General features: G+C 39.5%; 4 protein-coding genes across 5 annotated transcripts in view; 1 reads left to right on the top strand and 3 right to left on the bottom strand.

The window, feature by feature from the left end:
- The window catches only part of lamb1b (laminin, beta 1b), a 26,972-nt gene extending 17,976 nt beyond the window's left edge, over window positions 1-8,996 (top strand). Inside the window, exons 24-33 of the mRNA XM_078242777.1 lie at window positions 1,906-2,275; window positions 2,363-2,547; window positions 3,747-3,988; window positions 4,776-4,982; window positions 5,067-5,211; window positions 5,933-6,140; window positions 6,758-6,899; window positions 7,381-7,557; window positions 7,794-7,953; window positions 8,335-8,996. Of these exons, the coding sequence (XP_078098903.1) occupies window positions 1,906-2,275; window positions 2,363-2,547; window positions 3,747-3,988; window positions 4,776-4,982; window positions 5,067-5,211; window positions 5,933-6,140; window positions 6,758-6,899; window positions 7,381-7,557; window positions 7,794-7,953; window positions 8,335-8,471 (1,973 nt within the window). The 3' untranslated portion in view covers window positions 8,472-8,996. The remainder of the gene's footprint in view (window positions 1-1,905; window positions 2,276-2,362; window positions 2,548-3,746; window positions 3,989-4,775; window positions 4,983-5,066; window positions 5,212-5,932; window positions 6,141-6,757; window positions 6,900-7,380; window positions 7,558-7,793; window positions 7,954-8,334) is intronic.
- A 4,939-nt stretch (window positions 8,997-13,935) lies between these two features.
- Window positions 13,936-19,703, bottom strand: eri1 (exoribonuclease 1). The gene is made up of 7 exons (XM_078242829.1): window positions 19,269-19,703; window positions 17,793-17,974; window positions 16,011-16,227; window positions 15,832-15,915; window positions 15,493-15,602; window positions 15,274-15,388; window positions 13,936-14,192 (listed from the first exon to the last, which is right to left on the bottom strand). Exons 1-7 carry the CDS (start codon window positions 19,344-19,346, stop codon window positions 13,950-13,952), a joined length of 1,029 nt encoding a protein of 342 aa, XP_078098955.1. The 5' UTR covers window positions 19,347-19,703; the 3' UTR covers window positions 13,936-13,949.
- A 1,045-nt stretch (window positions 19,704-20,748) lies between these two features.
- Window positions 20,749-62,929, bottom strand: tmcc3 (transmembrane and coiled-coil domain family 3). 2 transcript variants are annotated; one of them, XM_078281689.1, is made up of 5 exons: window positions 62,680-62,929; window positions 27,547-27,708; window positions 25,944-26,725; window positions 24,896-25,031; window positions 20,749-23,504 (listed from the first exon to the last, which is right to left on the bottom strand). In XM_078281689.1, exons 1-5 carry the CDS (start codon window positions 62,722-62,724, stop codon window positions 23,202-23,204), a joined length of 1,428 nt encoding a protein of 475 aa, XP_078137815.1. In that variant the 5' UTR covers window positions 62,725-62,929; the 3' UTR covers window positions 20,749-23,201. The 2 variants fall into 2 exon arrangements, with proteins under 2 accessions (XP_078137815.1, XP_078137816.1); XM_078281690.1 differs by lacking the exon at window positions 62,680-62,929 and adding an exon at window positions 50,085-50,358.
- A 5,595-nt stretch (window positions 62,930-68,524) lies between these two features.
- Window positions 68,525-71,120, bottom strand: ndufa12 (NADH:ubiquinone oxidoreductase subunit A12). Its single transcript, XM_078243032.1, has 4 exons — window positions 71,012-71,120; window positions 69,850-69,935; window positions 69,563-69,650; window positions 68,525-68,776 (listed from the first exon to the last, which is right to left on the bottom strand). Exons 1-4 carry the CDS (start codon window positions 71,098-71,100, stop codon window positions 68,596-68,598), a joined length of 444 nt encoding a protein of 147 aa, XP_078099158.1. The 5' UTR covers window positions 71,101-71,120; the 3' UTR covers window positions 68,525-68,595.
- Between the last annotated feature and the right edge of the window lie 969 nt (window positions 71,121-72,089).

The following is a 72,089-nucleotide window of genomic DNA, read 5'->3' as shown; positions in this document are numbered from 1 at the left end:
TCACTTTTTCATTTCAAATCCAATGTGCTGGAGTACAGAGCCAAAACATCACTGTCCAAATTCTGCGTGCCTGCACTGTATTCTCGAGTTTATATAACTTTAGATCTTTTTTTCTCCCTGCAAGTTAAAGTTCTTTTGGATATGGTTCCCTGAGTCACCATGTTGGAAGACTTGAGCTTTATATTGTTTTTCCATGTTTTGCTCTTTTTTGTGTGTTTTCGTCCTTCTGTGTGCAGTTCATTATGTATGAGGAAGCATACCAGCGGTGGCTGTGAAATTACTTTGGTGAGTTAAGTGAATGAGTTGGTTACATGTCAGCAGCAGTGAATTAGCATTTTATTGTCTGCTGAACAAACTGCTGGAGAGCCCATCTGCAGAAATGTGCGCCTCACAGTAGCTGGCTCACCCTCAAAGAAAGAGAGAGAGAGGGAGGGAGGAGATCTAGGAATGACCTCTCGCTCCCTGCTCATGAGAACCAGATGTTTTCCAGAATTCCCAAGCATCCCATTTTTGTCATGCACCTACGCCCAGAGGACCCAGGAATTATTACGGCTGTATTCCCCAAAGGTCTCTTGGAGCTGTTAAACCAGCTGGACCTCGCTGCCCATCTCCACAGATGATACACTTATGGAAATCTGAGCACTGTGGCCACCGTACTGAGAAATGTGTGGGAGTAATGTGTCGTTACGCGAGAGAGTGTTGACAATAAAGCCTCTTAAAGATGCTGCCACAGCTGAGAGGTTGTTCTAAAGTCTGGATTTCAATGTCTGAGGTTTAAATGTTTGTCTTGTCGTCATCTTTGTCTGCGTGCTGTAACCAAACAGGGCGACTGTTATAAGTATGTGGCTCGTGTATGGCACGTTAATGGCCCTTAATCACCGTGTCTGTTCTGACCCTAATGTGTTTTTAAAAACAGGCGTACTATTCCCTGATAAAAACAAAACGTCAAACCCTACACTCACCATCTGCTCCATAAATCATGCAAATAAATGCAGCAACACTGATGGTTGAAACCTCTCAAACGCTGCATTCCTTCTTTCTGGCTTACATCAAAACTCCTCCTCTTATTCTTTCAATTCTTCTTTGGCAGGCACATCTGGCCTTGCTGGGGGCATGGGAGGGGGGTGACCTTCAAGGTCACGTTCATGTCTGACTTTATTAACTGGAGGTTGAACATAATTTGTTTTCAAATGGCTCATTTCCCTGGAGAGACTTAAAAAACGTTTTCTTTCTTTAGGCCTCACGTAAGCTTTAGACCAAAAACTAGTTATTATACTGTATATGTATCTTAATGTCCAGATATTTTGTTGACCTTCCATGCCAAATGAAATGGAAAGCCAACAAAGAAATACATTTTTTACATTTATTTCCTTAAGTATGCACATGTATTGTTTCATAATTTCTACTTTATTTCACTTTATTTCTTTGTTGAGTTTTGTATTAATTAGGCATAGTTGAAGCTGACCGTTGAGAACACAGAACACTTGACATTTTATAATTTGAAGTTATGCAATGTGGGTTTTTTTTTTTTAAAGGAAGATCGCAATATTGTTTTAGACGCAGTATCCTGAGAAGAAAAAATTAAAAATACATAAATGAATTTAACAAGTCTTCTCACCAGAATGTATTACTGACAGAGTAGAGAAAACTCTCACTTGTGAAAACTTTTCACCACTATGTAGAGAAACTTACTAATGCAATACAATACAACAGTTTAATGAATTAAACATGTAAAAGTATTCAAATTTCAGTATTTGGTATTTTTAGTCTCCTCAAAGTTATCTGGGGCAGGAAGGGGTACTTGAACTTACATTAATTCTTCTTCATGGCGTATGCCTATTCTAGGATTTATTTGGATTCCTGGAATTAGTTTTCCACCTGACTTTCCTCCCTGTGTGTTTCCAGCTTGTGACTGCGACTCTCGGGGAATCTCCAGCAATCAGTGCCATCGTGCGACAGGTCAGTGTACCTGTGCGAAGGGCGTGTCCGGCCGACGCTGTGACGAGTGCGCCAGAGGCTACATGGGTGAGTTCCCCACCTGTGAACCCTGCCACCAGTGCTTTGCTGTCTGGGACACCGTGGTGGGTGAGCTGACCAATCAAACCCAACGTCTGGAGGCCCAAGTAACACAGCTGCAGACCAGCGGTGTGACAGCGCCATATAAAGACCTTGTCGGCAGCCTGGAGAGAAACGCCAAAGCTGTCAGAGAAATAGTAGAGAACAACCCTGCTGCAGTGAAGCTGGAGAAGATTCAGGACCTGATGCATCAGATTACGTACGTACATGAACAAATAGAGATCTACAGAAAGATGTAGCAGACACGTTTTTGTTTGAGTTCATCACAGTCTTGTTGTTTCTTCAGCGGTGTGATGTCCTACCTCCACGGAAAGCTGAACACGACAGAGGAGACCTTGAACGTTCTCCACAGTGATGCCAACGCCACCGATGCAGACTTGGACGCACTGACTGCCGAGGCCAACCAGCTGGAGCTGAGTGTCCAGGACCTGAGACAGCAGGTTCACAAAGCAAAGAACGCCAACATCCAGGGTGAGAAACCAAACCGAATGAGAGAAACTGTGTGTTTTTAAAAACCTTAAACTAAGAAGCGTGTCATCAGTATATTGCGTCACATTCATCCTAATAATAATAATAATAATAATAATAATACATTTTATGGGCGTCTTTCACAACACTCACGGACACTTTACATGTACAAATAATAAAAGATAAAAACAAATGAACAACGATAAAACAGACCAAACAGAAATACAAAGCATTACACTGATTATGACAGTTTGAAGAGGTAGAGGTATCTGTTATACTTATTCTCACCCTGGAGCTGTCTCTTAAAACTGCAGTGTGTTTTGTTTACAAAAGCTGGGTTGCTAGCCAGCTGTGGTAGTTAGCTTGTTATCTGAAGAAAATGCTGAATGATTTCAATTAAATGTGGTAGAAAGTTAAGGCATGGACCCAAGGACAGCTGATTCGTTTTGGTACAATTCCAGAAATTTGTTTTAAATGATTTCTTCACACTGCAAGATATGGACATTTCTGCTATTTTCTCGTAATAATTGCACTTACCTGAAAAAAAAGTGATCTGTTTCCAAAAAATTGCCTTAATTAGTATTAAGACAAGTTTTGGTTTAACTTAATCAGAATCATATCTAGGCAGCAAAGTCATCACAGGATTCCTGACTTGCCCCTGAAGTGGCTTTTATAACCACCAGGTAGCGTTTTTCATCAAAAGAGCTGAGTCATGTTGAACCTGTGCTGAAAACAGATAAGATAAGATAGACTTTATTAATCCCACACTGGGGAAATTCCTGTGCTACAGCAGCTCAAAAGAAAGATGTACACACACATCAGAATAACGCAAATACACATTAAGTACACATAAGAGAAAAAATATACATGAAGTATAGGGAATAGAAATCGATTATAATAATATTAATAGTAATAAAACAACCGTATTTACACAATAAACAACCTTATATAAACAGACAGTATATAAACACGGATATACAGATGAGTAAGGTGCGAATGAATAGAGATGACATATTACACAGTTGGAGGTGACACAGAGTAATAAATAGATAAATGTAACCCCTAAAAACCACCATTAATTTAATAAAAAACTATATGCCACTATATTCTTGTCATGTAACCTAACCTTAGCGTACACACGTGTGTGTGTGTGTGTGTGTGTGTGTGTGTGTGTGTGTGTGTGTGTGTGTGTGTGTTTTCAGGCGCCATGGACACCATTGCAGCTGCACACATGCAGTCTAAGACGGCAGAGCTCCGCGCCAACACCTCCACCAGTAATCCCGGAAACACAGTGGAGGGGTCGGCCACAGTACGGAAAGCCACGGAGGACAAACTGAGCAGCGCTCAGAAGGAGTTTGACCGCAAGCACCAAAGAAACTCGCAGAAGCTGGACAAACTGTCCACTGAGCTGGATAAATTTGACCTGTCACCACTTAGCAAGAAGGTGAGAAAGACTTTCTGTATTGTTTCTATTACAAAAAGGCAAGAGTAAAGTTTCATCTGAAAGAGCCCGTATTATACTCCTTTTTAGCATCATATTTGTACTCTTGAGGTCTCCTAGAATAGGTTTACATGCTTTGATGTTCAAAATACAGCTCCAGGGTGAGAATAAGTTTCTCATATCGCTGCAGTGCCTCCACCTGAAACACTCTGTCTGAGCTCTTCCTGAAAAAGCCCAGTCTGCTCTGATTGGTCAGCTGGCCATACTGAAACAAACTGCTGGGCGGGCTATGCTTGCTCAGGCAGTGCCAATGGGCAGGACATTTGAAAAATTGGGCTGCCATTCTCAATAAATGACTCATTACTTGAGGAATTTCAATTTCAAACCACTAGTGGGTGGTGATGTGGGTGGATATAACACATGCCTTTGGTGTGGGAGATCTGGGTTTGATTCCCACTACGATACATCAACCAATGTGTCCCTGAGCAAGACACTTAACCCCTAGTTGCTCCAACCTCTGATATATAGTAATTGTAAGTCGCGTTGGATAAAAGCGTCAGCTAAATGACAATGTAATGTAAAACAGGAATGTGGGAGAGCTATTTTTTAGGCAGTTGAGAAAAAGTGCTGTCTGTGGGTGAGAAAACTCCATTTGGAGTATAATGTGTTTTTACATGTCTATTACATACATAAACTATATAATACACTAAACGATGGCAAAATCCAAAAAAGCATAATAGGGGCTCTTTGTTGTTGTAATAATGTTGTATGTTTTTACCTCTCTCTGCAGACATGTGGTGGTGCAGCTGAAGGGGACGGCTGCCCTGGCTCCCCCTGCGGTGGTTTGGGTTGTGTCGGTGAGGACGGAGCGCCTCAGTGTGGCGGAGAAGGATGCGGAGGCCTCGTCACGACCTCCCAAATTGCTCTCAAATCAGCCAAAGACCTGGACCAGGATATCCTCACAGCGATGCAGGAGGTGGACAAGCTCTCCAGGATGGTGAGGGAACGTAGTTAAAACTAAACTCATGTAGAATAACTTAAGATGGCTGTGAGCAGGTCACTGATTTTTGTTTGTGGTCAGGTGTGGGAAGCCAACAACCGCGCAAACGAAGCCAAGGTGAACGCTTTGGAGGTGCTGATCAAATCCAACCGGAGCAAAGAGAGAGTGGAGCAGAGCAACGAGCAGCTCCGCAACCTCATCAAAGAGATACGAGACCTGCTCACCAGTGAGTACACCGCAAAGTAACTTTATTTCCCGTTTTATGGCAGCTTGAAAAAAGTAAGAGTTATGGCTCAGAAAATGTCATACAGGCATGATTTTTGGCTGGAGGCAAACCTTTAACTATGACTGGACTGCAAATACCTTTATCTTTATGCTTTAGTGCGTAACTTTTTGATATTAATGAACGTCCGTTACATTCAAGCCATTGCCAAATGAGTTGCTACAAAGCTAATTAAGACTATCAGGGGGTGGGGGGTGCTGTGCGTGGTCATGGAAGGCTTGTATCATGTGGACGCGCCAACAGTTGTTGTCATTAATTAGAATTCCTGATGGGGGCAGCAGAAACTACGCACTATAGCTTTAAGGCTATGATACAGTACACTGTATGTCAAATAGTGGAAAGACTGGACTAAAGATATACATGTATGTGCTTGAATCTATTGGACCGAGTCTATTCTGTCAAGATAAGTGATTTTTGGAAGTGTGAAGTTTGAAATGTTGCAAAATTGGGTAAAAAAAATTATGCAAATTGTAAAATATTGTGTACAGAAAAATGAATGTCTATTTTTTTTTTTCAATATAAAAGGGTCTAAAATAAAAGGACTTAAGCTCTGATTGACGCTGAAGTATTGATTGTTAGTTAGAGAACTCGGCAAACTCAAAGAAACAAACTCAGAGGGAAAAAAAGCATCCACTGTTTTGTTTCTGATGATCTGATTATCCAGATGAGAAGGCAGATGTTTCAGTGATCGAGGCGGTGGCCAACGAGGTGTTGGCTCTGGAGATGCCGACCTCGACAGAAAAGCTGAAGGAGCTGACGACGGAGATCAGGGAGAAGGTGGGCACTCTGACCAGCGTGGAGACCATCCTCAGTCAGAGCGCTGACGACATCCAGGCTGCAGAGACGCTGCTGAAACAGGCCAAGGCTGCCAGGTAACATGCACGCCTACATTTGGATCGTCTTGGATGTTTTCAAAACTAAAATACATAGTTAATATTCAACATAACAAATGTCCCAGCTGCTCACAATAATCCACAGAACACTCCTGTTAATATAGCATGGAGTTCCACATTTAACAGCGTATGAGTCTGGGTTCATTTTAGTTCATTTTTGCTGACTTTTCTGTGCATTTGTTTAGCACTCTTTTAAACTGTCTTTACCCCACATGCATGGTTTCGTTTATTTCAGCACAAACTCAGCTGTAAGTCTAATTTTCATAAAGCTGCCAAAATCCAAAAAAACTAAAAAGAGTATAGTCCAAGTATTTTGTGATAATCACTCAAAATATTATTATAGAACAGTTGAAAAAAGAATATTGTTTTACCTTTTTTTAAACGCATGAATACAGCAGGAGAATGTAAGAAATACAACTATAATACAGTCTATTTACATGTAAAGTGATCTTATCCCATTTCTTTCTTAAAAGCTTTTTTTTTTTTTTGTAAATAGTCTCTACATGATATATAAATAAAGTTATGTTACTATAAATAAAACATGCCCAGTGTATTCACTGTTAACATATATATAATATACACTATCTGTTCATCAGTGAAGAGGCGTCTAACATGAAGGAGACAGCAGATGTAGTGAGAGCAGCCCTGGTTGAGACTGAGCGTGCTCAGAGTATCGCCATGGACGCCATCCAACTGGCCCAGAACAACACAAAGGGCACTCTGGACCTGCTGATCTCTGTGAGTTTTACCTCTGACCTGCAAGGTTACTGTTGTCGTGGAAATAAAACCACTAAGAGCTTGTAAATGTTGGTGTTTTAATAAATATTAGACCTGTTTTATTCCCTAATGTGATGGATGTCAGTGATGACTGATTCAACTATAAGGACTGAGTGTTCATTATTCTTTCAACCACTTTTTTTTTTCATTTGTCTGTCTGTAAAATTTATTTTTATGTCCAGCACGATTTTTCTAACGAAGAAATCAAGCTCCCTGTCCTGTGAACTCACATTTAATCAGAAGCTCACATAGACTGTATATAAAGATCTTCCCAATTTGCAAAAGTGAACGCAAAATATCCCGGAGATAAAAGAGTAATTTTACATTTTATGTAACATAGATCTACATCTGGCCACAGTTGTGCACATATTACAATGATACAGAAGCAATGTCTTATACTTTAATGTGTGTGTGTGTGTGTGTGTGTGTGTGTGTGTGTCAGGTGGAGTCGGAGACGGCGATGTCAGAGCTGAAGCTCGGTAACACCACGGGGCGTCTGGTTCAGCTGGAAAGGGAGGTCGGCCTGCTGAGACAGAACAACCTGGAGGTGGACCGCCTGGCGAAGACGGCCGACTGGACTACCGACCAGGCCAGACTGAACGCCGAGGAGGCCCAGCAGGTCTCTCACACACACACACACACACACACACACACACACACACACACACACACACACACACACACACACACAGACGCACGCACTGTCAACTCATGCTTACCTTCTGAAATAGCTTACATTTGGAATGTGGGTAATGACTACTTTCCATCAGTCTAACAATGTGAAAAAAAAGGTGCATTTTCATCTGCTGCTGTCATCCAAGTAATGTGATTATTTGTTTCTGTGCATGTGTGAAGGAGTTTGACACGGAGGTGAAAGATAAAATGGTTGAGGTGGAGGACCTGGTGGAGGATAAAGGGGAATCGGTGCTGCAGGCTAGGAGAAGAGCAGACATACTGCAGCAGGAGGCCAAAGAGCTGCTCGCCCAGAGCAACATCAAGCTGCACGAACTCGGAGGTAGCCGCCAAATGTTTGATGGATTTTCATTTTACATGATTTTACCGTTTTCACTATATTTCATTTAGGACAATTATAAAACATAATGCATGCATTTTATGTCACGTTCAGGGGCCGCACAAATTTATTTTGATGACATACTATACTATGACTTTTTTTTAAACATTTTTATGACATACTATGACTTTCTTTTTTTACATTGTGATGACATATTATGCCAAGACTTTTTTTTATCACATTTTGACGACATACTATACTATGATTTTTTTATGGACGTTTTATGACATACTACACAAATGAATTTTTTTCATCCCATTTTTGTGACAATCTAAATATGACAAAAGTTTAAACACACAGCGATGTCACTTCCTGTGTTTTCAGAGTTGGAGAGTTCCTACGAGGCCAACCAGTTCATCCTGGAGGCAAAAGCTGCAGAGCTGGCCGAGTTGGAGCGAACTGCCCGTAAGCTCCTAGAGGAAATCAGCTACAAAGTGACGCTGTACAGCACCTGTCTGTGATCTACCTGGACGCTCCAACACCTCAAACTCTTTACTGTCCTCCAGTGTACTGGCTGGGATTTTAATGGTGTCAAATGTTTTTAAAGCATTTCAAAATACTGTTCCCAGATGAGTATTTTATAGCTTTTAGGACCAAACACTGTAATATGTTTGACACTGTCAGTGCCAACAACTTAACATTCAAGTATTTTGAACGGCTGTGCCAAAAAGGATTTTAACAATGGAAACAAGTTGTAAAGCTGCCAAAGACCATTAAAGTATTGAAGTAACGAGTCCCAAAGGAAACCACTAAAAGCCAATGTGACCTCAGTGCTCGAAACCAGGAATGTGTAGAGAATATAGAACAAATTTAGCTGTATAAGATAATACAGTCTGTGTATTTAAAAATATGACTGAACATATTTGTTAGAAACATTTTATACATACCTAATAAGCCCAAAGATATAAAAACATTATGTGGACCAAATAGCATTTGTAAATGTTTCTGTGAGATGAAAAAATATTAAATTGTGATTTGAAAACAAAGTTCTTAAATCTTTCCTGCTGGTCTTTTATTGTATTTTTTGGTGTATGGTTGAGTGCCTAGAAATTATGTTTTTCTTATACATATTTCCCCAATTTTGATCAGTTACACCTGCATTAATCAATATTTTGGAGGTAACCCACCAAGAGTTGATAACTGCCTCACAAAGGCAGAGAACAGATAGGATAAAATCCAGTAACTAAGTTGTTATGTAACGAAAGTACAAATACTTTCTTACAGTACTTGAGTAGAATTTTCACGTATCTGTACGTTACTTGGTTATTTATATTTCTGGAAACTTTCCTTTTCACGCCACTACATTTCCTAAATAAAATATTTACTTTTACTCCGATACATCTCCCCAAAGCATCTTTGTTACTTGTTACTACGAAGTAAAATCAGAAATGTGTTACACAGCAAAAAACGGAGTTCGGCGAATCATTGCTCATTGTCTATGTGTGTATGTGTCTAGGTCTATGCTTACTGTCTATGTCTATATTGTTGTCTATATTGATTGTCGTCCTGATGTGTCGACTTACTGTTATTAAGCACAACCCCAGATTTTTTTTCCCCATGACTGCAATGAGAATATGTCACACAAAGACCAGCTTTCTTTAGAATCAAATTCAAATCTAGTCACAAATGTACTTTTTAATCAGAGTTAGTATTAAAATGATAAAAACTCTTAAAATGAATTGACATCTTTTGGCCAAACTGCATTGAGAAGTTGAGTAAAACGCTTCTTGAGGCAACAATCCTCAAACTGTATTTATTGAGATCTGGTTATTAGAGACAATATAAACTAATTTAGACTTTTGTGGGCTATTGTTATTTTTACAATGGACATTATGATGAACATTGTTGGCCTAGTATTTTGTGAAAACAATAAATAGTCATTATCATTTTATATTTAGCCTATACTGTTGCCCAGTTGAGGTGGTTCGGGCATCTGGTAAGGATGCCCCCTGGGCGCCTCCCTAGGGAGGTGTTCCAGGCACGTCCAGCTGGGAGGAGGCCTCGGGGGAGACCCAGGACTAGGTGGAGGGATTATATCTCTAACCTGGCCTGGGAACGCCTCGGGATCCCCCAGTCGGAGCTGGTTAATGTGGCTTGGGAAAGGGAAGTTTGGGGTCCCCTGCTGGAGCTGCTACCCCCGCGACCCGACCCCGGATAAGCGGATGAAGATGGATGGATGTAGCCCAGTAAAATAAATTGCTGAGTTTGTTTTAATAAATTCAGATTACTTTTAGCCAACTAATCTTTGTTGCCATTATTTCTTTCTTCAGTGTTGTTTGACATAGACACATAGACACAGACAGTAAGCATAGACATAGAAACATAGACAAGTAAGCATGGACAGACACATAGACCCTGAATATTATGCTTTACTATAAGGAAGCCACAATTACTTCTAATAATTAAGTACATTTAATATCAGAAAATTACTTTTAATACTTAGGTATAGCAAATATCGGATACTTTTACTCAATTAATATTAATATAATAATATTCATTTTTTATCACTTTTTTCGACATACTATACTATGACTTTTATTACTTTTCAGTCTGGGCTGGGCCTTTTTCTGTGGAGTTTGCATGTTCTTACAGACTTTTTTTCAACATAATAAACTGACTTTTTTCTCACTTTTTTTTGATATACTATACTATGATTTTTTTATCACTTTTTTTCGACATACTATATACTATGACATTTTTTTTTGACATAATATACTATGACTAATTTTTCTACTTACTATAGTATGACTTTTTCAAGATTTTTTCGACATACTATAGCATGACTTTTTTTCGACATACAGTTATACTTGGACTTTTTTAGGATTTTTTTGCCATACTATATTATGACCTTTTCATGACTTTTTTCGACATACCATTCTATGACTTTTTTGACATACTATACTATGACTTTTTTTTCGACATACTGTCCTACGAATTTTTCATGTTTTTTTTTCAACATACTATAGTATGACTTTTTTTCGACATACTATTATACTTTGACTTTTAAAGACTTTTTTTGACATAATACTATGACTTTTTGATTTTTTTCAACATACTGCTGTATACTATGACTTTTTTATGACATATTTTTCAACATACTATACTATGACTTTTTTTTCGACATACCATTATACTAGGACTTTTTTATGAATTATTTTGACATACTATACTATGACTTTTTTTTCGACATACCATTATACTAGGACTTTTTTATGAATTATTTTGACATACTATAGTATGACTTTTTTATGACTTTTTTCAACATACAATACTGTCTTTTAGACATACTATACTTCATTTACTTTGACATACTATACTACTGAAAATGTCATTGGCATGCCATAAGTCATAAAAATCAAGAAACAAACACATAACATTAGAAAGTAACAATCAAAATATGTACAATACAAGTGAATTCAAATGTAAGAGCTGTACACTTTTTATAAGTGTTTATTTTCTGCAGAAATGTGCAAAATTGTCCAAGAAATGTTCAAAGGTTCATAGTACAAAGTACAGTATAAAAACAATATGCAATGTACAGAGATATAGTCCCAAATATGTCCATTATAATATCTGCCAGTGGAGTGATTTGAAGAGTTTGTCCATGGTGGGCGGGGGGGTCGGCCAGACTCTTTCCTGCCTGCCTCGTGGTCCTGGAGGCATACAGGTCCTGGAGGGATGGCAGATTACAGCTAAATCACCTTCTTAGTGGAACGAATGATACGCTGCAGTCTGGTTCTTGGCTGTAGTAGCAGTGTACTGTACCAGGTGGTGATGGAGATGGTGAGCATGAACTCAATTTTAACTTCATGTCCCGGGTGATGATGGAGCCGAGGAAGCGAGGACTCAATAGTGTTACTTACATAATGTACTATGACTTTTTAGTGATTTTTCAAGGTACTATACTATGACTATTTCAACATACTATACTATGACTTTTTCATGATTTTTTTCGACATACTATACTATGACTTTTTTCGGAATATTATACTATGACTTTTTTTTCGACATAATATACTATGACTTTTTTATGATTTTTTCGACATAATATACCATTATTTTTTTGTGATTTTTCAAGGTACTATACTATCACTATTTTCGACATACTATACTATGACTTTTTTATGATTTTTTTAAACATACTATACTGACTTTTTTCGACATACTATACTATGATTTTTTTTTTTCGACATACTATACTATGATTTTTTCATGATTTTTTTTCGACATACTATACTATGACTTTTTTCGGAATACTATGACTTTTTTCGACATACTATACTATGACTTATTTCGACATACTATACTATGACTTTTTTATGATTTTTTTCAACATACTATACTATGACTTTTTTTCTCAACTGACTATACTATGACTGTTTTATTTTTTTCGACATACTATACTATGACTTTAATTTTTTCTACATATTATACATTGATTTTTAATGGCTTTTTTCCCACATACTATTCTATGAATTTTTTTATGATTTTTTTCGACATACTATAGTATGACTTTTTTATGACTCTTTGACATACTATACTATGACTTTTATGACCTTATTGAAATACTATACTATGACTTTTTCGACACACAATACTGTCTTTTAGACACACTATACTTCATTTACTTTGACAAGTCTTGTTTCAATATACTATACTATTTTTTATCAGTTTTTTGACATGCTATACTATGACTTTTTAATAACTTTTTTCAACATACTATACTAATTACTTTTTCGTTATACTATGAGCATATCACTTTTTTAGACATACTATGACTTTTTCCCTGAATATTGTTTTGTTTCACAAAAGTGTATTAATTGTTATCGTATCAGAGGTTTGTTGTTCTGTTTGAATAGGTAAGGTAACTGTACCATTTTTACTCTAGGATTATTTTTATTTTAAAGTCTTAATATGTAAAGTAACTAGTTACCAAAGTTATCAGATCATTTTAGTGCAGAAAAAAAATCACAATATTTCCCTGAAATATAGTGAGTAAAAAGTAGCATGAAAAACAAATACTCAAGTACCTCCAATTTGTACTTCAGTACAGTACTTGTAAATGTACTTAGTTATATTACACAACTTTTGAATGTAAAACAAATGCAGCAAGTTAAATATTATTTTTAAAGGGGTTTTGAAACTTAAAAAAAGACATTTAAAGAGCAGCAACATTATACATGTTAAGACAAAGATGACTAACTTATCTACAAGAACATATTTATTTGCATTATTTGGCATTCAGAATAATATTTGTTCCTGTTAAAATAGAGCATCCTCCATGAAATAAAAAATAATTCATTACAAAAGATGACTCCTACAACAAAGGCTGAACTTTTACAGTAGTTACAACAGATAAGACTTAAATGTATTCAGCTGTCCATCAAATTGTCAAATGAATATGTGCTGTATTTGTATAATGAAAGACAACATATTCTCATTATATACCAGTTAGATGTTATGGCTCTGTTATTAACAGCACAGCACTAGCAGCAGCAACATTTGTATGGATTATATTTCCCAATGGTGACAGGTGTGGGGTTTTAAAGGATAAAACTGACATACTATCAAGTTGTATTCTTGAAGGCAAAACCTGAAATAAAAACAAATTCCCACCACCATGGGATAACTGAAATTTGCATTTTCATCAAGTTGTTTGTTGAATATTAGCAGCTTGATAAGGAAGGGTGACAACACTGAAAGGGGGAAATCCTCCCACAACACACTGGAATGATCTCCTTGTTTAGACATCTGGTGTAAAAATAAATGGAGTTGTGGTCTGAGAGGACCCCTCAAATATGAACCTTAAATCAAAATGTTGACCCCATTTATACTCCTCGCCACCTACAGCTTTTATGCTCCAAAACAAAACATTACAACTTGACATAAAGACCATAAAAGTGCTTTGGATCTTTTTCCTGGGTAAGGAGTTCCCAGGTCTAGTCCCTGCTGCGGGGGTTGTGTGGTGCAGGAGCTCCTTCCACAGGAGCTGAGCTGGGAACGGAGAGCAGCTGGCCGGCGTGGATGCGTTCGTTGACGCGCAGCTGACACCCATCCTGCAGCATGCGCAGAGCTATCCTGGCGATGTTGCGTGAATCGTCCAGCCCAGAGTGAGGACGGCCTTCGTACTTCAGACCCAACTTCTCCAACATGGTGCTCAGCTTCGTTTGCGTGCGGGGGACCTGGGGGAGGAAAACAGCTGGTTGGTGTGGTTTCTGATGGGGCTTAAATTAACAAAGAAATCCTGAAATAGTACACCTGCATTTAACTTTTGCCATTAACGGCTCCATTAAGCACATTTAGTCACAGAGCGTCGTCGCTGAAGTGAGGTATGTAGGTGAACAGCTGAACAGAAACACAGCAGATTGCATCATATTTGTAAAACTGCATGATTCATTTTTAGGTTAATTTAAAGCACTGGTGCCCAAGAAAAGATGATATGCACTAGCTTTTTAACTTGCTACAAAAACTGTACGACAACTGTAAATTCATTCTTCATGAATGTGGGTTATCATGTTTAAAGTAATCTTTTGGAGATATCAATAGATAAGATTCAATCAATCAGTCAATGACAAAGTTGAAACTAATATATTGATATCTCCACGACGGAGCTTGAAATATAATAACCCACATTCATGAAGAATGTGTTAAACCTTCCATAATGATAGATATTTACCTGTGTCATACAGTTTCTGCAGGAAGATCATAAATCCAGAATATATTACATGTGAAGTAGAGCTCTGACTCAAGGATATGGATGATATGGGTCATCAGGACTGGCATGATTACATTCATAATAACCCTCTGTGTAATAGATATAGGTTGCCAAAGACTAGTTTTGTTTAGGTCTGTATAAAACTAATCTGTATGAGTTTAGATGTGGAAGTTATAATCTGCCAATTTCAAAGAAGAGAAACGTATCATTACATATTAATTTGTCTGTGTTCTAATGACAGAAAAAAACATTAAACAACGATTCATCCAAACACTGTTAAATTAGAAAAATTATTCTCACTAAGTTTGTTAAATTAATTCTTTCTTCTTTGCGGCAACTACTAAACACTGACCAGAATGTGTTTGTTTGCATATTTGTTTAATTACGAAACATATTCGTCTTTGTCATATGTGCAAGTGTTAATGTCTTTTATTTTATGAGTAACTATGTCCATATACCTCCTTGAGGGGTCATTGTGAAATAAAGAAAAAGTCTAGAAAAGACATTTACATTCAGTCTCCTATCTTAAAACAATTAAAAACACAAACCTTGTAGAAGTTCCCGTATGATTTCCTGATATTGATCCACTTCTTTGCAAACTGAGGATATCTGATCCGGCTAAGCCGACACTGGATGTTGAGGAACTTGCTCATATCCCAGGCCCTTAAGAAGATGTAGACACCAAAGTAGTGTAAGATTTCACTAAACTGACGAGAAGCAGCACAAATACAGGTACAGTTTGGCACCATTACTGAATTCAAACATACCCGTCAGTTAGGATGGCGTATTTGTATGTTGTCCCGAGCTCCCTCTCCTGAAGCCAAGCGACGACCTGCTGAAGTACTGCTGGAAACAGCTCTGCTTCATCCACCATTTTCTGCTCAACAAAACAACATTTTACTCATGTACATTTCATTTCATGTTTATTTGAATAGGGACCGATGCTACAAATCTCCAATGTACAGCATCACAGCATTTATAGCTATTGCTAGTTTCCAATGACTGTCCCTAGAAGGGCTTTACAAGGGTACACAATAACTCTGAATAACTTTTACACAATAAAACTGTTTACTATGACACTTTGCTATAAACTGAGCTCACCCGACCTGTGTTATTCCGGTTAACTTCACACAAAAGTCTGAAAGCTGTGGGTTCAACTCTGGTTTCACATATGCCTGAAAGGAGTCCACCTGCAAAATAAATGAAAGAACAAAAACAAATAAACATTCATAAATACAAAAGTCGCTCTGCAGTTTAAAAACTGAACATCTCAAACTTCACTTACAATTTCTAAGGTGTGCGTGTTGATAAGAACCATGGGGAACTCAATGATTTCATGATGGAAGTCGGAGGGATTATCCTCTTCACACGTTGCTTCAAAGTCCACCACGCAGATGTAGTCGTAGTAGGTGTCAGTGGGTCCTCCCTCAGATGCGGACTGCAGAAGCTTCTGCTTCTTATAGTGGCTCTTCAACCTCTTCTTCATCACATCCTTTACACCTCTTTACACACAAAGAGAAAAGAAGTTTAGGAAACAGTAGCTCCCTATGTTGAGAAGTTTAGTAGCTTTTAATACTGAAGGTTGATGAATTGAGCTTGAGATTTCGGCAAATAAATTACATTTTTGCGTGCAGTCCAATTTGTTTATACAGTGTTTCCCACACACAGAGTAATGTGTGGCGGTGCGCCTCACTATCAACACCGGCCGCCGCACATTGCATTTCGTTATTACATTTTTCTTCTTTTTTTTTTTTTTTTAAACGCTATTTAAAACACGTTCTTCTGCATTTCCTTTCCCTGCTCTCCTCAGTCTCAGTCTCTTGTGACTGACACACACACACACACACACACACACACACACACACACACACACACACACACACACACATTAAAGTATAAGACATTGCTTCTGTATCATTGTAATATGTGCACAACTGTAGCCAGATGTAGATCTATGTTACATAAAATGTAAAATTACTTATTAGTGCGGTGTTTGGTGTTTTTAGCCCCCAACGCAGGCAGTGCGGCAATGGTTATGTCAAATAAGTTATGTTAGTGTTAAGGTGAGGGTTAGCTGCCTGTAAGGCGACATTGGACGCTTAAAACACCATCGAGCCCACCGTGCACACAGCGTCTGTCTCCGTAAAGGAGAGAAGACGGCTGGCGAAATTCACAAGTTCACTAAAGGTTGGTATCTATCTCGTGAACACCTTGACACAATCACACATTCACAATCACCGACCCGACTCTTAGCAAACAAGCGATCGTGCCTGCTTTAGAAAGTTAACTAGTCGCAAGTTTGCGGTAAAATGCAGTTGGGTTGTCGAGGTCAAAACACTATATAGCAGCTGTGAATCAAATAAACGTATAATAAATAATGTTATGTAATTTTTTACTCTTACTCTTAGTTTCGATTTTTACTTCCATTCGTATTCAGGGCTTCTACAGGTTTCAACAAGTCAAATTTAAGACTTTTTAAGACCTTTTAAAGACCATTATGAATGAAATTTAATGAAAACATAAAAACATAAATAAAAAGAGTCAGGTGTCAGAGTCCGGAAACATTGTCTGAAACAATTCCCCAATTTACTCATCGGCATTTTAGTACTGGTGTCTAGATTGGCTGCAATAGAAGTTGCATATTGGTCCCATTTGTAGTCATAATGCATAAAATTATATTTGGACTAGCGACATCAAGGGCGTAACTTTGGGTTCAAAATTGGGGGGGGGGGGGGGGGTTGAGCTCTCCAACTATCTAGGGAGGTCCCGGGTCATGTATGCATGTACTGAAAAAAGCGGAAAAAAACATCAAAAATTACAGAAAAAAACTTCCAAACAAACCGAAATAAAAGGTGACAAAAACATTGAAAATGTGACAAAAACGTCCAAAGTAATTTTGAAATTTTAGACTTTTTAAGACCACGCGGAAACCCTGGTATTTAATTTACATACCTTTTATAACTTATTTGTTTACGGTCTCTATATATCTGTACTTATCCTGTCCTTGTGCTGCACTGAGGATCAATAAAGGCTTATCTTATGTTTACTGTACTGGGGACACTATTACCTTGTGTCAAGCTGCAGCTCTGCTAACTTGATCCGAAGCTCCTCCTTGGACATGCGGTTGATGTGTCCATTAGCCAGAGCGATCTCTTTGTACACCGGATGACTGAAGTCGCTGTTAGAGTGAGACGGGGACCCCTGAGGAGCAGATTCTTCATCAGGACATATCCTGCTGCAAGGCTTTGCCTAAAGAGGAATTATATCAGTCAGTATGTGTCACAGAAACACAACATACAGAGCAATAAACATTTTTACAAAAAAGAGTGAAGTCCAAAAATGTGACAGTTCTGATCATCTGCGGAGGCATACAGGTCAGGTCACAATTGTCACTTAATATCTTTGTTAATCGACAGATAACCCTCTTTACTTTGGTTTACAGGTGGGCAGAAATTTAAGGAAAAATCATTATAAAGTGTCTTAGTAAGGTGTTGGGCCACCACAAGCTTTCAGATCAGATTCAATACTCCTTGGCAGAGATTATTAAAGTCTCTTCTGGAGGAATAAACACCATTATTCCAAAAAATATTCACTCTTTTGGTGTTTTAATGATGGTGGTAAAGGTTGTTCCTGTCACCCATCTCTACATTGTCCAGAAATTAGAGGATTATACAAATGATTTTGCTTTGTTTTACACCAATGACTGGACAACCGAAATATTTTACATTAATTGCTCAACTTCTTCCTGGATATTATGTGACATGAACTAAACGCTGTGAGGACAAATGCAGCCACTTCTACCATCGTTGCGTCATGAGAAAATTGAGTGGCTACTTCAAAATAAATAATAATTGTCTTTTAAAAAGGAGCAGTGTGTAAGATTTAGGAATACATTATTCACCTGAAACTAAGAATTGTTGTGTTATCGTTAGCTTAAAATGAGCCCTTCATATTTACATACTAGGGAGCAGGTTTAAGTTTATATAGCCTATATATATATATATATATCTTTTATTTGCTTCTGTTTATCTGTTTAAGGTAATTTCTACTTAACTACATTAGTTACTGGTTTACAGATTTATTAGAAACTAAAATTAGCCCCACCTTCACCAGCTGCAACATTAGTGATGCTTAAACATTGTTGCATCACTAATTATAATCCAATAATATAATATATATTATTTTGAAACGGGCTATTATGCCTAAAGAGTAAATAAGTAACATTTTGAATCCAGGACTTAATGTTGTCTACTTTATATCAGAATACTTCTTCCACCAATTCTAAAACACCAATATGGTCTTTTAACGCTTGACGTTACCAACAATAAGACAATAAGACGATTTTATAGCTGGTTCCTTTAATGTTACCACGTTTTGTAGAAATAGCTTCAATTTAGTAGCTATATTAGGTTTAAAATGTAAATGCATTAAATAAATCTGTGAACCAACTACATGTTCAACAGTATTTCAAGGTAGCTAACGTTAACGTTATAACATTTAAGCTAACGTTAGCTCGCTGTTTACCATAGCTGTTTACACCAACCTTTTCAGCCTTTTCTCTTGTGTTCGACATCTTCACATTGACGTCCTTGGCGTGAATGTTCTCCTTGTGCTCATCCATTTAAAGTGGAAGTTAATCCAGAAACTAGTCACCAAATTAGAAGAATAACCTAATGTGAATTTAACGTTAATTCGTGAAAGTAGCGTTAACGTTACATCTAAGTTAACGGTTTAGCTAGCTACACTTGCTAACATTAGCTAACAGGTTAGCACAACATTCCTGTGTGACTTCTTCGGGATTGTCCACTTTAAAGCCGCTAAGTACGATGCTAATTCGTTGAGTTATTATTATTACATATGTCGAAATTAATCAATAACAAAACGTTTAATCAATAACGTTAGCTACTTTTTCAGCGGCAATTGCAGCTGGTCTCCGCAGCAACATTAAACTTCTTTAAGGCGGACAGTTGTGACGACTTCCGCTTTGCGCCAAAACATTCGGACGCTCACTGTTGCCATCTGGTGTTGTGGATGACCGCTAGCTCACGTCGCTCTCAATTATACTTTGTTCCTGACTTTCGGAACCTAAATTGTTTTCTTCCTTTCTTTTATTACTAGAAGGGCAAATATGAGATGCATATGTGTATGAGATGCATATGTGTATTCAATTATGTAAACTGTACAAATGTATACAAGTACCTGTAAATTAATAGATAAGACTGGATATAACACATCAAAATAGAATACACAAGATGTATCATGATTTTCTGAAAATTTACTGTTGGTCATTTTGTATTTATATACCCTAACTAGTGTGTATTATAATCACAATCGTTTTTCTTTATGTTTGTGTACTGCTTTATCTGCTTTGGTCGTATTTGTATGAATAACCTTTTAAAACACATTTGTGAGAGACATTGACCGCTAGGTGGCAGTCTCCTCTACGTTGTATTTCATGCCATGCATTAATACATAGAGAATATACAGTAATGTATGCAGACCTTCAATGTTCTCAGTGCAGGTGTTTAAACCTAACCTGTCACAGTGAGCAGTGCTTTTCTGAGGAAAATGACCTCTGGCAGAAACAGAGCAAAGAGCAGGAGGAAATAAAATGAGCAAAACAGGTCTGAATATTGAATCTGAATAAAAAGATAAAATATGTATGACCCACAAAACAGCTGGGACATCCTTGCTACTTGTTCTACGTGCAATAAAACACGTATAATACACATAAAGGTAACAGTGTTGGGAATTTTTGGAACCATGTGTATTAATTTTCTTGCAGAGAACACTAGAAAGAACATACGTTAATGGGGTTTCTCTCCACCAGTGCATCACACTGTGCAGCTGGTGTTAATCAGTCATTTACACCTATTTTATGTATAAACTCCTTGTGATGCTTGCAGTGGTTTGAACTCCTGTCCTAACATCACATCACACAGCCTGTCTGATGGATCATGTATAATGGGAGACATGTTAGGAATGAAAAAGGGAGCCTTATGAAACAGAAATCTGGAACAATCTTAGGAAAACAAAGATTTATTTTCTCATTTGAAAAAAAAATAAATAAAAATGAAATGATGGAAACCCACAACCAGAAACTAATGCACATAGGAGAGACAGAAATGTGAAATTATACACTATGGACTTACAAACCGCTTTGGAGAGGAGGTTCATGTCTCTCCCGCAGAGCAGACAAATAGTTTTTGAGCTAATTAAAAAAAAAAAAAAAAAAAAAGAAAAAGAATCAAAGACTGATGGTAAGAAAACAGAAAATATTTTTTTAAAATACTCATTTCAGTGTTACTTAGAAAGGCTGATGTGCCTTAAAATACCCACATTTGGCTTCTGAAGGAATGCAACTAGAATACAAAGAAGAAAATAAGCTGCACTGAAAAGGCATCAGTCTCATTTCATCCCCCTCATCATCACAGTGATACAGGGTTAGGGAGCACAGAGCTACATTGTTCAGTTTCCTCCATCTAATCTGTAATGCTGCATTCAAATCATGTGGGAAAAACAGTTGTTATGGTGTTGATATTACCAACTATGGAAGCTTCAAGTGGTAAACGCTGCTTGGGGATTTATTAACATTTCAGTATTATAGTACAAGAACAGACATACTTATTTAAAGTAAAACAACCTTCATCCTCCAAGTCATTACAATTCATAGGTCTTAAAATATGATGACAGGGCAAGACTTTCTATTCCAGTTTCCATCTCATTTCCAGCTGTGAGTCATTTTCCAGCTGTGCGAGAGAGTCATGTGTGAAAAGGCTGAAAGGAATTATGGGTAATTGAAATGTAGTAGCAATCACGCACAGTCTCTCTGTGGCTTAAAAACAAATTTCAACAGGTAGGAATCCTTTCAAGTCAAGACTTTGAACTGTCAGGACGTTGCTGTTGTTTTTCCCACAGGACTTGAATGCAGCAAAGGTATCACACAAAAGTTAATTTGTTCTGTTCAACTCGTAAAAAGGCCATTCAATTAAAGTAAAACGTGCTCGCATTTAGAGATTTTTTCTAATTGTCTATGCCTTCCTCACAGTTTACATGCAAGCTGGTCGTCAACTCACGGTTACCCGAAAAACATAAAACAGATTATACATGACGAAAACCCCAAAGCATCAAATCAACAAGACAGGAGGCAGTTTAAAATCTATAGTTTGACATTATGGGGAATATGCATATAAGCTTCCTTGCAGAGAGTTAGCTGAGAAGATTGATACCGCTCTCATGTCCATACAATAAATATGAAACTACAGCCAGCAGACGGTTGGCTTAGCTTAGCACAAAGACTGGAAACAGTTGTCCAAAGGTAACAAAATCCACCTACCAGCACCTTTAAAGCTTACTGACTAACATGTTATTTTACCATTGTGTAAAAACAGGTGGCAGAAATGTAATGCTTCTAGCCAAGAAATAGTCCTGCACATAACCCCGATAATAGCACAAATTGTTCTGCTTACACTATTTTTGTACAATTATGTTACATAGTGAGCTTTACAGGTGCTGGGAGGTGGATTTTATGACCTTCAGATAGAGCCAGGCTAGCGGTTTGCTCTATGTTTTCAGTATTTATGCTAAGCTAATTACCCCCTGGCTCTAGCTTCATATTTAGATATGAGTGATGTTTATGTTCTCACCAATAAAGCAAATATACATGTGAAACAGTGTAGACACACATAAGCAGGCGTGCAGTACATGAACGAACACTCAGACAAACACAAACACCCACAGTTTAAAACATCGGCTTAAAAATGTCCTTTTGAATGAGACACTGACAAGAAAAACGACAGTTTACAGAACAGTTTAGTACACAGTACAAATCAACCTTCAGGTAGATGTGTCTGTGTACAAGGAGGCGTACTGTGCGGGGTCAAGACTGGCCACACACAGCCAGTGAGTGTTTGTTTAGAGGTGCAAGGTGGTGCTATAACAAATACTCTTCCCTATAAGGACAGGAAATAATCACTGTATTTCCATGCACCAACGAAATCCTCTATATTTAGATTTTAGTGTCTGCTGTTGGTGCAATCCAGAATCTTGTGATGACCACATGAGAGCAGGTGGGGAATCAAAAAGCCAATACCATGGCTGATCAATTCCAGCTGATTCATGTTTTAGTGGTCTGGTACTTTGGACTGTAGTGATGCACTTTAATGCCAACGTTGTGCAAAGTTTATGTGTTTGCACTTTCAGCCTTGTAGACAGCACGTTGCAGATCTTTGTCACAGTTATAACTTATATGAGCTTACATCTGTGTGTTGGAATTATAGTGAAGGTGCATTGTGGGAAAGGCTTTGTGTGGACCCCATTTAGACATGCAAAGCACAGAGCCATTTATAATCATGTCACCGGGGAGCACAACATCGCTGGGGAACTAGGGCTGGTGTAAGGCTACATGTAAACTCCCCCTATCACGGAGCCCCCAGGGCTGATGGAAGTTTTCTGCTCTCATCTGTGCTTCCTATTATCAGTGCGGGAGGAGCAATCGCTCCAAAGCACACTGTAAATGTTCCCAGTTCTTCCACAGCAGCGCTAACACGGACAGGGCCACGCAGGTGAGCGCCAGGTGGAGGCGGCTTCGCAGCAGCGGGGCCGTGAACTTGGCCGCCGTGGAAACGCACACCAGGATCACGGTGACGATAGCCAGCATGATGTTGATGCATTTTCCCAGCAGCACCTTGGCGTCGGTGTTTTCCACCTGAACCGTCTGTTGCTGCTGCTGCTGGAGCTCCAGCTTTGACACACGAGTCTGGCACGACTCCAGGACCTCCTGCACACACACAAAATACACACACAAGTACACTATTTGATTAAGATCAGGGAAATACTGGAGAACAATGAGTCATAAGGGAAGGGCAGTGAAATTGGATTAGATATGCATTTACATCAACAGCAGTTCACATAAGAAATTAATGCTGGAGGCAACTCAGTGGCACAGGTGTTTTACCCATCTTCTTCTTAAAAAGAATACAAATTCCCAAAATTATAAAAGAAAACAAAAAAAATTGGAATTGTACAACCAATTTGGAGAACAGATTTTTCTTTTCTTTTAATGATATCCTTCATTTTTTTCACATAGACATACAGGAAGTTACCCGACAATTTACCTTATGGGTTTAAATTATGATCATCAGTTTTTTTCAAAATTTTTTCTGGGAAATCAGGTTTTTGTTTTTGTCAGTTTGGTGGACAGAATACTACAACACCCACGAGCCTCGGCCGCTCTAAGGAGAAGAAGCCAGTCAGAGGCACAAATCAGAGTTATAGCGTGCCATAATTCATCCAAAATTGGCCCAGAATCTGAGAGTTCATTTATTTAAGCTGCAGGCTACAGTTATATTATATTTTTTCTTTAGTTCGCTTTTTAAGCTTTGTGGTTGGATGGTTCCTTCTGAAACGTGCCTTGGGATTCATAGTTAACTTATGTTAGGCCCTGTTTACACAAATACGCTCGCGGGTGAAAACGTAAAAATATTTTATCAGATGTGCCTTTCGTTTAGACGGCGACGGCGTTTTTGGGGCTTAAAAACGGCAAAAAGTGAAACCTGCTCGTCTTTCCAGACTAAATTGTCAGCCATCTTCTAACCGTATACAAACTGGGAACTATATTCTCAGAAAGGCGAAGCACTGCTACTTCTGCTACTTGGGCGGAGTGATATGCTTGCAGCACCTGAGAGCCCCGAGCAGAGTAGCAGTGCTTCGCCTTTCTGAGAATATAGTTCTATATGGTTAGAAGATGTCGGTGTCTCATATGACCTTGTTATTTGTACACCCTGTGACTATACAACATGTAAACAGGAACATGTTGGCGTTATTTTGTCACTTATTCGGAGCAGTAGGCTAGTTGGAACCGGTTACCTCCAGGATCTGCGCTAGGCTAAGCTACCGGTGGAGCCGTCGGACAGAGTTACAACACGCACGGAGATGAGAAGGGTATGTATCGACTTGTCTAACTCTGGGGGTTACGGTGAATAAGCTAAAGTCCCAATAAGTCGGCGTGTTCCTTTAAGTCAAATAATAATTTCAGTACTAGAGGTTAGTGTCTGTATACTCGAAACAGAGAAATTCCAGCACTGTACTTATTCAAATATATGTTAAATGTAAGTCTGTAGTGTGTTATATAACTAGTTCTTATATGCATGTATACAAAACACACATTACCTGTATGTCCCTGGCCCTCTCGTAGGCCTGGTAGGCCACCTTCTCCTCAATACTGGCCAGTTCCTGCTTCAGATTACAGGTCTCATGTTGGTGGAGCTCCGTCAGGTCATTTAACTGGTCCTCCAACCGCTCATACCTCACACACACACACACACACACACACACACACACACACACACACAAAATGATGCATAATTGAGTGTATGTGTGGGTGAGTTGGAACAGTACAGCAGTTCATCTACTACTGCAACTAAGCCGCTGAAAACATTTGCCCCTGGTTGACTTAGTAACAGTCTGGAGGTGTGTGTTTAAGCTCTGCCATCTATTTTTAGCATACAAAAGCTTGTAGTAACTGTCAAAAGCTCTTTAAAGATCCAAAGATGTACAAACAAAATGTGTCACTCCCATGTAGGAGTGTTACTACGGGGTGACGATTATTGACACACCTGCAGCAGAAATTTAAATATTTGTCTTGATATGTTGGAATAGCCTTTTTGGCTTGTGGCCCTTTAAAATGAAGTACTGTACTTGTGATCCTTCATACTTCTACAGGCTATGGCTTTAGTGTGGCCATGCATTATGAGCTGCTCAACCAATGAGTAATTTTTCCTTCTGGAATGGTTATATTTGAAGGACTTTAAGCATGAGAAAGTTAAAGTATTTTGCAAGAAAGAAGAATAATTCAATTTTGTTTAACCTTTCTTGGACCCCTCAGAATTATCTTGGGTCCTGGCCCCCAATTTAGGATTCACTGATCTAGATTATAGCATAAATATTTAAAAAGGGGCACAAATTAATTTGAAAAAAAGTGACAAGAAGAACCACTCAAATATACTATAAAGACTCCCGTGCATCACACACTCACTGAAACATCCATGTGTTTACTAATCTAATAGAGTGCTGCTTGACCTACAGTACTTATTCATGAATACTACTTTGTGTATTTTAACAGACCGGATGTTAATGTGTGTCCTGTATGGGTATAACATGGCACCAGTATTGCCAGGGTGAGTGGTTAAATTCCTTGATCTTCTGATGCTGTACCTACCTGTATTTCTCCTCCTGCATCATCTGAGTGAAGTAGCTGTAATCCCGTTTGAACTGTGTATTCAGAGTCTCCATGTCGTCTGCCAGCAGTGCCTGAGCCTCCCTCATCTCCCGCACCATGTCCAGCACCTCTCCCAGCCGCGCGTTGGAGTCTGACCTCCCCGGACCTCCAGATCCCGCCCCGGAGCCCCCGGCCGGGTTCCCATTTGAGTCAGCGGATGCAGACGTCCCTGTGGAGCACTCGTCGTCGCTCTGGTACTTGGTCGCCTTGGCTACTGTGGTGGCGCTCCCGCTCAGACCCCTCGACGCACCGTCCGCCTGCAGCCCCGAGCCCGAATCCATGTGGTTCTTGAGGTGGGCGATGTTGTCGGCGCTGCCAAACTTGTTCCTGATGAGGTTGGCGAACTCCCGTGACTTGTTGAAGAAGAATGGCGGCGAGAGCGACACCCCGGGCCCAATTGTCTTCACTTTATCCAGAGCCGGGTGCCGTCCGGTGGCACTGACGTCCCGCAGGCTGCCCTCTTTACTGTGAGTCCCGGACTCCTTGTTGCTGCCATCCTTGTGGCTGTGCTTCCCGTTGGTCTCGCTGTCCTTCACACGGCGATGGTACTGCTCCAGCTTCCTCTGCAGCCGGGCGATCGTTTGCGCCGACTTCTGGTTCTTCTTCTCAAAGACCTGGCGTATTCGTCCCACCTGCTGCTTGTCGGCATTGTTCACCAGCTTCAGGTACTCGGCGACGTTCTGGTCCCGAGCTGTCTGCTCCACCTTCATCTGCTCCGTCACCTTAAGGCAGATTGAAGAAGAAAAAAGATGGATTTAGACAATGCTGTATTTAAAAATGTTAGAAAAAAAAAAAACCTGCTTGCAAAAATTTTAAGAGAAAGGAAATGCATTCAACAGGTTTGTTTGACCTCAAGGGTTCATACTTAGAGAGTAGACTTTTGGTGAGTGACAGTGAATGAAAACATAATTGTTTGTTGGTTTGTTTACAAGAAAAACTCCTGGGATACCTTTAATGAGACGCCAATACTGATCTGAGCATCCTCAATAATAACTTAAACATAATCCAATGCCGTTTTAAAATGTCATTTTAAGGAGAAGTGTCGGGGTCATTACAAACAAAACGTCACTTCTTGTAACTTGCTACGTGTTTATTGCTTTGTTTATATTACTCACTGGGAGCAGTAATTTATTACATTATTTGTTAATAATCCCTTCATTAGGTTTTGGTTATGGACCCAAAATACTTTCAAAAATTAGAATAAACAAGTGAATCTACTGAGAGTGATTAAACTAAATTGCAGTGAAGCCTAATGTTCATATGGTGGAAAGCTTAGACAAGGGCTATGATGAGAATGGATCAGAAGATGGGGAGGAGTACAAGTTCTAGTTAATTAAACCAATTAATTTAATAGCTGCTTTGATTGGTATCTGTTGTAGTAATAACTAATGGACAACAGAAATTTGACTGCTCTACAAAGCACCACCAAACCGAGCTAAGGAGGTAATTTAATTTAGTCTTTGTGATTTTGTTCAGAGGGCCTAAGTCAAACATGCATATCCACAAAGAGGCCACACAGGAGGTGACTAACGTTTCCTCTGACCTTAAGGATCTTCTGCTGCAGGCTGTCGATGCCCAGCGCTCCCTTGGTGAAATCCAGGCCCACTCCGTCATCCCCAACACTGTCCACCAGGTTGGACTCTGAGCCGCCACGACGAAGGGGCACCGGGACGCTGAGGATGTTGGCATCGCAAGTGCGCTCTGCCTGTGAAAACACACACACACACACACACACACACACACACACACACACACACACACACACACACACACACACACACACACACACACACACACACACACACACACACACACGAGGAGGGTTAATATTTGAACTGCAACTGTAAAATCAACAAAATATATTCTTTTTAATGTAAAAATAGGGAAGCTGAGGCTGGCAGGGTGGGCTGAATGAAGCCTGGTTGCTGAAACTACGCCCACCTCACACGAAGCTCCCAAGCTAGCAATGGCTAAGAAGCTAGGCTAAGCTACACTGTTGCTTGCCCTGTTGTGATGCTGCTCGCTCGGCTACTGAGACCAGTATTTGAGAGGTGAAAAATTGTATAATGCTTAATTAAACAACTTCGGAGAGAAAATTAAAGCTCTTCTGAAGTATAATAAGTGGTATACCGACAGTAAAAACATATTTTGCAGACAAAAGACCGACTTTGACCTTAGATGCTGCTGTCTGTTGCCTGGTCCTACCAGGCTCTCGTACATTTCATTTGTACAGAGAGTCTGGCCACTCCCCATTGACAAGTGTTAACTTCCTTGAAGGCGGGTACTCTTTTGAAGTTTAAAACTATTGGATCTGCCCAGAGCCACTCTGGATCTGCCATAACCAATCGCTAACGTTTGGTCGTGACGTATGTCATGCGCGTGTGCAACAAGAGAGGAGACCGACAACTATCGGCTTATATATAGCATTAGCATCGCTAGCGTTAACCTTAGCCAACTCCTTCACCACTAACGGAGTGAGCTGGGGGAGGAGGGCCACAACATCATGGCCACCAACACAACTCAGCAAAGACTGTTCTTGCTTGGGCTTTAACTTCTGGATATTCGGCAGCGCTGCCACAACGGACCGAATGGCTTCGCTCGCATCTTTCTAGCGCACGTCCTCAACGTCATCGTTCTCAGTCACTCCCTCTGTTCGCTGATTGGACCGCCAAATATTTGGCTGGAAAAAAACCAAGAATATACCGCAAACCCAGACGGAGTACTGAAGGGAAATGAAAATTGAGCCGAAGTACGTAGGAGGGCGGAGCCAGGCTAGCTGTCTGTACAGACTTTCAGGCTAAACTAATGTACCAAAAACCTGCTGCACAATCTTGTGCCATTGATATAAAACATAAGGTGTCTTTAGGTGTGTTTATGTGCCCTCATAGAAAAGCTTTTTTCATCATTTGAGTTCACCGTTTTCTTTCCATCTCCCACTTAACTGTCTCCCTTGTCTTTTGGCAAGACAGACAGAAGATAAGAGCAGAGCTAAAGAAAAAAACAAGAGGATCAGAAGAGTATCAAGCTCATAGTCTTGAGAGGATTCTTGTATTTAGACTGGAGGGAAAGAGGGTAAAAAAAGGCAGCTGATGAGACAGTAAATATGTGTGAAGACTGCACAATGGTCAGTTAGTGGAGCAGTGTGGAACTCAAGGCTCCAAACAAACAGCCTCCAGAGCATCTTGTGCTGAAAATCCACTCTGTACTGACAATAGCAGATGATTACACAAGGCAACCTAAAATATAAGTATGTGGTAACTCTTGTTGCCACGGCAGCAAAGCGCACATAGACAGACTAAGCACTAAAACATAGACACGCGAGCAAACTGCTGACAAACCCTGAAGGCGGGTTTTTTTTCTTCTTACACAGACAAGCTGAAGCTTTGACATTTTAATTGTGTCCTGTGGCTTTGTGATACATCCTGCAGTCAGCAACCATCAACCCAAATCATGAATAATAGATGAATGTTATAATAGGTGTAATATGAAACAGTCACTAACTTAGCATCACTTTTTATTAACATAAAAAGTCATTCATGTAAATCCTTTGGTTTGAATTATACTGTAACTGTACTTCTTCTTGCTACTCCTGAGTACAGATGGCTATCACCCTCAGAACAGCACACATAACACAGCCATCGGTCCAACCAGACGGCCAGAAATGCAACCAGAACAAACCTGTGCTGTAAATAAATACTGATACAATCAACATTAAGTAAAAATACAGAACATTTGTAGCTTCACAAATTGAAGATTTGTTTGGTTTTCTCTTCTTTTATTAAACGATAAAATCAATAATTTGGGGATTTGTTTGACTGCTGGTCAGACTCTGGTAGCTGCTGATGAGGTTTATAATAATTTATAGTTGTAAGGATGAGGCCATAGACCCTTGGAGACACCATATTCTTAAGGTTTTATTTTTATTTACTTTAGTCTATTTTTTTATTTTGTTCAGTCCAGTTCAATACTGGGTTTTCTATACATGTCTGTGTGCCTCAAACAAAAAAAGACGTTTCTCATGTTGGAGGCTACATTAGCCTGCTACTAGCATAACATATATAAGAACAATAATATTTTTTTTCCATTAGTATTTTATTTATTTTTTGCTTAATCATTTTCTGTATGGGTCTTACTGTATTTTAACAATTTCACTTGAAGCACTTTGTGACCTTGTCTATAAAAGGTGCTACATCAAATAAACTTATTATAAAAAGTTATTAACACACCCAAATCTCTGACCAAACTATCGGTTGAGTTGCAATGTGGGTAATGTAGGCACCAGGTTTTGCCAAAGAAGAATGAGAGGAATAAAAAAAGACGACATCTCTGATTCTGCTGCATCGATTTTGATCCTTTTTTTATTTTTCAATTCCACAATTTCTGGCAATACATTTACAATATGTTAATATTAATGTACTAGCGTGCTACAGCTGGAACAGTGGGTGGTAAAAGTGTAATCATAAAAATAATGAACAGATTATCTAATAATTAAGTCTAATCAGCTGCAGCCTGATGATTAGTGGACAATCACACTGTGAGTCTATGGCAATGAACAAGAAACTGTGCATCATCCTCCTGCAGCATACACTTAACCTCCTGCTTTGGACTCACAAAAAACACAAACCTTGAATATTTCACATTTAAAACCAGATCACGCTTCCTTACATTTGTAACAACCAAACCAAACATGTTTGCCCTTCCTCATACATACAAATACCCTGGTTACGTGTATAAACATGCAGTTGGCAGTGGCTAACACTCAGCAGTCCACACACATAGTGGACACATCCATTGGGAAGTGGGTCTTAGGGTGCAAGAGTGGAAAAATATGTGAAAATATATAAAATATATAAAAATATGTGAACGCACAAGAGGCACCATATGTCTCTGAGGGGCACAGGTGTCTGCTCTACAGAACAAATTTCAGGTCACAACTCATCCTATGACCCTGTTGGTCTGCGCTGAGGCCATTTAGATTATTATACAGATGGGTGGACACACAGTAAAAACACAAACACACCAGGGCATTTGTCCACCGGAAAAATATAAAAGGAGATATTCGGATAGGTCTGAAAATAGGCAATTCAACTAGTCTCTAAGAAATAATAAAAAAAAATGTATTAATGATGTGAATGCAGAATCTCTTAAAAAATGAAATATGGCCTCCAATCGATTTTCTTGGAGGGAACTTCTGACCATAAACCTCCCTGTAAAAATGTTCTGAATTAGATTTTTCACAGCAAACTGCCTACAAGTCAAAAAGCTGACAAAAAAATGAAATGTCCAGGTGGCTTAGTTGATTAATTTACATATCTGCAGCTTCCTGCGTTTAAATCTGGACTGGAGGCTTTGATGCATAAACATCTATCTATATATGTATATGATAAAATCTCACATGCTCTACTGCTGTTCAATCTTCCTTCCATAAACGACCACACAAATACATGAATACTGTTAACTATTTCTGAAAAGATTAGTAGATTGATTCATAGATGAACACATTTAAAGGTGCTGTAGGATTGTGAAGATCCAGGACTTAGCCAAAGAATTTAAACATCAACAACTTCTCAGTCCCTCCCTTTCTGCTAAAGCCCAAACGGTCTCCTAAGGCCCTCCCCCCACGAGGGAGAATGAATGCATGTGCCTGAGCGGTGATTGACACGCAGTTAGACACCCCCCCTGGCCCTGATTGGTGCATCTGAACAGGGAGCGGTGGATTTTTGCAAATCGCACTACAGGCTGTAGGTGGTGCCAGAGGAGCCCGATTTATTTTTTTATTTTTTTATTTCCTGCTGTATATAGTTCTACTGGAACATAGGGTCAGTTTCAGCAAATATGACAGAAAGTTAGTTGTATAAGTCTTACCTACTGCACCTTTAATCAATGACAGCTTTGGTAATCGTTTAAGTCATTTATCATTCACAACTTGTTAGTTCCAGCTTCTCAAATGTGAGAATGCGTTGCTTTTCTGTGTTTCATAAGGCTGTAAAGTAATTCCTTTTTGACTTTTGTACCTTTTGTCACACAAGACAAACAACTTGAAGAAGTCAACTTTGGTCTGGGAGTTCAGATTGATAGATTTTTAGATTACTCTAAAAACAAGACAAAGAGTCTACAGCCATGCTATCAGCTCTGTGAGGCTGTACTTTGGCCCGGAAATGCTTTGAACTAAACATTAGCATGCCAACAGGCTCAAAATGACAATGGCAATATGCTGATGTTTACCAGGTAATGTCTACTATTTTCACCATATAAGTTCAGCGTCTTAAAATGCTAATACCTGCTAATAAGTACTACAAACAAAGTACAGCTGAGGCTGATGGGAATGTGATTAGTTTTGCAGGTATTTGGTCACAAACCAAAGTATTGGAGAAGTTCAAATGTTGCCCAGATGATGGCGCTGGATGAAAAGTCAGATTGTCACCAGAGTTATTACAATTCATCCTGAGGAGGACATGAATGTTTGTACCAGATTTTCATGGCAATCCATCCAATAGTTGTCGAGACATTTCACTCAAAACCACACATGAATTTAATGGTGGTGCTAGAGGAAAGGTCAGGGGATCAGTAAAGTCAGTAGGATGTATAGTTACAGAACCATGTATGTCCGAACAAAAGTGTGTGCCAATCTATCTGGTAGATGAGGGAGATATTTCAGTCTGGACCAAAGTAATGGACCAATTGACCTTGTCACTGTTAGAGCCATGCCGCTAGTGGCTAAAAATAATCTACAGATTAACCAATAATGAAAACAATGATCACTTGAAAAACTGAACCAAAAACCAACAAGTAAAGCATGCAACATTACATGAAGCAAATATAGTGTGTCTCTGCGTAGGCGTGTAATTTGCATTGGCATTCTATATCCAAAATCTAAGATTAGAGACTGAAGAGGAAGCTCGGGGTTTGCACTGTATGTGAAAAAGAGAGAAATAGAGTGGGCCAGCGAGTGCTACTCCAACTCCCACTAAGCCCGCTCATTTAGGCATCTCATTGATGGGAGCTGGGAGTGGGGACCTTGCCATGGGGAGACGACAGCCAGGCACAACACACACAGGAAATTGCTAAGAGAAACCTTTCTTTTATTGCTTCCAGCAGTCAGAAGCTCTTTATTACTGCCTCCGATCCATCAATTTATTTTCCACTAACAAGAGCCAGAGGTAGACACAAGTCAGAAACAAGTAAACATGTTGTCCCTCATGAACAACACAATACTCCCCTTCAGCTAATCAGTGTAATTTTGGCAAAACACAGAGGTGACATATAACTTTTTTGTCAAAAACCAATCAGCAGCAGCGCGCCAGTGACGCATTATCTCCAACACCAATCCATCAAGTCAAGGCTGTTCACAGGAAATGTAAAATCCCCTTAAGACAAGTACTGGTCATAAATGTTATTTGTCAGTGTCAACAGTCACATCAGAAGCTAGTGCAATAGTATCTCACCTAAGCTATACATATTAATGTGCTGATAAGACATCACAATCCTATATGTGTTTAGATAACTTATGGTAACCTACAGTTCAGGTATAGTAATTAACTATATGGAATAGAGCGGCAAGGATTTAAAGCAAAAATGCCAACAATTTGCTGGTTCCAGCTTCTCAAACGTGGAGATTTGATGTGTTTCTTTGACGTACACGACAGTAAAATGAATATTTTTGTCTTTTGGACTTTTGGCTGGACAAAAACAAAAACAGTTGTCAGCTTGGGCTGTGAATCATTAAATTGCAGCCTTAATGTTAAAATATAACCATGTCTAGGTTGGCAGGTGCAATTTTTCTTTTCTTTTTTGAGAAAACAGCTTTTAATTAGTGAAAATTAGCCATCCTCTGTTTTTTGGACTGTTAATTGTATAAGACAACATTCAGTAGACTATTTTCTGACAATATACAAACCCATAGATTAATCAATTAATCTAAACAAATTAATCAGTTTCTTATTTGTATCAGAGAGAGAATGTAAAGCAAAATATGTGAAAGCCAAAGCCAATAATATTAGTTGGATCTAAACAAGGTGGAGCCACACAGTCTGAACCACGGATGTATTAAGAGAACGGTCTGAACCCGCACACCATGATTAGCACCAGCTGAATTAAACTGGAGTGTGTTTAGAGTGTAGGGGAAGAAATAATGGGATAGGGAGATCAAGAGATTTAGTGGAGGAGATGTTTAAAACCCAGACTTCTTAACAGGAAGCTAGCTCACCATAGAGGTGACATGTAACTGCCCAATACATGGATGCTCCAACCTATGCCATAAATGAATGCTCCTTGAATGTTTGTTAGAAATATAACGGCAAACGTTGAGATATTTCGGAGATATCAAAGATGTCGACCAACTGACCAACATCCCTACAGCTACATCGCTAGCGTGGCTAAAAATGGATGTTCCGTTTTGTTTTTGCTATCAGTTCTCCTCGTCCACCATTATTGCTTTCCTACCTAACTTAAACTACAGCAGCTCTTTGGACTAATATGACGATGTACTCAGACCATAATTTATAACAATCTAGCAAACCCGGTTAGGTTTGCCAAGGCCACTCTGTTCTAACAGACTTGAGAATAACATAGATGAGTATCCGTGGTAATTTATGACTGTACTTCCTAAGGGGCTCAAGAGAAAAGCTTGTACACCGAGGCTAATGCATCATGCTGCCGCAGAACAAGGTGCAGGTTACACAAACCTGCCGTTGAACTCAAATCCATTCGAGAGGCATAAATGAACTCTGAAATGCTAGAAATAAAGCATGCTTAAAACTCTTTCTGCAACAACTCAAACAAAAATGGTGCAAAATGATTGTTTCTATTGCATGAATAATAAATGAAACAGTCACATACTGGGTCTCTAATAGAGCTATTAATCATTAGGTTTACAGTGTGCTCTCTGTGGGCTACTAAACACTGTGTCGTATCATTTTCACATTATCTTAATGCCGTTTTTTTAATTTTTATATCACCACTTCACTTTTATATCTGCCCTTTAGGATTTGAGGGCTCATAACTTCTCTTATCTTCTCAATTGACTTCAATGGAACAGATTTGAACATTTAAGGAAGGAGGAACTGCCTATATTCAATTCTGCAATCGAAAGGAAACCTCTGAGTATTTTAACACTGTTTAACATTGTTAGGAAATCATTTGTGTCAGGAAGACAGAATATCCTGTCCAGGTGTGTTCATTCAACCGTTTCCATTTTAAAAACTGTATTCAAATCACGTACAGAAGTAGAAAAGAGTTGTCAGTTCACCTATGATAAAAAAAGAGGGGACAGGTTAAGGTGAAATGAGACATTTGGTTCATGTGAATTGGACTGGAGAGTCTCCTGCCTGGAGGATCAGCTGTGACTCTGTGGCCAGAGAAGAGGAGCCTCCTGTGGGGAGGAGGCACTGGCAGACAGGCACACCACCTCCCCATGGGGCTCCAGAGATACGACTGAGAACGACCCAAGAGAATAAATGGAAAGCACAGAGCAGACAGAAAATGAGAAATGGGCTTGAATACAAACATGTAGAGATTATGCAATTTTTTAGGAAAGTCAGAATACAACTGACTTGACTACAGGTATATGATAATTTGGTATATATACACACCAGAAAATAGTAAAAAACACAGTGGGTGACTTCCAAAATAATGATTGACTTTCGGTGGAATTGTATGATGGTCATATCGTGTTATTTTAGAAATATCGGGTTGTCAAAATTAATGATTCCAAGCAAATTAAAAACCCTAAATATTTTACTATTTAGATTTTTGCATATATTTGCCATATCATATTACATACTGTTATCAGACAAATGTTTTATATTGTTATTATCTTGACTAGGGTTGCAACTAATGATTATTTTTTTATTATTATCGATTAATAAACTGTAAAGTGCCTGAAAAAGCTTGCCTGATGAACTTAGACTTTCAAAATCACCCTCTTCTTAAATCCCTTCTTGCCCATTGCCTTCTTATAATTAAATATGTAATATGTAAGATATACAAAATTATGTGGATGAGAGTCCGAACAAAACAGAGAGATCTCTATTTATTCTTCAGCCCTTGCTTTATGTTGACGATGCCACCTTTGTTCTACCTGCGGTAATACACAGACACACTGAGGCCAAACCCAAGGTGGGGCTGAGGAGAAGTAAACAGCGCATGTCTGATTAATGTGTCGCTGCACTAACTGAAAACAGATTACAAGTCTTAACAGGCTGCTCTCCACACACACCTACACATACTAAACTTGTGGTGGGCTGAACAGGACACATATCATCCAGAGGCTGCAAGTACTGCAAGAGACACAAAGGTGATGTCAGACCACGCAACAGTCTGCAACAAGCTGCCATGTTTAATGGATCCTACATCACTTTGCTTTTGTTTGATTATAATGACTTACAATCACTTTGACACTGTAATTGCGCTCGCCACAGTACTTCAAATCATTACTGCTTCCTTATTATGTTTAATCCTGCTTCTAGAGCCTCTTTAATCATGTGCCAAAATTGGACAGATTTGTTTTAAATGACTTGTGCATGGCAAGGATAATCAATACAGAAATGATTCTGTTACTGAAAGCATTCAATTTGAAAAACAGCTCAATATTAACATTTAGGCCTGTGTTATGTATTAATTTGATATCCATTTAATAGGTCTAGAGTTTCTAACCTTTTGCAGCATCTCCCTGGTCTCTCATCGGAATCTACAGACTCCTAAACCCAGAGGTGTGTAAACTGGCACAGGAGTTATACTAAATTTGAAAAGTTAACTGAAATATTTGGGAGAGATCATCAAAAGTTGAAACATCACATAAAGTCATGACATTTGCATTTTACACTTGATGTGCAGCTGGGTGCAATATGTGTGATAAGAAAAGCAACCAAATTTCCAGCAGCTCTGTAGTTTCTTAGACTGGGATGTCATACAGTATTAAAGTGGCATAGTGTCGCAGTGACATGACCTAGGAAAACCCCCCCAGAGGCTCATCAACACACCACAGATGGAGGGATGAGACACTGACTGAGATATCCTGCCCTCATCCCCTCCTCTTTTTTTTTTTCTTTTTACAAAATTTGTAAATTTAAACTGTGATGTTCACAGATGTTCCCAGAGGAAAACATGGCTGGTGTAGACTTAAAAAACAGAGCAAACTAGAAAGTAATGTTTTTCTAAAATGAATTATGTTGTGTGTTATATGAGCTTAATTGTGTAAAATGTGTCCTTTGAGGGTTACATGGTCTACAGAACTACAGCCACTCAAACCAATACAAATACAAAATACTCGACTAGTACTTTAGAAGAATTAGGGCTAAGAGTCTACACAACCAAGCCAGCAGCTCTGTGAGGCTGTGCTAAAACCAATGGTTCTTGAATGTGCTTTGCATTTAAATTTTGTTCTTCTAACAATTCCAACCATATAAATATATATATATATTATTTATTTTTATTTTTTTTACAAGCAAACTGATGCAAAGAGGATGCTGCTGCTTGTCTCCACTCTCCAGCCGTTCTGTTGCAGGGTCAGAAGGATAAGAGTCGACGACAGCCTTTCATAACAACAATACATTTAAAAGTATTTAGTTGAAACTAAGCAGAACAATACACATGATTTGCTTTGAAATCTGAAGTGTGCACAATGTTAAACGCAGTGTGCAGCTGCCAATCCTTTCGGTGGATTTATTCGTTTGTTGTAAACTAATGTCTCTAAATGAATGCTGCTAATGATATTTCATTATAAAGTGCTATATTTAGAGAGAAGTTGATTTCATTTTAAATAGAGTTGATATGGAACATTTCCTACAATTTAAGGAATCACTTAAGATCAGTAGTATCTTCCTGTGGTAAGCCTAAATAAACTTTTTGTAGAGCTCTTTCGGCAGCCCTGTCTTCTAAAAAATGATATCCCCATACAACAAAACTGCATTCTGAATTATGTTTCGAGGGAAACGTATCACAAATACGTTCCTAATCAAAGTCTGCAAACATCTGGAGGACGGGGTGGATGGATGGGTTAAACAAACACAAGGCTTTCAGCCAGTAGATCGCTGATAGTGTCCCGTGTGAAACCAAAAGTCAGCGTTGACTTGTTTACACGTGTAACCTACGTAATAGGGCTAGGTACATTCACAAAAAGACCCTAGGTTGCATTTTGTCGAGAGTTACGCTTTAACTACATGTTTAAAACAGCAACCGTTTCACTTCATGTGCTGGTCGCTAGAAAACATGTTTTCCTCAAAAAGTTATTTAGAATCCAGTTTGGTTATATGGTAAAGTAATTTTCTAGGAGACAGGGTTGCTTTTAGAGAACATTTTTTTAGCAGCAGAAAGAAAAGAGCAACACTCTTCTGTGATGTACACTGTGAGGTGATTCAGTTTGCTGCGTTGCTCTGGTGACTACACCAGAGAGAAACTAGGTAGCCTAATACAACGAATCAATTAATCACACTCCAACGAAAAAGAGAGAGGTCTGAATGGATATCGAGTTAAAAATCAATGAACAGTTGGCAATCCATTTTCGATGTGGGGAGCTCCAGCATCAGAGATAACACACATAGGCCTATATAAAGCTGTTAAACTGAGCACAACATGTAATACACAAGCTAAAGGACGGGACAATATCGCTACACAATCTGAACCACGTGTATGTTTGTATATGACCTGCTTTACACACCCACATGCAAAGTTGTAATCCCTCCTCTTCTATGGTAATCTCAGATTTTAATCTGCTGCTCTTCAGAGCAAAGATTACCCAGCAGCCCTCGCTCTCATTCTAAAATGCTCGGGGAGGAAAGTAAGAAAGAAAGCGATGGGGCGAGGATGCAGATTTGTGAGGTTGTAATCTTGAGAAAAAGACAGAAATAATAAACAAGATTTAAAAAGGGCATGAAAGTGATGGAGATAGAGTGACAGAAGAAGAAAGGAGAAAGTGTGAGTGGAGGTCAGTGTTAGAACCCCCCCGGTGGACCAGACTCAGATTAGAGTTTTAAAAGACAAAGCAACAAGGTCAGAGTTTATACTGTGGCCTTTAAGGGAACATTTGCCCATTTTAAATCACAACAGTAGCCTAGTTTGACCAACCATTGACCAAACTGATATATGGTCAAATGAATATATTCATTTTATATCCCATACCTCATGGGATTATTCTTAAATAAATAAATAAACTCCAGCATCTAACAGCACAATGTTCTGGCCTCATTACATTATTTTCTCCATTATTACGTCTAAACATTTCAAAAAGAGTAAAAAATGTCCGTCACAAGTTCCCAAAACTCAAGGTGGCGTCTTTAAATTGTGTCTTCAACATTCAGTTCACTATCAAATAAGATTTCAGCAAATTCTCACATTTGAGAAGCTGGATGCGTTTCGCATTTTTGCTTGAAAAACAACTTCCTGATTAATTTTCTGTCGATCAACTAATCGATTAATTAAATAATCGATTTATCTTAGCAGCAGCTCTAAAAACAAACATATCCTAAACAAAACATCTACATTTATTTACCCATTCATATCAACTAACACATTGTGTGCCTGAGTCAGTCAATTCATAAATAAAGTGGAATGCAATAAAGCATTGGAACTATTGGAATTGTATTGGAGGATTTTGAACTATTATAAGTTATTTTTATTCTCCTATTCGAAAATTCAGGAACATATTCAGAAAATACAAAAACATGGCTGAAAAAGTTTTCCATTAAAGCTCAACCACACACACACACACAAAATGACGCATAATTGAGTGTATGTGTGGGTGAGTAACAGTACAGCAGTTCATCTACTACTGCAACTAAGCTGCTGAAAACATTTGCCCCTGGTTGACTTAGTAACAGTCTGGAGGATACCAAATGTAACGCAGGAAAGAGTTCAGCTACATTCCACACCTATCGAGAAAGGCTCCATTTATAGACACCTGATTCATAACACCACAGTGCTCTGCAGTTGCAACAAACTCACTGACACAATAACGTACTTACTAGAGCCGAGTACACTGAAATGCTGGCATGAGTACAAGCCAAAGCTATTGTGATCGTAACGTTAAAATGTGTCCACAGAGTCTGAATGGCCCTGCATCCTTCTGTCAACATACATGCAAAACTGTGAATTACATAACGGGGACTGGTGTGTGTTGGGCATTGACTCTTTATTTTTCATACAGACTTTATTTACACTAGAGCTGAATTAGTCAATTAATTGACAAAAATATTTCAAACCAATAATTTTTAACCAATAATGCCAAGTCAAAGGTAAATAATTGTTGGTTTTCTTTGTTTTCTATGATGGTTAATTGAATTTTGAAAAGGTGTGAAGACCTCACTTTTAGTTCTGGGAAACTGTTATGTATATTTGTCAATCTTTTCTGCCATTTTAAAGACGGGACGATTGATCAATAAATTCATTAGTCCAATTAATAATAAAATCAATAGTTGCAGCCCTAAATTAACCACAGCACATTTGTTGGAGTAGACCTACTATGTCTGTAGCCTATATCCACGAAGTTCCACTTCCGGGATTGTTCAGGTGCCACCGGAAATTGCGCCGGATGTCTTTCATTCGGCCGGATGTCCATTTTCCTTACCCTTTCTTTGTGTTGGCATTTTAAACTCTGGTGGATTTCTGAGGACTATGGTTAACTGCTCCTCAGATCTCTGCAGGGTAAATCCAGACAGCTAGCTAGACTATCTGTCCAATCTGAGTTTCTGTTGCACGACTAAAACAACCTTTGAATTTACACGTTCCACCCAAATAAGTTCCTTCCCGAGGCTATTTTGCAGAGGTGCCGTTGCTCCGTGGAGCGCATAGCGCCACCCAAGACGATTGTGATTGGTTTAAAGAAATGTCAATAAACCAGAGCACGTTTTTCTCCCATCCTGGAATGCTGTGGACTATTCATTCATGCGTGTTCCTTCATCTGCATTTTTTTTTATATTTCTGACTAAAGTGTCACTGAAACCGGTTATAATGATTATGCACAAGCTCTTCTCTTGAGTTTGAGCAGTTAAAAACTAAATGCAGCTATCTTAATACATCTGCTCACAGAGTGTAATAACGGGCAATGAATCAGCATTATACAATATGACTAGGGGGGAAACAGGCTGTGTGTATGTGTGTGTTAGCCCAACACATGATCTCTTTGATGGGCAGAGTATTTTTGTGTTGGTTAATCCACACCGTGTTACTCACACACCCGGCATCACTGCTGGTGTGTGTCAGTTCACTGTCAGCTTAGCCCACACAATCCCTAATCCAAAAGCACACGGACAGAGATAAACCTGTGTACCTCCATAATTTACATTTCACAGATTGTACTCCATCCTCCTGTCACGCTCACATCACTTCCCTCATTTTATGAAGCATTATTTATTCCGATATACGACACAGATTCCACCGGTTGCCCTGACAACACATGCCATTGAGAAGCGCTGGGCTCGCACCTCGCTGAAATGACTAATGAAGCGAGTCGAAGACCATCAGTCAGCTCCCATTCAACAACATTCACTCCTCCCATTTTGTTCGCTCTCAATGGCCAAACAAAGACCACGGCTCAGCTCATCACTGTGATTTGTGGTGCTGATGGGGGACTGCATGTGTGTGTGTGTGTACTGCCCATAAAACTAGGCCTGCTGCAAAACATGTTCCCTTTATAACAGAGAAGCGGAGCAAAAAACAAGTTCTGACCTGTTGAGTATGATTAAATGTTGCATTGTTTAGGGCAACAACCATTAACACCCAAGGCCGGGAACATTTTCTATTCTACTTTACTATTTTACACGCTCTTTTTTCTATGCATATATCTAAAAAGTTATCATTTAGAGAATGATTCATTTTACATCTCAAATCTTAGGTCTTAAAATGAGCCTGAACAGAGAGCTAAAGAGAGGTAACAAAAAGGAAGGTAGGCCTGCCTAAATCCCAAGTTGATGTCTTGACGTTGCTTGCTTATCAAAAATATTCAGTTCACATAAGACAAATAACAGCAGAAAATTTAAGAAGCTGAAAGCAGCGAATGTTTTGCATTTGTGCTTAAAAGATTGCTCAATTGGGCGCCTGGGTGGCTCACCTGGTAGAGCAGGCGCCCATATATAGAGGTTTACTCCTCGACGCAGCGTGTCGACGCATGTCATTCCCCCTCTCTCTCCCCTTTCATGTCTTCAGCTGTCCTATATACATAAAGGCCTAAAATGCCCAAAAACGAATCTTCAAAAAAAAAAAAGTTTGCTCAATTAATGGATTCAGCTGTAAGCAAAGTAGTAATAATCAATAGGCTAAACAATGACAATTTTATTTAAATGGACAACGTTTTAACCCCAGTCAAATCTTCATCAGGTCAAAGAAATTATAGTTTGGTGTGCAGCTGTTTGTCATTGCTATGGGGAATTACAATTAACCCCAGGTCAGAAAACAGTCATAGTCAGTGAGGGATGAAATCCATAAAATGGAAGTTTTGTTCACATATTAGGTGAACACAAATGTTCCTCTTACATTTTTCTTTTTATTAAATCATTGGTAACAGCCCACCACACACACAAACACAAACACAAACACACACACACACACACACACACACACACACACACACACACGGACGCTACAGGCCTCAGCGACTGCCGATGATTTAATAAAAAGAAAGATGTACAAAAACATTTTGTGAGTGCTTGCTCGCCTAATATGTGAATTCAATAGACTTTTGCTCCTGGCTGGTAGCACCATGAGGAATTCAAGAGTCTAAATATGAAGGTGAAGAGCAGAGCCTGTCCCTCCCTTTGTTTTGTGTTTATTATGTCAGCTGGTAGTTGTGGAGGTGCAACTAACTGTTATTTTCCCAACTTTATTATTTGTTCGATTCATCCTATATCCTAAAAAGGAATAGCCAATCACAATTTGCCAGAACCCAGAATGACTTCTTTATATGTAGATATTCAGTTTACAATGATAAATAACAGAGAAAAGCAGCAAATCCTCCCATTTGAGAAGCTCGAACCAAAGAATAATTGCCATTTTTGCTTGATAAATGACCCAAATTGATTTAGAGCTGCAGTGTTTACTTGATTAGTCGATCAAAAGAAAAACAGTAATCAACAATTCTGTTAATGAATTAATTGTGTAGGTTATTTTTCAAGCAAAAAATACAGTTTCCTGCTTTTCTTTGCCATACAGGAATGTACATTTTTGGGGGGTTTTGGACTGTTGGTTGGACAAATCAAGATGTCACCTTGACCTGGGGGAACCTTTAATGGACATTTTGTTTTACCATTTTCTGACATTTTATAGGCCAAACAATTAAGGATTTGTGTCAGATTCATCAATTTAATTGCATCTAATTATTAATTGCGGCCTCAAATTGATCATCACAAGAGTTGCAGATTCTTTTTTCTGTCCATTAACTAATCGCTGCAGCCCTAATTGGAACAGTTATTGTTAATGAATTCAGCAAAAAATACAGCACTGGAAGGAATAACTGCAAGACAAGACTGTACCAGAAACTACAAAGGGCATTTAAATGAAAGAATCATCTCAATATATTACACACTATCCTAGAAACAAAACAATCCATTCACGTGTGCCATAAAGTGGGGAAATTATTTGCTTTTTCCCAGGTTTCTAATGCTCCAACACCGAGGCATGGTGGAGACTGGTCTCCCCTGGATGATCTTACAGAAGTCTTTGCGTGACGCATTTCTCATCCAAACAAACCTGACTTGACAAATGCTCTTTAAAAAATCCTGTTATGTCTTTGCCAAGAAAGTGGAATTAGACCTTGGGCAGAAGAACAAGAATCTTAGAAAAACACACTGCTGCCCAGAGGGAATACTATCAGAAGCTCAGAGAAGGAACCTCCCCCCCCCATCCTCTTTCCTCTAGATCAAAAACACACAAAATTCCAGCTTGCAGAGGACTAAATCTTCCTCTTTGAAACCGATCTAATGATAGCAAGAGAAAAGGCTACTTGATGCATTAATTATACACCGCCACCCCCACACACACTGTTTAGGCTTATGTAAACACACACTAGACCTTTAAGCACCATCCATATTGATATTTCAATAAATCAAGACCACTACAGTCATTCTACCTGCATAAACAAATCAATTTCCTCACAGATATCAGTCGTCTTCCCTTTACATCATACTGAATGTATCAGTTTGACAGTTAACACACATAGTGGTCCTCCAGAAGAGCACAACCCTCTGAACTGAAGAGACACTGAGACAAGGTTGAGACACCATTTTTTCTCCGTTTTTTTTTAAGACCGATAGCCGACCCTTAAACTGATCATTAACCGTTGACAGACAAGCAGCCAAATGAGTCCCAGTTCGGCCACCGGGGAGAGTTAGCAGCCATGATGTTGCGTGCATTATCGTGGACACAGGCAGCCATCACATCACAGACTGATCTCATGAAGTGGCGTATGTATGACACCCCAATTCATATGCCATTATTGGCGTGTTATAAAGACGCATACTCGCTTTTTACCGTGTTTATCAACGCCGTTTGGCCTCCATTGACTTACATTACCCAGTCCCTCCAAGATTTCGCGGCCTTTTTTTGAGATTGTTGCGGCCCAAAATGCCTGATTTCGCGGGAGCTTTTGTAAAAAATTGCGATAAAAGTTGCGATGTCTTTTGTATGTTTGTTGCAATGAAGTTGTGGGAGACAGTGAAAGTTGCAATTTTTTTTTGTATAGCACAGTGTTTCTCAAACTTTTTTCAATATTGTACCCCCTTTGAATTGCTTTTTTAAGCCAAGTACCCCCTGAACAGTGAAAAAATATTTTTGGTAGAAAAATAAGTCAATATAAAGAGGTAGAATACAGCACCGGCAGTGATAGATTCACTAAACAACAACCTTTTTTTAAACAAAAACATTTAAATGCTACATTTCAAATGTTTAGAATCCATCACTTCAAATTAGCATTTTTTTCATGTACCCCCTGCAGCGACTTTTAAATCGTTAAAGTCTACATTGATGTTAAAATGTATCGGACGATCTGAAATGTTTTGCACGGTCTTTCGCTGTACGTTTTGTTGGTAAATGAGTCACACACACGTCTCGTCTTCATATAAAAAACAAGGAAATGATCAACCCGTTCTCACTCCCGATTGGCCATTGGCTCTCAGAGTGCACGTGGGACTGCTGTGATTGGTTGAAGTCGCGGGAAACTTCAGGTTATTGGTCAAATGTGCGGAAAAGTTGCGGTGATTGGTCAACATTGCGAGTCGCACCAAATTCGCGGTGATTGGTTGAATTCGCGTGAATTGGCGCGATCGCGACAACGCGAAATCCTGGAGGGACTGCTTACCTTGCGATTGTGTGTGAATTGACGCCGTAGAGAGTAGTATGAAAGGGCAAAAAATCTGCGTAGAGAGGTTGGTCAGGGTGGAGGATGGGTCAAACACAGGACTTTCACCCAGGAGAGCGGGGATTGTGTCCCACGTGTGACGTTTCCTTTCCACGTTTGTTGTTTTCCTAAACCCAACCCCGTTCTTCTTTTCCTAAACCCAACCTGCGTGTCACGTTTCCTAAACCCAACCATAGCTTTCTTCTTTTCCTAAACCCAACCATAGCTTTCTTCTTTTCCTAAACCCAACCATAGCTTTCTTCTTTTCCTAAACCCAACCATAGCTTTCTTCTTTTCCTAAACCGTAGCCTCGTGATAACACGTAGCCTCGCAATAACACACCACTTGGCTTAAGAAAGTGGGTGTGTAGGTTTACGCAAAGTCATGATACCACATTGCACATCATTACATCAACATGGGTTGTCAGAACTAATACATTCTCACAACTGTTCGACATTTTATAGACAAAACAATGAATTAAGAAAATAGCCTGGGCGCCCGTATAGCTCAGTTGGTAGAGCAGGCGCCCATATACAGAGGTTTACTCTTCGATGCAGCGGGCCCAGGTTCGACTCCAACCTGCAGCCCTTTGCCTCTCTCTCCCCTTTCATGTCTTCAGCTGTCCTGTCAAAATAAAGGCCAAAAATGCCCCCAAAAAATAATCTTAAAAAAAGAAAATAGCCTGCAGATTAATTGATGATGAAAATAATCTTTAGTTGCAGCCAATCAACAAGATCAAATGGTCTGTCCCAATTTGAAAACAGCTGAGAACTCTGGTTACCAAGATATAATGAAACTAAACAAGTGAAGAGAAAGAGGGAGGTAGTTACACTGGAAACCAAACTTTAGTCAACAGATACTACTCTCTCTAGTACCTCCAAATCCTCCTCCCTTACACACACTAGACTTTACAGCCAATGTCTGGAAAATGTGCTTAAGGACATTGACTAATGTTAAATCCTTCCACAACAACTACCACTCAGGTTCCCTTTGGCAAGGCTCTTCATCCCGCACCAATGTAGCTGCTCAGCAGGAAGCTATGTTTGCACTGGGCAGCTCCCCGGTCGCTGGAAAGATGCTCAGTCGACACTTCCATAAGAATCATCTGAGGGTTGTCAAATAAAGGTTAACAACTGAAGACAGGATGATCTGCCTCCAGTCCTTGAACAGCTCATAAAGGTGTCATGTGTTGAAAAGTGTGTTATCTTGTGTACCTGGGTGTACTGATGGCTAACAGACAGCAGGACTACTTACCACAGAGACATGGTTGACTAACTGCAAGTGTCAGCAGGCAAAAGATCCCATCTCTCTCTAAAAGGATTGTGGAAATCTGAGTGGCTCTTTAACAATTACATTCAAATGATGTCAAACTGAATGAGAAAATGGGAATTTTAAAGCAAATGGGACCTTTAAATTGAGGTTCACTCGAGACTTGTGAATTGCATGGCAACACAAAAGTAAGTGCACCTCATCTCCATTTAGACCTCCTCCTCTTTTGAAAGCTGTCACATAACTCTTAGCCTATAAGTATGTTTTGTACAGAACTACACAAAGAAGCCCCCTCCGTAACTGGGTCAAAGAAGAATCAGTTTTTCTGTTATAACACGTCATGTTATTCAACCTATGGGAGGAATGACATTGTGACACATAGGGCTGGGTTAAAAAAAAATCAATTTTCTAATTCAAATCGATCTTCATTTGAATGATCCGATATCGATTCATAGAATCCAGAGATGGATCTTTTAAGAGGCTCCATTTTAAAGCTGGACTGAAGACATTGGTATCAAATTAAACTAGACGATCTAAGGAATCCATGTCATGCTAAATAACGCTCCAAAGTTAAGCAAAATTATTGCGAGGGAGAAACTGCAGTGGCCATTGTCACAGATGTATGGCTTTAGGTATACCGTCTCTGCACTGAAGAAAGCACTTGGATCATTTGTTCTGTCTCTATGTAACTGCTTTGGGGTCAATTCTTAACAAGAACATTAATATTTTTAATAATGCACCAGGTTAGAGGGTTCCTTGTACAATGTACAGCATAAGTTCTGAGGATCTTTTATATCATGCAAAATTGGTATAGTAACTGAAATATCCCTAATCGAATCGACATTGAATCGAATATCAAATCGGGACCTTGTGAATTGGAATCGAATCAGGAAATCAGTGGCGACTAGGGCTGGGACGGTTACCGCATTACCAATACCTGCATGCTCGTTTCGTAGCCTAAAACAGAGCGTCTTATATTGGTAGAGAGAGCAACAAGTTAGCGGACTGTCGAGTCGCCCTCTCTGCTCGCTGTCTGCTCAACTGCTAGACGGGCGGCAACATATGTTGTAAGGTTTAAAGCGTAACTCTCGCCAAAATGCAACCTAGGGTCTTTTTGTGAATGTACCCGAGTCAAACTTTCGTTTAAAAGCATATTGAGGACGGAAGCGTCACTTTTAAGATTTACCGTATTCTTGTTTTTCGGTCAAATGGCCTTTTGAATGGGAGCGCTTAGGGGCACTTTTATGCTAGCCTCAAAATAGCTATTTTTAAAACACTAAGAAGACTCGACACAACATGAGACTTTGCTCGAAGTATCACCAGGGTCTCTACACCTTAACGAAAGCATTGAGAACATTGTGTACACAGAGTTTACTAAAATGAAAGGTTTTGAGCAACTCACTGTAGCTGTTGTTCTTCCGGTCGCCGTCTATCGAGCCAGTCAAAAATAGTCGAGGGAGGAGAGTAAAGATGGAAAGCTCCTAAAGCTTAGCTCCATATAAATGCACGGATAATTAGTTGTTTTGTCGTTAGTGAAAAACAATATTGACCTTTATGCTTTTAAACGAAAGTATGACTCGGGTATATTCACAAAAAGACCCTAGGTTGCATTTTGGCGAGAGTTACACTTTAAGCCGATGTTTTTCGGGGGTAACGCCATTCACTTTACCGGCAGTATTGACAATAGATAAAGCCCCCGTGTCTTGAGAAGCTCTAGCTTGTTGTTTTATTGTTCACTTTTAACTCACTTTACATCAACTTTGCTATCTCTTTTTCCTCTTGCTTTTCCTCACAGCGGCACTCATACGCTACTCTCCGTTACCGCTCGCTCTCCTTGCGCGACAACACGGTCACTGACGTCACTCACTTAAGGCATCCTGCCATTCTCGCTCTAACTTACGCTACTCTCGTAAGGAGGATTTGGTATACCGCTCTACTGCGGGAATTTCTTGCTTTTCAACCGCGGTAAGAAAAAATCCATACCGTCCCAGCCCTACTAGTGACACAAGCATGTCACCACAGCATGTGTCACATCTAGGGCTGGGCAATATATCGATATTATATCGATATCGTGATATGAGACTAGGTATCGTCTTAGATTTTGGATATCGTAAACTCGTTATATTAAGTGTGGTCTTTTCCTGGAAGGCTGCATTACAGTAAAGTGATGTCATTTTCTGAACTTAGCAGACGGTTCTAGCTGTTCTATTATTTGCCATCATTCTGATGATTATTTATCAAAAATCTCATTGTGTAAATATTTTGTTAAAGCACCAATTGTCAATCCTACAATATCGTCGCAATATCAACATCAAGGTATTTGGTCAAGAATATTGTGATATTTCATTTTCTCCATATCGCCCAGCCTAGTTGCATCCATGCAAAACATAACAGGAAGGCACATGCTGTGTTCTCCTTTAAACAACGAGCTCTGCGATACAACAGGAACTTCGACACACCTTGACAAAACAGCAACCCTTTTTTTTTCCATATCCACTCAATTTTACTGGATATAATAACAGGAAAATTATTTGAATCTACACAGACTGGATAAACCCACTCCCCCACTTGGCTTTGCCTGTGGGTGCATATATTGCTTTGCAAACAGTTTACATGATGTCTAGATGACAAAGAAAAATGTTTACATCATAAAAGGTCGCCTTGGAACAGTGTCAAGATGACTTAAAACATTATGACAAGTTCACTGTCTGGCCTGCAGATGATCTTGAGGAACCTTGGTTCATCACCAACAAACTCCATTATAAAATCTATCAATTGAATGATCCCTCACATACATGTATGAGTGCATAATCAAACATACAGTAGTATAACATGATCAATTAAGAGCCGCAGTGGATTTTTCGTAGCACACGAATGTGAATGTGAATAAGTAGATAGTATGAGACCGATATTAAGAATGGAAAATGTAGGCAAAGCGAAAACGCAGTGAATGGTGTATCTGACCTGTGCCGAAATGCAGAAAGGCTCCTACAGATTCATACGGAATGTCTAAATATGTTGTGCTGTAGCCTATATGCACATTTTCAGACTAGCAAAGAATGATTTAAGATTTTGTAAACGACACGTCTGTGTCCTCACAGAAGAAAACAAAACGTGTCGGGACTAGTCGACAGAGAGCGGTGTGTCAGCTGAGGGTGCAGAAAATATTGCTTGGAAAAGAGCAGGATTTCCAACTCCACTTCTTCTCTCATGACAGAAACTCGACAGTTGGCTAGTTTTAAAGACGTAACGTTACATTCATTAGAATAACTTGTCAACTCTTTGAATGAGAATTAAACTAGACAGTTTCAACCTAATTAACATCATATTTGCATTTTATCGACGTGACTAGACATGACACAACGTAAACTTAATGTATGGGATGGGATAAGTCGCTTGTTCTTAAGAATAAATGAGCACCTTGAGCAATGTTATTGAGGCTAGTTAGCACAGGTTAGCCAACTTCGTAATAGTAGAAAACGCATATTTACCATATTACCACCGCTGGTGAAACAGTATTCCTAACGTTACTCCTGATAAACTTTTCTCCACAGCAGCACAACAAGCTCCAGTCCGGACATAATCTCTGGACTCAAACTGGATCTCCCGTTTTCTTGTCCTCAAGTGTTAAGTTGACCGTTAACGTCGTCGGTGCAACACATGCCATTACGGCTCCCACTCGCTGCTGGAAAACCGAGCGAGGACGGCGACGGTATGATTCGTTCCCCAACCAGCCCACCGCGGTAATCCTTCCAAACCCAGCGAGCCAGGGAAACACAATGTGTGATTACGCCCCGCCCATCGCATTACACAGAGGGAGGGGCTGCGGGGGATATCGAATACACCACCACATTAATTAATTCGTAACTACGAAATAGATTGCTCCAAATTAAAGTAGCCTAGTTGTTTTACTCAAATATAAACCAAGTATTTGTACTATGTAAGTCAAAGTATACATCAAGTACTCGGTGGTGGAAAAAGTATCCCGTCCTTGGGATGTGAGGCTTTATCCCAGGAATGGGCATCCATCGAGCCAGACTACTTTACAAGTAAAAGTACAGTATTATAAGCAAAATGTGTTTAAAGTATCAAAAGTACTCATTGTGCTGATGATGTACTCACTGCACCCTTTCAGAGTGTTACATTATTATATAATTTATATTATTGTATTATTATTATTATTGAAACATGTGTAAGCCCAATTGAGATTAATTAATTAATTAATTAAAACAACTTCATAGACTGTTTAATTTAATCTACAGAATATGCATAATATGGCTGGTCAAATGTTAATCTGATATAGTAACTATAATTGTCAGATAAATGTAGTGGAGGGAAAAGTACAGTATTTGCCTTCCTTTGAAATGTAGCCTACTGAAGCAGTAGTACAAAATACAAAGTACAAAATAGAAAAAAACAGAAAAATTCAAGTAAAATACAAGGACTTCAATAGTAAATGTATTTTGTTGCATTCCACCACTGTAGGTAGAATCAAACAAGACGCTAGGCCTATGTGATCCTTCATGCATCAGGTGGTTCTTTGTCAACAATGATAATATCCTGGTTATTTTAGCCTGATAGTGTTTCTGAAGCTTTATATTCACCCCACAGTAATCATCAGCTCTTATCTTTACTACTTTCCCCATCATTTAGAGGCAGACCTTTTTAAAAGCTCACGTTTACAGCTGATTTAAACACATAGTCACCTTGATAATTAGCTCAAATAGATAAATATGACACCGGCCAAGTGAAAGGATAGATAAATTACCCCACAAAAGGTCTGGAGAATGAGTCATGAATTATTTAAAGGCACAGCAGGTCTAATCTGGCCCTACTGATAAAGAAACCAATTAGACTGGTTAGTGGCCCTGTCATTGGATATGGGCCTGCCAATAGTCTTCTGTCGGGTTCACAGTAAGTATTAATTTACATATTAGTCGACTCTTGCACCTGCCATCTCAGAAAACACTTGATGTACATATAGAGTTTGTCCCTGTCTTAATCACGTTCTCCTCTCTCATGCACACGTCGACCTGAAGCCCACTTTATGAGGACTGTGAGTGAGTCAGCCATTTTTTAATCATTGTGACAAGTGCGTCTGCTGACAAGTTGGACACTTTGAGGCCGGGTAATTCAGCCTGCAGGGCAGAGAACAGCACCTGGCACTGGGGCTGCTTGCATGGCAAGAGATTCAATCATATAATTTCCATAAATGCATGTGTGCATATTTAGAAAGTCATTAGATAGCTCTCGGATAGATCCACAACAAATCATTCTGTTATTAATCCTAATAACCTAATACACTTCCAGTCCATTCCCCCCCCGGGGAATCGATTTATTATATCCATGCTTATGCGTGTGTGAATTAGAGGTAGCAGGCAGAGTTAAATGTGACATTTAATTAGGTCCAGATTGGTGCTGTCTTTGTACTTTAGCATTGATTTGATTCAGAGTGGGCATTGATCGTGGGCTCACAGAAAACAACTTTAGCCTTATATAATGCCATTAAGAGCTGATCTCTAATGGGTATTTCAGCACAGCATGGCACTTGTAAGGCTGTAAAACCGCAACAAAAAAACATTTTAAGACTATTTTCTCTCTACCTGCTTAGACTCGTTGCAAGAAAATAAAAACAACGCACACACACACACACACACATTCTCCGACATGCACGCAGTTGCGATTCTTCATCTAAATGTCACCATATTTGACTTTTGTTGAGTGCTGTAGAGTTGTATTATTATCTAAGGATTTGAAGCATTTGCGTGTATACATAAAATTCACAATTCATTGTTAATGACAAGATGCTATTGTTCCCGTTTGCCTCAGCGATCTTTGTTTTCTTTATGGACTTCCTGCAGCACTTCCTGTCTCCATCTCAGCAATGACATCAGCCTGACCTCCGTAACGCCAGAGGCTTTCCAGAACATTAATACTGGTCAGCGGCGTTTAGGTGGGGCTCTGGATTGTTTTGGACAGGGACGAGAATCACAGCGTTCTGGCGAGGCTCTGTAATGTTTGAGGGAGTTTGGAACATTATAGACACAAGTAGACTGCCAAGTAGACCAAAGAAAAGAATGCAGCTTTAAAATCATGTCACACAACTAATTCCATTATTACTTCTCTGCAAGTATAACTGACTTCAGTGTAACTGCAGTACCCAAAAAAAATAGAAACACCTGTATGATGAAATGCAATGGAACACTATAACCTTAGACTGTTAATATTAATGGACAAACGCATCCGGTTCGGCTAAGTGCTGCAAATGCGGAAGTGCCTTAAACCTGCATTCTATCTGAATTCCAGCAGAGGGCGACACATGTGGTTGCAAAAGCAGGTCGGTTTCTGTAGAAGTCTATGTGACCCACTTCTCACTTGATTTATACCTCAGTAAACATTTTCATAATGAGTTTATGGTCTTAATCGCTAGTTTTAAGTCTACTGCAATCCAGAATTACTTAAGATGTTCTCTTTTAATTAAGACTTCTACATTAGTTGTTTGAGTGTTGGCTCCATTTTATTTCTATGGTTGGCTCAGTTCTATGATATATTTTGAGGCTATACTTGTTTTGTTGTTGTATTGGACTGCATTATGTTGAAAATATTTCTAATATTTTGTCCACCTAATTTACACATATAGAGAATAAATGCCAGTAAAACTGACACCAACGCTAATATCAGATCCCATACGTCACTGACAGTAAAACTGACTTCTTCCAATACATGTGAGAAAAGAAACTGACGGACGGAGAGAGGAAGTGAGACAAGAAAATGAGAGCTAATTGACAAACAGCTGTGCTATTTTGGCCCAGTTCTTGCTGTATCCGAGTCAGACAGGAAGGGAAACTCTCCAGAGCAGACTGTGTTCAGAAGTCTTTCTGTAAGAAGAAACGTCTCATTGCTTTCTCATTTCTTTTTGCGTCTTGTAAGATAGCACTGCTACTCAGACAGTCGGAGACAGACGCTCGGTACACACACACACACAGATTTTATGGATGTGACACAGACTGTCAAATCAACTGATGTTATGGAGATGAGATTACACCAAGAGATACTATGTTTAATCAATCTTGCGTACATTTTTTTCCATTACATAGACAGGGAGATGTTCGTGTATGAGAAATAAATGATATCATATAACCTTTGGAGCGCTGGGAAAAAGCATGGACATTATGTGGAGAAAATGACATTAAGATCTTGAATAATTCACAGTTAGACTCCCGTCTAATGTATTGCTAATATATCACTGTTGCAGAGACCCCTAATGTGTTTATAATTCTGCTATTGTCAGTTGGAAATTTGTCTACATCCAGATGAGCAGAGGCAAAAAGCTGCGACCCACTGCTGTGTGCATCTGTAGTTAAAACTCATTTTTTTTATCCTTAGTGTCATGCAGGGAAAAGACAGAATCAATTGAACAGGGAGACGCTTACACATACACATGCACATCCTTTGGGCTCAGTAATTGGAGCAGTGAGGTTATGATGTATTTTTGGATTACATAACCCTCACAGACAGAAGCCCCGTCCAAAAAAGACATGTGTAACATGTCCTCAAATTACACTCTACCTCCACCTACTTTTTTATTATGCCATTTTAGTGCCAGCAATTACATTTTCTTTCACGATGTGTCTTCTTCCCTGCCTGTTTCTTGCCTCTTGGCTTTTATTTATCCCACAGTCTTCCCTTCCTTTCTTTCTCACCAGTTGCTTGCATCTTTTTGACTTTACAACGCCTTGCTTCAATCTAACCGAGCACATCATCTGTGTCACCTTGAAAAGCTAAAATGTATGTAATCCCTCCGGATCTCTGCCAAAAAAGATGGATTTGTCAGCAAAAGCTAGTTTTAACTACATAAATGTTCTTTTCGCCATGTGCCATTGATGCCGATAAGCCCCATTAGACTCAGTAGTGGACGAGTAATGATCCTTACTCGCACATAAACATGTTGCAACAGAGAAGGGGAAAAGGGCATGAGGGATTGCTGATGCTGTGGCTACCATTTGGCAATGGGGACAGTGACTAATCCGCCTAAGCATCCACATACAGTATGTCACCAGGCAGAAGAAATCCACAGAGAGGACTCAGTCTGACACACTCCAGCGGCAGGGTCAGCCATGATACAAAGCCTGTTTGAAATGTAGACTTAAAAGTGCTCATATTATGCTTATCTTCAGGTTCATAATTTTATTTAGAGGTTTTACCAGAATAGGTTTACATGGTTTCATTTTCAAAAAACACCACATTTTTGTCATACTGCACATTGCTGCAGCTCCTCTTTTCACCCTGTGTGTTGAGCTCTCTGTTTTAGCTACAGAGTGAGGCATCTCACTGCTGTAACATCTTTGTTGGGAGTTGCACATGCGCAGTAGCTAGGTAAGCACTGCTAGCTAGTCAGAAGCAGAGTATGAGGGCGTGCCACGCTAGCAGCTAAGCGAGCATTATAACGTGTTACAAAGTGACGCACGTTTGTCTCTGAAGTAAAGGCTGGACTACAATAGAGCTGTTTGGAGCAGTTGGTGAACAGTGTTTTCTGTTGGAGTTGGTAAGTCCCTTTGGGATGGACTTTGGGCAGTTTCACTTTGTAAACCTATTACATGCACAAAAAAGATATAACACAATAAAGTAAAGGGATGAAGCCAAAAAGCATGATATGAGCTGTAACTAGTGAGTTACTGATTCAGGTTGCAAACTTAGACCTGCAATATATTTTGCCCTAGGCAGCAGAAACAAGCTGTGAACACAACAGTCAGATTATTATCACCCTTTAGGTTGAACTTGTTAGCAAACAGTTGCTTATTTACACATTACATTACATGTCATTTAGCTGACGCTGTTATCCAAAGTGACTTCAACCTGCTTTTAACCTTGAAGGTACAAACTCCGGACAGCAAGAAGTTAATGCAAAAACATTAGCTTTAAATAAGCCAAACTGCAAAGAGCCACATTAAAAGCGCAACTGTAAGTGCTTTATTTTTCTTTTTTTCCAAGGTGCAGTCAGAAGAGATGTGCTTTTAGTCCAGATGTCAATGGGGAGCTGATTCCACCATTTAGGAGCCAGGAGACCAAACGCATGCAGCAAATACAACTTTAGCATTCATTTGGAGTCATGTTCCTGGCCATATGAAGAATGTAAGCTCTCCATTTAGCTCTGTTTCAAGTCCCCATCAGCTCCTCTGTAAAATCAGAGTCTCTTTAGCTGCTAAATGCTACACTTTCTTTACCAGGCAGTTGCTAACTTTGTCTGCCATTTGGTGCAAGGCTTTAACTACATAACATAAGTATGTTTTTATTTGTATATGGAGAAATATGTGTCTCAAAGTCAGTAGTATTCACTTTTTCACTACCTCTCCTCTCTTTGCTACCTCAAAAGCAACTCTCTCTTTCAAACAAACAAACAAACGCTGTTGCTCCCTCCTTCTCACGCTCCTCAAGCTCTTTTCAGCCTATATAATAGCATTTCTTCAGGGAGGGCTAAGGTTCCCTGCTTTCCAGCCATTTCTTTTGTCCCACCATAGTAGGGGAACTAAATCAATGGGGCACTTGAATAGGGATGTTGGGACTAAAAAAGGGTTGGCTTTTTTAAGGGACTCTGGCAGTAAATTTAAGCTGACTGGAGTTCAGCAGCTCTGCAGCAGATATTTGCAGTACTGTCAAGGTTAATGATACGGCCACTATTTCACAATCCCTGACTCAGTTTTATTGCATACAGTAGTTGAGTACAATAAAGCATATTTTTGGGAATGAAACAGATGGTCTTCTGAATAGGCAGAACAGAGATAGGTTTTTGGTGGCCCAGAGGTGAGAGGAGCCCAGGTTATGAATCCCCCATGGTTTCCCCTCCCTTAGTCTCGCATTGCCAAAGTGCTCAAAAAAGTTTTAAAAAAAAGTGCTTATTAGCTACTTATTAGATACATCAACTGTCAGTAGGATCCAGGGCCGTAGCTAAAAATTCCTCTGTATTGTTTGAGGGAATTTGGGGGCAACTTGGGGGGAGTTTACATTCTACAATTGAAAACTTAACACATGGTGGGCATTTTACAGGCTGATTGCAGTGTTTTTAGCCCCAATATACTTTAACTTGTTTACTTTTAGGCCAACAAAAAATACATTAATAAAGGACTACTCCAGTACTCAAGTACAATTTTGAGGTACTACTACTTTATACTTTTACTCCACTCTGTCAAAGAGGAAAATTGTTTCTCACTTTGTTTCTCACAATTTCTTTTTGATATTAATTACTTTGCAGATTTAGAAAATGAATACAAAATCAACAAAAACATTCTGGTGTATTATTATAGATACCCAGCAGCATATAAAGTATTTAAATGATCTCCAGTGTAACCAGCTGCAACAGCAAAGTGATGGAAACATTAATCCATGAAAAATTATAATTATATAATATACTGTATAATATTCTGAAATGGGTCATTCTGCATAAAGAGTACTTCTACTTTCAGTGAATTTTAGAGGTCTCGTTAGGGGGAGGCTATGTTTGCCATTCATTCCTATGACCCCAGAAACGGTGACTTAGCGCTGGTTATGGAGCGCAACAGGCTGCCGGCTGTGGAGCTCTGTCAGGTCAGCGGAATTTGGTAGTCCAGTAACCCAGAAACGGTGACTTTGCGGTGGACAGGCCGGGCGGCAAGGCAGCAACCCAGGCAGCACTGGCCACTGTCACGTTAGACTGCGGAGCTCCTGAACTCCGACACAATCGGACCAAATTTGCAATTAACCATCAATTTTCGTAAAACGGCACATATTTGAGCTCTACATAGTTGATTTCTCGCATAAAAAAGTCTCAGAAGTGCATTTAGTAATGAAATAGCAGACGAACAATGTATAAAATTTCTGTGCAGTGTGTGTGACGTGGTGTGCATGGAGCGGCACGGAGGGGGACAGGCTGTGTGTGTGTGTGTGTGTGTCTGTGTGTGTGTGTGTGTGTGTGTGTGTGTGTGTGTGTGTGTGTGTGTGTGCTTCAACCAATCAGTGCGCAGCTCATCTAAATATTCATGAGCATGCTATATAAGCAGTGTTGGGGAGTAACGGAATACATGTACCGGCGTTACGTATTCAGAATACAAATTATGAGTAACTGTATTCCATTACAGTTACAATTTAAATAGTTGGTATTTAGAATACAGTTACATTGTTGAAATCAATGGATTACATGACGATACTTCTCTGTTTCACGAGTTTATTCACTCTCTGAATAAATTAAGGCAACTCCATGCATTTCCCAGAAGCCCCAATATGAAAACGAAAACATTAGCTATTTGCGTGATCACTGATAGAGGTAAAGATGGAGCCGGAACCGGCACAACAGAGCCAGGGCAGGAATTTCTATCTTGGAAATTCAAACAGCATTTCACATTAAAGAAAGAACAGGGAGAACGAAATATAACTAACTGTGCAGTGCAACCTCTGCTTGCCAGCAACCAACCTCCTTTCAGCGTCCAAATTACTCCACCTCCAACCTGAAGAAGCATCTTAAAGTAATTTTTTTTTTTTTAATAGCCAGGGGTAGTCGTCTGCTGTAGTTTTACTGGTCACCTTGCTATTTTATAGTTGACGTGTGACTTTACATTCTCCTACGTGCTGATTTACTAGCCCCAGAGCTGTTGAAAGACTGACTAGCCCTGTTTGACATGCTAGCTAACATTAGCTAAAATTAGCTTGTGGTAGCTTAGACTGCGGTTAGATTTTAGTAGTATGCAGTTCGGGACTACAAATACAAAACTCTATCTGCTTGTTCAGGTACACATTCAGCCAGTTGGAACAGAAGAACACACCAGAATAGGCCTGTTTAGTAAGCTGTATGTGATGGCCGCATTCCTACACTTATAAAATGCAATTCAATGTGGAAGTAATCCAAGTATTCAGAATACATTACTCAGATTGAGTAACGTAACGGAATACATTACACATTACATTTTTGGGCATGTATTCTGTATTGGGAATACGTTTTGAAAGTATCCTTCCCAACACTGCATATGAGGAAGAAAACCTGTAATTTCAATCAGGCCTATTTCACAGGGTTGCATTAGGGCCCATAGGACAGCATCCGGGCCATTTTCAGCCCAACCAATGTTACATACCCTATTAGGAGACCTTAAGGAACAGTGTGAAATACCCTATATAACCATTCTATCACCCCTTTAAAGGGATTTTAATTGTCACAAAGTATTTCTGCACTGTTGTATTGGTACTTTTACCTCAGTAAGTACTTCTTCCACCACTGGGCATACCTGTTAAACATGGTTTGTTGCCTGTTGCATGTTTTATCTTCTCTGTTTACATCGTTAATGTATTCTAGTGACCCATACACTGCAGCCACAGTGTAATGTGAACCCAACTGTCTTCCAGAAGGTGTGCATGCTTTCATAAAGGACAGTGCGGCCTCTCTGAGTGAACACGGGCACCAGAGGTCGTTTGAAATAAATATCTAAGGGGTCAAACTTTTAAAGCGTATGTGGGAAGGAGGCGTGGGGCACCAGCCACGCTTTCATGTGTCATCGCTGCAACATGTCCATGTCACTGCCCACACTGCCCCACCAGCTTGTGACATTTAATTTCCCTTTATCTTCTTCTGAGTGGTTTGAGATCTCTTTGGATAGTTAATTCATTTTTCTAGAGTGAATGACAGCTGCTTTGATATGTAGGCGTAAAGAGAGAAGGTTAAGGGGAAGCATTAAAGCAAAGGTCAGAGAGAGATAAAAGGGTACAGTACAACATACATGTACAGAGGCTACATCTACTGTACGCTACTACGTTTTGGTTTAAAAACAAATATCGTTTTGCTAAGTTTATGCCTTGCGTCCGCACTACCCCACTGTTTCCGAGCCCCTAAAACAAAGACATTTGGAAACACTGCTGCTCCCGTTTTGGTTTTAAAACTTCGGGATTGCATTGTACTCTGGACAAGCACAAACGGAGACTTTGTAAACGTTGATGCACGTCAGTCAGTCAGTCTTATTGGTTGGATAGGCTTACACAAGCTGTGCCAGAACAACAAATTCGCTAGATCAACAAATGCTGGCTAATAATGACAAATGCCAGTTCAATCTGTTTGCATAAAAATCTAACTGGTTCAAACTCGTAAACCAGAGCGGCTAAACTGGAAATCAACCCAACTGTCATACAGACATGAGAGTGCTATCAATCTTCTCATCTAATTCCAGAGGGAACATTTGCTGCGTTTGTCATTATTAGTGAGTGTGTATACTTATGCTAGTTTAGATGTAATAAGAAAGCAAAATATTAGCAGCATCTCTCAGTATAAATAAATGTAAGTAGAGAGCAGAACAAACAACTCCAAAATGACTATAAAGTTGAAACAACTCCTCTCTGAAAGTGTTTGAACCAACATAATAACTTTTATGAAGGACTTATTGTAGTGCTGCTGTTGTATCAGAGCTCATAAACTGCCAACTGGAGTAAACATAAAGTCAAGACAGTATGAAATTAAGAACAGAGAGAATGTAGCATTTATTTTTTTTCTGCTGACTTGACTGAGAAAAGACCAAACCTCTGTTCACAGTACAGAGTCTGTTTGTCCTCCAGGTAGCTAGAGGCTACTGACACAGACAAGGTTATATGTTAGTAAGTGCTGCGCATGCACAGCACAATGCAGAGGTGAAAAAGTTGGGAATTCTACACATGATAGCTTTAGTTAATCATAAATAATGAACAGTTGTTCAGTTTTTGCCACAGAGTTGTGCTGATTTTAGACTTCACTTTACAGATGCAAAGGGGGAAGGAGATTCATGAGAAATGCAGGTCTATTGAAAGCACTGGGGAAGTACAACGTGCACCACAATTATCACTTAAACCCTCAGCTCATATCATGCTTTTTGGCTTCATGCCTTTGTGTTATATCTTTTTTGTGCATGTAATAGGTTTACAAAGTGAAACTGCCCAAAGTCCACCCCAAAGGGACTTACCATCTCCAACAGAAAACACTGTTCACCAACTGCTCCAAACAGCTCTATTGTAGTCCAGCCTTTACTTCAGAGACAAACGTGCGTCACTTTGTAACACGTTATAATGCTCGCCTAGCTGCTAGCGTGGCACGCCCTCATACTCTGCTTCTGACTAGCTAGTAGTCCTTACCTAGTGCGACTCCCAACAAAGAAGTGTACAGAAGTGAGATGCTTATTTTGATATAACCTCTAAATACAATTATGAACCTGAAAATGAGCATAATATGAGCACTTTAACATAACCTAAACTAAATCCTACTTAAAATGTTGGTTTCAGGGTAGCCAATATGGACAAAAAACATGATATCATTAGATATACTTATTATAGTACATTTTCATAAAAGTATTGGACAAATACAAATTTTGACCTGATAATGGCACTAGCAGAAAAGTCAAAGTCAGTAGGATTCATCCTCTGGGGAGCATGAATGTCTGTACAAGATTTCATGACAATCCATACAGTAGTTGTTGAGATATTTCGAGCCAAATAGAGCCCTCCTTAGTGCTTTGCAACATTGCCACAATGGCCTAATACTCAGAGAGGTGATGAGGGATAGCTACCATGTCATTTTATATATTATCATATCCACTACCCCTGTTTCAGTCCTATCTCAAACGAACCCCTTGTAGTGGCGAGAACCTCAAACTGTCTTTCCACTGCATAATTTCTTTCCTTAGAGCTTGTAAGGATGAAAGCACAAGAACAGAAACAGCTGCTCAATGAGCCATATTAGCGAGATAAATGTGTTGTTGACACGTTACACTGTGATGTCCTCTATTATGGTATAAACACAAACAGCTTAACAAGAGAGAACAGGAGGACAATAAAAGCAGAACTTTGACCGAGGTCTTTGAGTACTGAGTGTCTGAGACACTGTGATGGTTACCATGGTAAATGGATGGAAGTTACCACAGTAAACAGTTGGAGGGCATTTCTAAGGCTATACTGTACACAGAGGATTTGACAACATATTAGGGGTGCAGTAGCTGTGAAAACACTGTGACTTGTTGTAGGACTCTTCTGCAGAGCTGAGAACTTGAGGAGGGTGGAAACAAACTGGGGAGCCATAAAAAAGTAACGTCCTGCTGCTTCTACCTTTTACTATTTCCTTGTTTGTGAACTGGCGAAGGCTGTTGGCTTGACAGGAAAAGCCCCATTATACTGGAACGGTTACATAACATTATTTTTATGGCATTTTGTTGTGCATAAACTGGCAGACTGAGGCACAAAATGCATGCACACACAAAAACACATAGCGTCAGGGCAGCCCAAAGCACAGCGAACATCTAGGGATTGGCTCAGGGATGCCTCTCTTTTTAGCCACAAAGGGTAACAACCAGACATTTTGACAGAGCAGCTGGGATTGTGATAGACAGATAAAGACAGGAGGAAAACAAACATGACTGCTCGAGCACTCAAAGCCATGACGGAGAAACTTCAGAGATAAGCGAGAAAGAGAGAGAAAATGAAAACAAGCTCTGCATTTAAGAGGTGCTTGCATGATATATGGCTTGCTGTACACATTCCTCAGATGTTACTCGAGCAGCAAAGGCCAATCACATGCTTCACACACAGACACAACCGTGATGAAACTTGCCTGACTCAACCTTCAACTGTTAAAAAACAACTTCCATGATCATCTCTGGTTGCAAAACACAAAATACAGTAACTAATTTATCTACATGGCTGTAATGAACAAAACCATATAACATCAATGTCCTTCTTTATAGTCCTGCCTTTAAAACCTAATATCTAATCAGAGCAAGCTATACCAAGAATAGAAAGCCTGGAAAACTATACAAATGTAGAATCTTGGTATGTAACAGAGACCATTTCAGTGGTAAACAAAAAAGGTTTTCTACCTCACAGCTTCTCATGTGAGCCACGGAAATGTTGAGTTATAAGGGCAATAATGCACTTCTGATTACATGTGACTCTGTAACTGACTTCATTTGACCCTACTGTATATAACCAGCAAGAGAAGTGATTCACTTCTATCACTATCTATTCTATTTAGCATCTATCTAGCTATACTATCTATCACATTGAACAAACAAGAAAGTCAAAGTCAAATAGTTTAGTCGTAACAAGTGCAAACGCTACCTCTGTCAGATAGATGAGCGGAATAGCGCTGTAGTTCTTCCTCATGCCTCCTCTTCCTCACAGCCTGAGGTCAAAGTGCATGCCACATCAGCTTCAGAAGACCCCTGCACATCTGAGAGCTCTGTCTGTCTCTTTGAAGTGTTAGCCCTCTGAGGGAGGAGCAGTATGTGTGTGTGCCTGTCTGGTCGGGTGTGTGCAACCCTCTTATTGTGAAATATTTTGCTTCCTGTGTAGGCAGCTATCAGGCTCAAACCAGCGGCTACCTGTGCACTACGTTGCCTCGTCCTGGGGTGCGCTCCCAAGCCGTCCTGTTCTGTGCCGTTCTCACACACTTAGGAAAAGACCACCTTAAAAGGAATGAAGCAGCCCGAGCCAGACATTTTTTTATCTCTATCAGTCACCCTCCACTGGCCCGGGCACGCCTCGCCACAGTAACAACAACCTCAGCTGCCAATCAGGAGGGAGGGAGCAGGCAGACAGAGGATAGAGAGCAGGTGACGGAGAGAGAGAGAGAGAGAGAGAGAGAGAGAGAGAGAGAGAGAGAGAGAGAGAGAGAGAAGGGGTGGGGAGGAGGGAGGAAGGGGAGAGATTTTAAGGGAATGAATGAGTGTGAGAATGTTGAGTTAGTGCAGGAATATCCTGCCAGAGTCACTCCCTGAGGGGTGAACACACTCTGCAGGACTGCAAAGCAAGATAACAGCGTGTGTGTGTGTGTGTGTGTGTGTGTGTGTGTGTGTGTGTGTGTGTGTGTGTGCGTGCGTGCGTGCGTGCGTGCGTGCGTGCGTGAGACCGAGGCTGGACTCTGCACCGACTCCCTCTCATGCCCAAAGGTGCACTTTACAAGTGGGAGCGGGAACAGGGTCAAGGTTTTCTTGTCATCGAGCCAAACTAAAGCATAATGTTTTTAATCATCAATTCCACTGAAGACCCCACAACTAACAACACATTTATCCTGCTGCCAACTATACTATTTCTAAATTAGTGAGATAATCGTATATTTAGATTTAAAATCTAGTCAGACATGTTTTGAGTATGGTTTAGATTTGTCTAGTGACATATAGACAGACAGACAGACAGACAGACAGATAGATAGACAGAATGATACTTAGATAGATAGATAGATAGTGCCTGACCTGTGCTTTTCAAGTTTCAAAAGACTATATATATATATATATATATATATATATATATATGCCTATATATATATATATATATATATATATATATATATATATATATATATATATATATATATATATATGGCTATACAGATAATTACTTTTTTTTACTAATTTCTAAAGGAATTATTTCAGTGTTGGTCTTTCCATTTATTTGTTGATAATAATTCAAAGAAAGAAAAATTATTAATTATTAAAATTATGTCAGTCTTATCCTTTAAATAAACAATTTGAGACATGTCCAAATCATTACTGCATCCTTTACACTTTTAGGCATTTGGGAGATTTTTTTTACGGCAGGACTTTTTTTTACTGCAGAAAAGCACAGGTGTTGTAATTAACCAGAACTGCAACACCTACATGTAATCCGGCCTTGAAGCTTTAGTGCGTAACTTTTTGATATTAATGAACGTCCGTTACATTCCAGCCGTTGCCAAATGAGTTGCTACAAAGCTAATTAAGACTATCAGCTCCACACAACTCTCTCTGGATTTCTCAGTATGGCTGTGTTCAGAAGATTGTGGCGTCCGGTGACTTTCCCCGCGCAGAAGCTAGAGTGAAGATAATGACCTCTTCTGAAGAGTCCATCATGTTTTTTTTAATCCTCTGTGTCCTCCTTGGCTACTAGCAACTGTGTGAAGGGGGCGTGGGGGCTGTGTGTCCTCCTTGGCTTGTATCATGTGGACGTGCAGACAGTTTTGTTGTCATTACTTAGAATTCCTCACGGGGGCGACAGAAACTACGCACTATAGCTATAATTAACTTAATTAGTTATACCTGCACTTTTCTTGCTGGGAGATATCAAAATGCCTGTCATGAAAAAGGGTTGTTTCCTAATAAAAACAATTTGTTCTGCATAATAGTGACCAACCTACAGACAAAAGAAGAAATGAGACCTCACTGGTGGTCACGACGATGGACAGGTGAACCCTGAGAATTACAGTCAAAACAAAATTCAAAAAATCTTGACAGATTTAGCTTGACTTTTCTTCCCATCTAGCTCTGACTTTATCCCTCTTGTGTGCAGAAACACACATGGGAAGAGGCCAGAACTGGGACGTGGGTATTTTTACAGACAAAATGCTAAGAGGGAAGCTTAAAAAATAAAAGACCCAAGGCTCCGACTCTGACCCATTAAGCACAGCTAACATTCGGAGAATTAGAGATAAAAATGGAAGCCTGGATCATCAAGGATCTCACATTCAAATCCACGCATGGGGAGGAAGTTGGGCATGAATGATGCAAGAAGAGAGGACAGGGAGGGAATTTAAAAAAAAAAGCAAAAGACAGTGATGTTAAAGAGAGGAGATAGAGGATCAAAGAAGTGGAGTTGATGGACTATGAATACAGATGAGGTATATGACAATTGGCAGGAGGGAAGATGGAAGAGGAAAGAGGGCCGACATGGAGTGTGCCTGGACATCAAGACGACCCTCTTTAGCCTCTTCCTGGTGCCCTGCTGGCATCACTAGCAGCAGCTTCAGTATACTGCTGCATCAGCACTTATGAAGGCTGGGAGAGATTATGTGCTCCATTTTGCAGAGGATGAATCAGACAATAGCTATCAGCTATCGGCTGTGCCACTCAGGCTTATTGTCATCTGTCAAATCATGTCCGGCTCATTCTTCTTAACTAATTTCAATGTATAGAGACGATGCCTGCCTCCATTCTCTAACCAAAGTCTCCACTGTTTTCTAAATATAGACGAGAGAGGTTTGTTGTACACTAATATTCTGACTCATGCAGATGCCAAAAGCCCTTTTTCATTGTCTTGCTGATCTTGCACTGATACAGTAACAGGGCTGACTCACAAGACATAGTCTAAATGAAAAGGAACAATGCCCCCTCTTGGATATGAAATGCTATTACAGACACGTGTGTGCTGAACTGTTTTATATGTCTATGGTGCTGAAGCTTACATTGAGATGACTTTCTTCATTTTCTTCTTCTTCCTCCAAACAATCCCCTCGAGGTAAAAGTGATGGAACAGTGACTCTCCTCATTTAACAGCTCCAGATCCCTGAAACTAGAAAGTCAATTAATGTCTCAACTACCTAAACACAAATGTAAGAAGTAGTAGCAATAGCACAAATACTGTTACAAGTAAAAGTCATGTATTCAAATTTTACTTAAAGGTGCACTATGAGTTCCTGCATGGTCACTTCTGTTGACGTTCCAAATAAAGTTCAAACAAAACAGAGCAAGCTCGCCCCTCCCCCGATGTTTCCGTAACTGTCATGACTAACTGACTAACTGTCGTTAACCCCAAACCCACAACCCCAACCATTTTGTCGGTGATTGGCTGGAGTGGTTTGTTGTATTTTGGTGGACAGGCTGTGCCTCTAGTGTTTGTTTGACGTTTACGACCCCTGTGTTGTCTCCCGAGACCGGGCTTTTTCACAGTGTGTTCAGGGGGCAGGCAGCTAGCGGATCAAGGAGAGATGCCTACGATTTGAGACAAAAATGAAATCGCGCTGAAACCATGCAGGAACTCATAGTGCACCTTTAAGTACAAGTACAAAAGTATTAGCATCAAAATACAATACTAATCGTTTCGCAAAATAAAGCGTTCAGGTTGGCTACTATGTTCTTCGTCTTTGTTTAGCATGTTAGCATGCTACAATTTGCTAATTAGCACTGGACACAAAGTACAGCTGATGCTGATGGGAATGTCATAAGCTTTGCAGATATTTGGTCATTAACTAAAGTAACATTTTTAATTTTGACCTGATGATGCCGCTAAATGAAAGCCTCAGGATCACCAAAGTTATTGCTTGTTCGCTAATGTGCGTTTCCTAGGATGGCCAAGACATGACCTGCCCTACTCTGTCTCTGATTGGCTAGTACTCGTTGCCTCCCATTGGTTGGATCGATTAGGTCCAGGAATGAGGAGTGATATTGGTTATAAGAATACAAGGGTACACCAATCAGAGGCATAGTAAGGCAGAGTTGGGCGGGTCATGCCTTGCCATCCTGGGAAATGCAAATACCAAAGTGTTACAGCCCGGTTACAGCCGTTGGAAATGTACATTTAATTTATTTTGGATACATAACACACACAAATGAGATTAAAGTTCACCTCCAGGTACTTTTTAAGATATTTACAAGTTTATTTACCTTAAAAAAAATGTCATCTAACTACTTCTTCTCCCTTATAGAAAAAAATCTGAATCTATGCAGATAAATTGCCAGTTTAATAGAGCTAGGTAATACTAGTCTGAACAATAGTTGCTGCAATAAATCCTCCCTTCATGAAGGTTATAATGTTCAGGTTTTGTTCAAATTGTTTTAAAACAATGTTGATTTAACTTTTGGTCTTGTTGAGAAGTAGTTCTGTTATTTACTCTAACCTCATTGATATAAACAGGTGGGACTAAATAGTAGGGACACCTAATATTAATTTAACAGCACCACAAACTACATCCTCCAACATTACCATAGAGTTAAATTCTCCCCTCTCTTTAACAGGTCCACATCAAAACCAAACCTTCATAAAAATAGGATTTATTGCAGGACTGTTGTATTAGACAGCATGTTTTATCTCAGCGTACCTAATTTAACATGAAGTAACAGCTGAAAAATGACTCAAATATCTACAGATACCTATAATATTCAAAAAGTGGAAATAATAAACAAGCACACAAACCTCTTGTTCTGCTCCTAGTTGTTTCAAAGGCACTCACTTTCACACAGTCTGACCAGTCAGCTCTGGAGAATCTCCGCACACCTCAGTGTCAAATGCTGCATGCTGCAACTTTCCTTCGGCTCAGCATAATCCTGCAGCGATTAACTCGTAACAGAGACACAGTGCTGTAAGCTCACTGTTACACAGTCTCTGCTAACAAGTGTGTTGTTGCTACTTCACCACCCGACTGGGGCTTAAACGATTAGTCAATTAGTCAATTAGTAGCCAGACATTTTAATAACCGATGAATTGTTTCAGTCGTTCGCAAAAAGGTCAAACATTCTCTGATTACAACTTCTCAAATGTGATTATTTGATGCTATTGTTTATCAAATACGATAGAAAATGTAATATCTCCTCGTTACCTTTGGGATCTGGTACAGTAAATGGTAATGGAATTTTTTTTTTTTTTTTTACTATACATGATATTGCTCATTCGAGAATACTACTGGTAGATTTATTGTTAGTCACAGCCTAGGTCAGGCTCAAGTAAGGACGGACCAAATGTTAAAAAACAACTTGGTATCACCAACTGATATTTCTGAACACAGGCTTTGTCAGGGTGTTTTATGAAGGTAAAACTTGACGAAGGCCCTGTTTGTGAAAGGCAGACGTTTTTTCACAGGAATGTAATTTGAGGATATAAAAAAATAACCCTAACCCTGAATAATAATGATTTAATAACACATTTTGAAGTTTATTTTAACATAAAAAAGTCCCGTGAATTTATCTGGGCAGTCCACCTAGCATTAGATTTTTCTTTGAGTTCTAACAGTGACAAATATCCTAAAGGCTACATCTTTAAAACCAGGGACAGATAACACTTGTGTCATATCACGATATTAAGATATCCAAAATCTAAGACGATATCCAGTCTCATATCACAATATCGATATAATATTGATATATTGCCCAGCCCTATTTTCAACCTGTGGGGAACATTGCTATTTTCAAATTGTAAGGACCGCCACTCCCATCATAAATGTCTGTTTAGAGATTTTATTTAGGACATGTTGGCAGGATACCATAATTTACAAATATGCAGTAAAGCAGTTCACTGAGCTCCAGCTTTGGGTGGAACCCACTCATGGATCTTCTTGCGAGTGGTGGAGTAGGGCACGTACTGCTGGGAGCTGCCACTCACGTTGAACTGGTGGACCTCAGCCAGGAACTTCTTTGGCTCTGGTGGGTGTGTGGTGGGAGGGTCGTCTGTCATACAGTGCAACCAGCGATGCCTGAAGAGTGAACAGGAAGAAGGTAGCTGGCTTACATTACAGCGCCAAGACAGTACAGTAGAACAATAACAAAAAAAAACAGCTGAAGTGCTCATATTTTGCTCATTTTCAAGTTCATAATTGTATTTAGAGGTTATATCAGGATAGGTTTACATGGTTTCATTTTCAAAAAACACCATATTTGTGTTGTACTGCACATTGCTGCAGCTCCTCTTCTCACCCTGTGTGTTGAGCTCTCTGTCTTAGCTACAGAGTGAGACATCTGACTTCTGTTCCATCTTTGTTGGGAGTCGCACATGCGCAGTAGCTAGGTAAGGACACTAGCCAGTCAGAAGCAGAGTATGAGGGCGTGTCATGCTAGCAGTTAGGCGAGCATTATAACGTGTGTTACAAAGTGATGCACGTTTGTCACGGAAGTAAAGTCTGGACTACAATAGAGCTGTTTGGAGCAGTTTGTGAACAGTGTTTCCTGTTGGAGATGGTAAGTCCCTTTGGGGTGGAATTTGGACTTTTTCACTTTGTAAACCTATAATGTGCACAAAAAAAGATAAATAACACAATAAAGGAAAGGGGAAAAAGCCAAAAAGCATAATATGAGCACTTTAATGTTTTAAAGTCATTTTTACTGGACTACTATAATGTGGATTTTTTTTTGTTCTACTAGGATCTAAAAAACATGTGTTTAAGGTGAATAGTGTGCATTCCAAATTTTGCCTAGAAAACCTGAAGGTTTTAGCCAAAATGGTCCTTGCTTGCATTAATGCTATAACAAACTGCATGTGGTACCATTCAGCTGGAACCATGCTGCCGTCCACCTCCCACATGGTGTTCTTTCCGTTCATCTCTGTGGTGTAGATCACCCAGCGGTGACGTCCTGAAAAAAACATTTTTGACACAGACAACAGTCGGTTTTACCAAATCACACGTGTCACTATGAAGCACCATTTGTTTGCAACATATTTGGTATAAGAAAGTGATAAAACAGCACCCAAATCTGCAAAATCCTCCTGAAAACCACCATATTTTTGATGCAAATGTAGTGCACGTGCACATTGGGGAGAAACTCGACTCACCAAAGAAGTAGTGCTTGCTGTCCTCATAGTATTTGTTTCCATATTTATCCACGCCAACCAGGGCTCCTGTCTTCACATCATTCACCCTGCCAATGAAATGATGATAGTCAGGTTGTCCACTTTTGTATTGAGTTACAGCAAACTTCAACAAAGACGCACACACTCAGAGAGGCAGGTCTGTGTTACAAAAAGTAATCTTTTCCAACATGGCCACTGCCAAGGACAAGGGCAGACTGCAGCGTGTCATTCGGTCTGCAGAAAAGGCGATTGGCTGCAATCTGCCGCCACTCCAGGACCTATACGCCACCAGGACTCTGAAGCGTGCTGGAAAGATTGTGGCTGACCCCTCTCACCCTGGACACAAACTCTTTGAGCCACTCCCCTCTGGCAGGAGGCTGAGGTCCATCAGGACCTCAACCACACGCCACATAAACAGTTTTTTCGCCTCCGCCACTAGCCTTATCAACAAGGCCCGGTACCCACCCTGACTCTCTCCACACTACCTACTCTGCTGTAGCACTACTGTTTAACTTATTTTATTATGTATTTACATGTATTTTATTATTAATACATACTGTGTGTATATGTTCATACTTATATTGTTTATATTCTTTTTATCCTTATATTTGAATGTGTGACAACAACACCATGACAAATTCCTTGTATGTGCAAAAACGTACTTGGCAATAAAGCCCTTTCTGATTCTGATTCATTTGCAAAAAACAGACACTATGAACCAATTGCAGAAGCTGACATGTTGCTCAAATAAACAGTGCTTAGTTAGTGACTAACTTGTGAGCCGAATCTTCGTGATCTTAGTCGTGATAGTACGTTTAAAGCGAGAGAACAAGTGCTGCTGAACCCAAACTTAAATTGTGACATTTTTGAATGGAGTTTGGCGCAACATTCTATTAATACACCAGCTAAAGTAATGTATCTGTATCAAACGTTTCACAGCTATTTTAAATGTTTGTCATCATTTCACGTCTGCTGTAGGTCCAGACCTTTGGTCCAGACTCAGTTAGCTGGCTGGTTTAAAGTTAGCTGTCAACATGCTAACTCTGCCCTGAACAGAAACACACGGGTCACACATGTTTATAAAGCTCTCACAGTCATCAACAGTGGGTCATTATAGACAATACAACCTGTGAGATAAACTGACCTGAAAAACTGAGTTAGAAAACCTCGGACTCCACCATGACCTCCTATTTGCCCCAAAGCCCTTCGGACGAGGTTCACATACTCCGCCATCTTGCGACGGAAGAATTACCGAGACGGACTGTTGTGCATTAAAAACAGGCCCGAGTATCACCAACCAGCCTGTCAACATTTAGTTCCACATACAGATTTAAAAAAAAAAAGGTGTGTATGGTAACTTATATTAATAATATAACTTATACAATTATAACTAAGCATAAGTTACTATTTAAAAAATAATTTAATGTTACAACACTATATTAGCTTGAAGACCAAGACAAAATTGCCCTGCAGGACAATAAAATATATCTTATCTCTTATATATATATATATATATATATATATATATATATATATATATATATATATATATATATATATATATATATATATATATTATATCTCACAGCCACAGAAGACATACTTACAATTAAAATACAGGTAAAAATATAAAACTCACAAAACCCAGAAGAAAAACATAAGAAAAAACGCACACACGGACACGCACACACACACAAACACACACACACACACACACACACACACACACACACACACACAAAAGATGCATAAAAGGTGAAAAATGACCATTACAAATGCCTAGATATTAAAAGTTGTTAAACTATAGAGAAGCAGCCTTTTGTAATAAGCTTCTATATCATTTCAAATCCTTCACACATCAAACATGAATGAACGCTAAATGAAAAAGTAAATCAGAAAATACAGTAATAAGCAATCCTGGAGTATTCAGCGTATTGCTTGAAGACTCTTCTGCAGCAGCAGAGTCGATGTTTCCTGACTGACTTGAACTAAACTTTAAATTAAAGGACAGTTTCTCAACGGGCCACACTGGAAAAGGAGAATCGCATCAAGGGCCAGACATAGAGTTTATTTTCATGCTTTTATTTCAAAAAAGTCAAATATCTTTGACTGTATTATTCCATGTCTCATACAGTCTTCTCACTTACAGTTTGGTCCACATAAAGTCCTAAAAAAGGCAGCAAATAGTTCCTTAGAAATCTTAGAATTTAGCAAATCAAGCA

The sequence above is a fragment of the Sander vitreus genome, chromosome 23 (assembly GCF_031162955.1).
Source record: "Sander vitreus isolate 19-12246 chromosome 23, sanVit1, whole genome shotgun sequence".
Taxonomy (NCBI): domain Eukaryota; kingdom Metazoa; phylum Chordata; class Actinopteri; order Perciformes; family Percidae; genus Sander; species Sander vitreus.
Note: the sequence above shows the minus strand (reverse complement) of the source record. Positions and strands in the feature narration are given on the sequence as shown.

Excerpts from the sequence above, each read along its gene's own strand:
- ndufa12 (XM_078243032.1), bottom strand. The coding sequence starts at position 71,100 with ATGGCGGAGTATGTGAACCTCGTCCGAAGGGCTTTGGGGCAAATAGGA. Across the intron at positions 69,651-69,849 it reads CAGCAAGCACTACTTCTTTG|GACGTCACCGCTGGGTGATC; the intron begins GTGAGTCGAGTT and ends TGTTTTTTTCAG. Across the intron at positions 68,777-69,562 it reads AGCATGGTTCCAGCTGAATG|GCATCGCTGGTTGCACTGTA; the intron begins GTACCACATGCA and ends TTCACTCTTCAG.
- tmcc3 (XM_078281689.1), bottom strand. The coding sequence starts at position 62,724 with ATGAGGAAGAACTACAGCGCTATTCCGCTCATCTATCTGACAGAG. Across the intron at positions 25,032-25,943 it reads ATGCAGGAGGAGAAATACAG|GTATGAGCGGTTGGAGGACC; the intron begins GTAGGTACAGCA and ends TGTGTGTGTGAG. Across the intron at positions 23,505-24,895 it reads AGAGGGCCAGGGACATACAG|GAGGTCCTGGAGTCGTGCCA; the intron begins GTAATGTGTGTT and ends GTGTGTGTGCAG.
- eri1 (XM_078242829.1), bottom strand. The coding sequence starts at position 19,346 with ATGGATGAGCACAAGGAGAACATTCACGCCAAGGACGTCAATGTGAAG. Across the intron at positions 15,603-15,831 it reads AGTTAACCGGAATAACACAG|AAAATGGTGGATGAAGCAGA; the intron begins GTCGGGTGAGCT and ends TTTGTTGAGCAG. Across the intron at positions 15,389-15,492 it reads TACGCCATCCTAACTGACGG|GGCCTGGGATATGAGCAAGT; the intron begins GTATGTTTGAAT and ends CATCTTCTTAAG.